This window comes from Bacillus rossius, chromosome 10, assembly GCF_032445375.1.
Source record: "Bacillus rossius redtenbacheri isolate Brsri chromosome 10, Brsri_v3, whole genome shotgun sequence".
Lineage (NCBI taxonomy): Eukaryota > Metazoa > Arthropoda > Insecta > Phasmatodea > Bacillidae > Bacillus > Bacillus rossius.
The window spans coordinates 26,493,703-26,555,771 of record NC_086337.1 but is presented as its reverse complement, the minus strand read 5'-3'; the positions used below and the strand labels follow the sequence as shown (position 1 = coordinate 26,555,771).

The 62,069-nt window shown below is 39.4% G+C and overlaps 1 protein-coding gene across 2 annotated transcripts; it reads right to left on the bottom strand.

Annotated features, from left to right (window-relative positions):
• Positions 1-5,340: 5,340 nt before the first annotated feature.
• On the bottom strand, positions 5,341-53,728 carry LOC134535871 (mucin-2). Of its 2 annotated transcripts, none has more exons than XM_063375212.1 (7): positions 53,533-53,728; positions 31,787-31,928; positions 20,708-25,712; positions 18,394-18,612; positions 14,958-15,256; positions 9,189-9,378; positions 5,341-7,962 (listed from the first exon to the last, which is right to left on the bottom strand). In XM_063375212.1, exons 2-7 carry the CDS (start codon positions 31,900-31,902, stop codon positions 7,696-7,698), a joined length of 6,096 nt encoding a protein of 2,031 aa, XP_063231282.1. In that variant the 5' UTR covers positions 31,903-31,928; positions 53,533-53,728; the 3' UTR covers positions 5,341-7,695. The 2 variants fall into 2 exon arrangements, with proteins under 2 accessions (XP_063231282.1, XP_063231283.1); XM_063375213.1 differs by having other exon boundaries at positions 9,189-9,366.
• Positions 53,729-62,069: the final 8,341 nt, after the last annotated feature.

Here is a 62,069-nt window from a genome sequence, read left to right as displayed (position 1 = left end):
GCAAGTTGAATCTTAAGGATTGTTTGGTTAGCATGTTCTATATGGTGTACTACCCTTAAATTTATTTTAAGGGCTGTACAACGTTTTATGTTAATAATAAGTCGATGGGATATTTAAAAAGTAAAATATCAAGGATGCTTGGTCGTCTTAATCAACCTTGTGGTAGGATATTAATTGAACTGGTTCGCGTGGTTAGCGTGAAGCAAATGACACTTGTTTATTGCGCCCTATAGAGTGTCTAGACGATTGTGTCAGTTAAATTAATTTGTTCTCGATTATTCCTTATGTTCATGTTAATTTACCGCACGCTACAACGTTAATAATCAAAACCTAAGGACACGCGCATCAGAAAGCAGTAGGCAGAACAAGCTATGTGCTGCTATCTGCCAGGCAGTTATATACTATATTGACCGTAGTACTAGAAAACACGCTAGAAAGCACTGCGCTTCAAGTTATTGTTTTAAAAATCATTATCTCGTGTACGTTCGATTACTACTGCAAGTCGATACAAACGGGCTTCTTAAATTATGGGGTAATAACATTACTATTATTCCTCGACAAGCTCAGACAAGTATTTTTTATTTAAAAGAAGATTAAACTAACCACTTTACCAATGAAGGCTAAATGTTGCAAATATAGTAAATACATTCGAGCTATCTAATTATGAAAAAATAGATTTCGGTATTAATTTCGCAAAAAAAAAAAAAAAAAAAGTAAATGACCAACATAAAAAAAAGGTTCGTGAGAAGTTATACTTCTTTGGCATCATTAAAAAATAGTTTTTAATTGCATGCAAATAATTAATTACAATAAATTAACAAAAGGGCTGGAAAAAGATAGTCAACACAGTCAATAAAGTTGATTTTAAATTTGAAAAATTTAATAAATAAAATTTAGAGAATAATAAATATATATGAAATAATTTGTTCTAAATATTATAAGATTCTTAATTTTAAATATTTATTATTGAATATTTAATATTTTAAAGGAAAATAAATAAATTTAATAGTAAATTCAAAAATTTAATTTAAGTTTATTCATTTTTTAATATTTATTATTTTCTTAATTTATTATTCACTTTTCATTTTCATCAAAAAAATTGCATTAAATTTGTTTATCTATTTTTATAAATATTTATTATTTATTCAATTTAATAATAAATATTAAAAATTAATATTTTAATTTGATGATAGATTTTAATTTTTATCACAAATGTTTTATTAAATGTTTTATTAAATTTATTTCTTTATTTTGTAAATATTAAATAATCATTAATAAATATTTAACATCAATAATTTAATAATATTTAGTATTAATTATATTAAATAATAATGTTTTAATTTATATCAATAAATAATACATAGGATAGTTAACCTCAGTTATATTGGAGCACTTAAAAAGTATATAAGCACAATTTTTTGTACTAATATTTACGAATAGTAAACAATATTTATCCAAATATTCCATTTAAATCACTACTGAATATAATTGATTAGCACATACAAAATTCGCACTTGTATGAAACTAAAACACGTGTTGTGAATATACAAACTAGAAACATATGGATAAATATAAATATGAAAACAGTGATCAGAGGCGACGAGTTTGCCAACATGCGCGACTAATAGAGGTTCTATTTCTATTTTGTTGGTAGCTTTTTTTCGAGACTTAATGAGCGGTTTAGCGGGCAGCTTCAACCTGTTAATTTTGTGTTACAGTGATGCGCGCGCATGTTAAAATTTCACTCTCATCATTTTTTCATAACGTGCCTAAAGAAGTATAACTTCAAAAACGTGCGTAGAAAACTTCCTTATAATTATTGAAGATTCGTTTTATTGGCTAAATAATTGCAAATTATTGTTTAAAAAATTGTGAGCTAGTTTCTAGTAACTCGCCAGTGATGTTTAAACATCTAACCTCGGTAAAGAGCAAATTAATGTGTTCCTAAGCTGTCATGTGGTACACAGTGGTTCAGTCGCACCTGTGTTTCCGTACCATGTGCGTCTCTGCCTGAGGACGGGAGCAGATAGCAGTTCCCGAAACGTCGCTTGTTTCTGTTTTGGTAAAACTATTGTGTTCGTTTGTCTTTTCGTTTTGTCGTGTTTTTGTCTCGTTTCAACTGTTGTGCTGAATTATTTTGGGTTTAATATTTTTTGTGTTGTCATCATTTGTGTTTTTTTTTTTTTCGTTCTCTTAGTACATTTTTCTTTGTTTTTCTTTGTTTGTTGACCATATTCCTGTTACGGAATATTTTGGGGTGTTCATATCCTTGTTGACAACAGCAATTGTTTGCTTAATTTTGTGTGTTTTTTTGTCTTTTTTGGGTATTTTTATTTATTTCTTTGTTTTATTTTTTAGTTTTTCTTCAACAGAAAAAAGTTCTTAGCAATGGCGTATGTCCAAAAACTTACATCAAGTCATGCACTCCCATTGCACAAATCTTTTAAAGATAACATGGGCTTCTTGTGTATCCAAATACCCCGAATTTTTTTCCCTGCTTCATTTACACTATAAACATGTATCAATTTTCTTTTGCAAATTCTAAAAATGAGGATATCCTTATATCACTAAAAAAAAAAAAAAAAAAGCTTTATTCGCGCCTTTACATTTAAAAACATATTGCTACCGAAGTTGCACAAGCAGCGGCGAACTTCTGTGAACTTGTATTAAATAATGTATATTTTTTTAAAGTATAATGAATAATAAATAAGTGTTAAATTAACTATTTTATTTGTGCCAGATCTTATTGTTAAATGTATGATAAATATTTTAAGCGTTAAATGCAGGTACAGCTGTAATGCTATTAACTGTGAAACTTAATACCTACATCTGTATGCATTGTGTTCTGAAAAATGATGTGTCATATTATGCCAAAATGACGTGTATAGTTCCAAAACAGAGCTATGCTCTCCGAAACATTGTAAAAATAAAATAATAAAATAAAAAAACTTCAGAACTGCTTGGGATGGTCTTATAACTACATGAGTTGTACTTCTTGCGCAGAGGTGCACGCCGTTAGCTGCAGCTAGGCCGTAACCGTAGCGGCGCATACCTCCACCTGCAAATACCTTGCAGGATGTCGCATACTTCAGACCAGCACAGTCATAACATAACCTACAATATCTTCAAAGCCTCAACAGAAAGCTACGCTATGTTCGTCATGTTCTATATGTTTGCGATGTTCTCTATGTTCGCTGCGCCACGTAGCCAGGCAGGATGGTCTAGTTCGCTATGTCGGAGAGACGCATGCCGTGGGATTCAAGTGATGATTCCGACGATGATAATATTCTTCTGGCTCTCGCAGTATGTAAAAAAAAAAGTTCATGAAGTCAAGTCAAAAATAAAATAATTTGGAGAATTTCATCATTTGATTAAGCAGGTGCGTGAGGAAAAAAATACAAATTAATGGATTATTTCAGAATAAAAACAACTCAGTCTGATATAATTTTATTTCTCATCAAGAATAAAATTGAGAAGAAAAATCTGAATTACAGGGAAAGCATTTTAGCAAAAGATCGATTGACTATTTGTTTTAGGTCAGTGAATAATGATTTCATGACGATATATTTGTGTAACGATTAATCTTCAACGAAATAAAAGGAACAATAAGAACAGTGGGAATTTCTTACCAATAATAATTAGTCCATGCATTATCTCACACATCTTGCTTTCTATATTCTTCTATCGATTTATTCCATAAACACGAATATTTTCGTACTACTTTAATGAACTTTTCATTCGGCATGATACTAATTTAAAGCAAACACAGATGTACAGCACAATTCAGCGCGAAAATAAATGTTTTTGTTTATCTGCGCATGCGCGAAGCCAGCGACGTTTTAGAAAAAAAAATAGCCGAGAACCAAACACCTGGCGACGTCGCTAAAATAGCGAACATAGCGAATATAGCGAGCATATCGCCCTAAGTGGCCGTAGTTTTAAACGACATTAATGATTATATAAACCATTTTACACATAAAATATATTCCAGGGTAGTTTAGTATCTTAAAGTTTCATTTGGCACCAATTAAGTTCGGTTTCTGGTTGCTACACGTGGGTCTGCCATCTTTGTGTCACATTTCCGTTCACCGACTTCCGTTCCATTTTCACGAAATTTACTCTTGCCAAATACCGCCTACCAAGAAATAAAAATATTGAAAACAAATGAATGCGTTCACACGTGTGAGTGCGTCGCTCTCTTCTCTGGCGTCAAGCTGTGATGTGGAAGACGTTGTCTCGATGCACGGGAGCTGTGTGGCCTCACAGTTTCAGTGCAGTCTTCTGATACACCTTGTGAATCCTCACAACATTAAGTCAAAATTTTATCTTTTACAACAGCAAAGGTAAGGTACAAATTTGCTGTGCAAATTTAAATAAGCGATGGGTCGAAATAAACGAGCACCAAAAAATCTTTGATATTCGAAAGATTTTATGTTCGAAAGGAGAATATTTCTACAAAAATATTTGAAGAAGTTAAGATATTCAAACAGTAGTGCCTGTCTAGTTAAGAAGGGCTAAATTATTTATCCCTAAATAAGCAATCAAAGAAATATATGTATTTGCCACCAGCTGCAATGTTCCGGAAAGATTTTTTATCACTCCAGGGAACATTTTTCACACAAAATGAATCTAAAAATGTTGGTAAATAATGCTTTTTTAATTTAAAAAAAATGATGGGTTCAATTTTTTTAAGAACTTAAATTTTTGTGTTCATGCCTTTTTTTATTTTTTCTGTCACTTGGGATCTATATTAAGATTTGAGGAGCTCTTTTAAAAATAAATTTCAAGATTCTGATCTGAGAAAAACGTGAATATGGATTTACTGTGCTAATGGTTTTGTGTTCGTCTCTGACATTTTTTTCAATAGCTATTTGACTGATAGAGTCAATTGAATTCTTAAGTTTGTTTCATGTTATTACTTTGGCATGTGGATTCATTCATTCTATTGTATTTTCTTGTCGTTCGTGATTTTTTTTGTTGACTCGTACCAGGAAATGGAAAACATTTATTTAAATTCATATACAGAAGTAGGCAAAAAAAATTCAGCAGTCTTTTCACGTGCTTTAAATAAACCAAATATTTAGCTTAAGCTATTATGTTATCTGCACAGATTTGGTGTATTTGGAGTTTATCCACACTAGTTAAAATAAGTATTCTCTTTGGTGTTTCAGCATTATGGATTGATCAAATTAAGTATTATCTGATCGCCGTATAAAACACAAGGTTCTGAATTTAATATAAAAATTGCAAAAAAAATATGTATAATAATAAGTAATAGATTTATCCACCTTGGTATTGAGGTCTGGGTCAAGTATGTATGAGAAAAAAAAACAACAGTAATTTTACGAAAAAATGAAATTTATTACTTTCATGAACAAATGATCAACTACAGAATGTGTTATGAGTTTGTGATTCCATATAAAATGACAGACAATATTTTTGTGCCTAACAGTACATAGTCATTACAATAAACTATAACTAGTGTATAAAGACAGTTCCACAATGGGCTTCCAATATGGGCTATGCATATACTTTATCGACTAACTATGTTATAGCAGCCTACTTAAAACCAAAGAAAAACTTGTATGGTACAGTATTCATAGGATATTCTCAAGGCACAGGATACTGTGCTAAAGAAATTAATTTTGCAATTTATTAAAATAAACCTCACTCAGAGAAAAACAGCAGTATGGAATCATTGCATTTTATTGTTCATTTTTAATAATTATTTTTTAAATAATTTATTTGTATACAATAAAGAAATTAAGATTACATGTAGTTGTAATAGCATAATAGGTATTTTAATTGAGATATGGCACTTTTAAAATCCGACACGGGAAAGGTTTTCTCATAATACATCCATGCTTTACACTTTCACCGTTATGTATTTCTCAGCAATCTGGTGCTATAGACAGTCTTGTGTTATAGACAGTCTTGTGATGCTGACCAAATGTGGACATTGCAAAAAAAAAAAAAAAGTGAATTCATACACTGCGAAGAACTTTGGCGGAATACAATTTAGTTTTAATAGTTACCTACGATGAAGCCCATCGTGAAACTGCATAAAATGCCGATGAAGAACCAAGGTTATTTTGTCTCGATCCATTTTCGACAAATTTTTCAAATCCCATCCCACTTCAGTACCATTTCTTTCACCAGAAGCATAGATAATAAATAAATAGCTATAAACATGTATTATTCGCTTATTAGAACTGAAGAGGGAATTAAGGGTTTGACAGAAAAACTTGCAATTGCTTTTTACAAGCACAGGCGTTCACCAAATACAGAGCTGTTTGCTTTCAACTTGGTATTTGAATCTGGTAATGTTGCCATAAATATCATACAATTAAAAAAAAAATGAAAACAAATTATACTTATTATGTTTGGAACAAAAAAAAATGGGTTGAACAGAAAACACAAAATTTCAATCGACTTCAAGACGGAACATGATATGATAGTTACGGCACACAAAATAGTAACACCCAGTAGAATAGCCACAGGTTGAGTATTTACACTTTATCAAGTATTCTACGTACAAGAATGGCATGTTACTGAAATTCATCCATGAACTTAGAAATTTTTAGACAACATGATGTACGATAATATGAGGCATGTATTAGTCCCATGAAATAGGAATAACATACGCTGAAGATGGTATCAAAACCAAAATTTTCTAAATGAATACAAAGGTACATCTGAAATTAAAATAGCCACAATTATTGCTTACCACAGGTACTTAAAGCGCTAGCGGCCGTACTGATTATTGCCACGCTATTAAATTGTTGATGAACGGCGAGACTTGATTGTTTTAACAGGCATGCAAGAGAGATGGACACCTTTAATGGAAACTCTCGATGGTTCTCTGAAGGAGAGAAAAGTCCAACCATCTTGCACACTGGAGATCGCGTCGTCGAGAGTCATTTTTCTTTTTATTATTCACTCACGTAAATCTTCACTCGACCACTTGTCTCTCATTGCACCAACACCTTCCAGGAAAATTTCGAGTCACCATTCTTGGTTTGACACCGTTATAACGTGCCTACGTTCACGTTACTTCCTCCCTTGAGTTCAAACTGTCGCTTATTACACTAGCCATCTAGACTTCCTGGAATCCCGGGAACGGCAGTGTATTATAAGGAATGCAAGGAGATTATGGAGTGGGATAAGTGTGCGGAATTCAAGTTTTCAAGGTTGTGGACCAACATAAAATTTCATGAACCACGGACATGGCTGAAACTTTTAAAAATTTTACGCTCGTGATGAAGAAGTATCATAGAGATTGTTCTGAGCTAAAAATTCACGCCCACAAAGAGAAGGCTTTATAAAGAACATGCTGAACAACGGGATGAAGGGCTTAAGCACCCATCAAAGAAACAATTTCCTGAGGAATGTGTAAACCAAACGAGTGCCAAAACTTCCGAGATCCACACCGATAGTGTCTTGAAGCTCAAAGAAGTGAAGTTTTGTAAGGAACTAAAAACTCAGCAGAAGCTTGTGGTATTGCACAATTCTGAACCAGGGGCATCCCGGAGGATGGAGAGCCTTCTAGAGAGTGCGCTGGGCCGCTCAGGAAGCCAAGGCCACGGCAGGAACCCAGGGGAGGAGGACTGGCGGACGGGAGGTCAGCGGGAGACTCCTGGAGACGATGTCGGCGACCGTCGGCGAGGGTCGTCGGGGAGGGATCTTCGGGTCCCGTCAGCGCACCAGCCGCGGGTTGAACCTGCCCATGTGCAGGATGAGCCCCGTGGGGTTGTGGCGCACGGCGTAGAGGAAGGGCCGGTCGAACCTGAGGCGCGGCGCGTCGGGCTCGCGCGCCTGGCGCGGACGCAGCTCCAGCGGGATGCTGTACAGGTCCAGCCGGCGGGCCTCCCGCCGTCCCGAGCGCTGCGAGGCGCCGGGGAACACCTCCACGTGGTGGCGCGCGTCCGCCGTCAGCTCGCCGCACGTGCCGAACGTGTTCACCTGAACACACACACCTCTCCACGTATCTGTGTCCATGCCCCATCTCCTCGACACACACATCTCCACGTATCTGTATCCATGTTCACCTGAGCACACCCCCATCACACCTCTCCACATATCTGTGTCCATGTTCATCTCCTCAACACACACGTCTCCACGTCTCCACGTATCTACATCAGCCATTCCTGGTCCTACCGGCAACATGTTACATATCGTGGGCTTAGTGGAAAAAAAGTCGGTGAGTCCAATTTCTGGAAAAAGACTGTTAGTTCACTTACCAAGTTTTGCTTGCCTAGAATAGCGTTATAATGGACTTGCAAAAATAAAGCTAGAAAAAACGTTCATAATCATTCATTATTTGGACTTCCAAACGTTTTCTTGGCGAAGATATTGCCCTTAAAATTCACCTGTGAAGTTAACTCATTTTCACAAAAAAGTGGACTTACCAACTTTTTCCACTAAGCCCACGATATTTTAAACTTTAGATTATCTCTAATGCACACAGAAAAAATATTTTCAGTGCTTTTACGAAAGATTCCTTTGGAAACCAGTTGTCAAGAAATAGGTTGTAACACTACAATTCAAGATATTGTAACTTTGTACAACACGTGGCTATGGTTATTTTTTTTTAAATATATTAAATACATTTGTCGAGATAATATTGAGATTACGAATAATTGACGCATAATTATGTATCTTTATTGATGTTTCATTAACGCATTGTTTTTAATCATGGAAAAGATAAATCGAATATTCAACATACGGACTTTATTTTGTTTTGTTATGCTTCTTAATACGCGCAGTTATTACTGGAAATGTATTCAGGGAACGGTTTGACAAACAACTTCAACCAATGTCGGTAATGGGACAACACCAGTGGCGTAGCCAGGATTTGTGTATGGGGGATGTTAAGAAGCATGCCCCCCCCCCCCCCCCCCCCCCGTATTAAAGCGGGTGGTCCGGGGGGTCCTCCCCCGGGAAAATTTGGATTTTAAGGTGTAAAATAGTGCTATTTTAGCAATTTTTCGGTTCTTAAATTTAAATATTGTAATGGTAAATTTTTTTTATTAATTTTTAATATGAAATTTGTTTGAGTGATGAATAAGAAATTAATTAAATATTTGGTGCTAAGGGGGGGGGGGTTGAACCCCTAACCCCCCCCCCCCCCCCCCCCGGCTACGCCCCTGGACAACACAAAGCACGAATAATGTCCGGGACGGCCGCACCTGGACGATGTCCGACAGGTGCAGGTCGTTGGCGAGCCCGTTGAGGCCCTTGAGGTCGGCGCGGCCCTCGGAGAACAGGTCCTTGAGGCCCATGCGCTGCAGCGTGTCCGTGAGGTTGAGCATGGAGCGGTGCGAGAACCTGGGCAGCTGCAGCTCCAGGCCTGGGTGCGGCAGCAGGCTGCGCAGCAACCTGCAACACCACCCCGTCGCGCGCCGTCACTAGCCTGCCGACACTCCCGCACATCTTAGATATTCGTCAACAATTCGATATTCGTCAACAATTCGATATTCGTCAAATATTCGATATTCGTCAAGAATTCGATATTCATGAACAATTCGACATTCGAGAATGCTTTCATTATCGACATTCACCGATTTTTTTTCTATATTCGAGTATAATTCTGTTTTCGATATTCGTGAATACTTTGATACACCTACGATTCGACATTTCAAACCAATTTGTTTTTTTTTTTTTTTTTTTTTCAAAAAAAAAAATATTTGTTTTCAATAGATAGGCCTACACCACATTAGCCACATTCACAAAAAAAATCATAAATTTTTTTTTTAAACATGTATGAGGCTAAGATGGGTTATTGAGAAATTTAAATTTGTACTGCAACATTATTCAAACATTATTTTATATTTAACAAATAATTTATGATTATGATTGTAAATTGTTGATAATATTATATTTAAATGTATGTAACCAGATCAACAAAAAAACCTTTCAAACTTAAAATTTACTGATTTAAAAAAATGCATTGCCAGTTTTTTTTAAAATTTCCTTTATTTTACACTTATTTGTAATTAATACATGTATGTTACTTTTTTTATTTTACTGTTTTTTGGATCCATTTTTCTTGTTCTCTTGTGAAGTGTGAAAAAAAAAAGAAAAATTTCACTTAATGTTAAAATTCGATTAGAAAAAATATGCAGTGTTCGTGAATATTATATCCGATTAGAATAAAAAAATAGTGTTTGCAGAAGACTAGTACACCATCACTGGGAGCTGATCGCTCATTGGACTGCAATAAGGTATGCCTGCGCTAGAGATTGTTCCTTTGTAATTGGCGTCCGTTTGAAAGAGAAGAAAACATTGCCCTATTCGGCCGGGCCATTCAGCAGGGATTTTTTGCTTCCACACTGAATGGCTATGATTGTGTGTTGACAGTAGACATGTACCTGAAATAAACCCTCTCAACCATGGAATACAGACAATTTTACAAAGTTTCAACGCATAGCTGGTCTGGAAATCTTTCGCGAAAAATACACACCCGCTGCTTGCTGATGTATTGTTCTCCTATAAACTGGTTACAAATTATACAGAAACCTGATTGAATTTAGGATATTTTCGCATATTTGCAGTTACTGAGTTAACTTACTTTGATCATAAACTACAAAACACGTGTTGGAGATTTACAACAACAACAACAAAAAAAACCTGTTCAAACCTGTTAAGATAACAGCTAAAATAATTTACATACCTCCGTGTGCAGTTTTACGCTGTTTTCAACAAACCCCAGCACCCAGAAGTCAACGTCCAGTGTAAATTTGAAGAATATCCAGTTAATCTGAACTGAACTATTCGTAGAAATGTCTGTACATTTAGTCAAGTAACTAACGATATAATTGCGGCGCGTCAACAACTGCTAATTGACAAATTAATCATAAAATGACACATACAGCAAACACAGTTCTGGGAAATTGAGGAAGAAATGTTGCGTAGGCTACTGTAAGAAAATATCCCATTATTTACCTGGTGTGTTTTAGAACCTAAGTCTGGACCTTGATATGCTTATAGCCAGGCGGGTTCAGTGATATATCTTTGAGCCAGTTTACTCGGTGCACTGGGGTCGTGTTATGACTCTTCGAACGCCGGCTTCGGTAGTCTCTGACTTCTAGCCATGCAATCGCAGATTTTATCCCCACTTCTAAATTTTTCTTTAAATCAGTTAATTTTTAAGCTGGCTTTCACTAAGCCTCCGTGTATAGGTAAGGGAGCATTAATATATCCTAAAATCTATAAATAGAACACATAAAAATGGAAATAACTAGCTCCGTGTTAATATATATTCGTATCAATTACATTAATTTATTACTAAACAAATTCAGAATGAGGGGATAAGACACTGGACTACCATCTAAGGCTCATCCAAATACTACTGCAGGACTGTTGATGATTTAGTTCATTTATTGCGTCTCACAATCACTCCAGACAATTGATTGTTTAGTACCAAACGCGATCGAATTTTTAAAGATAAATTCAATTTTTTTTTTTTTTTTTTTTTTTTTTTTAGAGTTTATGACCCCCAAAGTTGGCACGTTAACTTAACTTAATGGAACATTTCCGAGACTTGAATCAAGGAATGAAAGTAGTTGGATAATACATGGGCCATTATTTCATCAACATAAGAAACTACATGACTAATAGGACGTCACTATGCAGCAGGTTAATTTAAACCGTAGATGAGGTAAATGGAGGTAAATCTGTAAAACGAACTCATAACGAAATTAACACAGCCGGACCATTTATAAGGAAAGCGGTCTCAGAACACTGTAAAAAAAAAAAAAAAAAACATAGCCGTGGCTAGAAATAAAGATTCGTGTCACGTTTTTACGAAGAAAGTAAAAATAAAAAAGTCAAATAACTCAAACATGATAATTGATTAAGTAAAGGGTTCAAATTTTCTCTTAGTAGATTTGGAACATGACCAAAATTGGTTTTTTAAGTAGTCAGTCAGGCGACGTGTAGGACCGGACAGACAACAGCGATGCGTTCGTCTGTGCTGTCGTCGCTGGGTTGTCCGCGACACCTTGTTTGGGTTCATCGCAGGGGCGCAACAACAGGAGGGGGGGGGGGCAAGGTTATTTTGCCCCTTACTCCCTCTGAAACTTTGAAATGGGGGCAAACGGGGACAAAGAAAGTGCTGTGTAATCAATTTTTAGATAATAAAACTACTTAAGAGGCCGTGTCAGTAAATGTTTATTTCCAATATTCTGCTCTAGAAGTTCTCTCTTTTAACAGTGAGATTTAGTGGCTTATTCAACCGAAGTAACTGTAGCCGCAGCGCGTGATAAAGCTACGAATAATGTATCTGGTTCCTCGACAATCTGAGAGGATGACAATCTGACCGGCGGCTCACAAGGAAATTGCGGATGCAGGGATTCAGAATCAAGAAACCTCACATTTACAACTGTAGTATCAGTCGTATCTAAAAATTTTAATACTTTAAACGTATCGGAATACAATTAATCTTCAAACATGTGGTAATTATTCTTTATCTGGATGTAATATTCCGTGAACAATAATGTTAGTTGACATTAAAAAGTATCTATACGAAATTCATTATGTAACGTTTTAAAAGGATAATAACATAAATTCATATGCTTAGATATTGCATAAGCATTACGCACAATCTAAATACAATCTCACTTAAGTCAGACTACCTAATTTTTTACAATGCACCATCATACAGTTTAACAGAGGTAGGAGAACCTCTTATCGAGTTTGTTTCAAAGAATTTAAATTTACAAATATTACTATTTATCTTATTACGATATGTATTTTTATGAATACGAATTTACAAAAAAAATTATTGAATTAATTACATTACACTTTAACATTACACAAGACTAAAACACAAACAAAACTTAATTTTATATATTGCTGTAGCATATTAGAAGACGAAATAACTCACAAGACTAACATTAAGAAGGCTGCATTACAAAAAATATACTTTACAGAGGAGAAAATAGCCTTTAAAGATATTTCATTACCTCATTGATTACATAATACTGCCGTTGATGTGATCGTAGATATAAAGTATTGAAAATATATATTTTATTATGTTTATGTAAATATTTAGAAAACATTATTGCTTATGGATGCTCATTATTTAAATAATAAAGAATCTTTTACTTTTATGTACTGAACAAACAAAATACTTATAAGTTAGTAAGAATAAGCTTAGTTGAGTAACATCTTCAATTTGTATTGAATTCAATGTATATATCGAAAATCATGTACAATGAATGCAACTGATTGAATTCAATAAATATTTGATCTTGTGAAACGGCCATAATGATGATGTAGATAATTATAGATGCTCACATGGTTTTTGAGAGTCCGTATAAAGCTTATTACAATTCTATAAGTATACATTAAAATGCTTTTAAAATAGACATGTGTAATATAATTAAAACTTGTTTAAGTAAGATCATCACAAAAAAATAAATCCTTCAACAGTAAGTTATGTTTTATAAGATTTTAACAAAACACACATACAATAAGAGAATATTAATCATGCCACATAATTCAACACAAAATACTCATTCCAGTAGGCGCTACGTAAAAATAACTTCTATTTTTATGCTGATAACTTTGCATTGTTTTATATATATCATTATTTCTAACTTTTAATATTCTCTACACATTAACTGAAATTAATTATTTACAGAGTCTTAGCAAATGTTGGTCTGTACCACATACAGTTCGTACAATATCTCTACGTGAAACACATACAGTTCATTATTAGTAATTTCAATTATATTTCCATGAACTTAATGAAATTAGTATAGGGCCTAGGTTGTTCACTGTTAATTGAGTACTTCTGAATTATTTTAATTGTGAGTTAACATACATACCAAATGCCATTCTTCCAGTAAAGTTGCCAAGAAGACAACAAGATAATATAAGTATGTATGTAGTACCATATTTTAAACCCCTAACAACTAACAAATTAGTAAAATATATAATTACGTGCGATATAGTGTGACATTTTTACTTGGACGGCATACAAATATAATAAAATGTCTATGACAATGTTAACTTTACTCATTATTATGGAAAGAAACAAAATGGGCAGATAAGCATATTCTACACTGACATTTAAAAATGCTCAATTCAAAATGAACATTTCTTCCCGATGACAAACAAAAAAGTTGTATGGTCGCGAATAATACATCCGTATGGCGTCACATCAGCGGAATATTCCCTTGGCATAAATGTGTGAAGTCTGTGGCACTTGTGGAGAAGTAAACCTTCGCTCGAAAACAAAAACAAATGAACGAACCGCTTTTTTTTTATGGGATGTGCAATCGGAGACCCCTGGGGTGGTTGAAGAGTGTCAGGTCGGTCGCCAGACCAGATAGTAAAAGCTCAGGGGCTGAGGATAGAAAAGGCCTATCTCCAAATTATTTAGTATAAATGTTGTCATGTAATTGTTAAAGACTTGATTACACCCAGGTTTTAAAACCCATCATGATCATGAAGACACTGATCGGAAGGTAATGTGCAATACATTTCAATGGCCTTTTCAGTTTTTGCTAAATAATTATAAATATAAGCAAAATTTCACTTTATCTGGACAAATCAAAATATTGATAATATTATTTTCATCACAGAAATAATATATGATATGATAACTAAATTTGAAAAAAGCTGTTATGTTAAATGTATTGTATACTTTCAGTAGGCAAAATTTCCGGCCCCTAACTCTTATAGACTTTGAGAAAAACTGCCTTTTAAAATAACATTGATATAGATAGGAGCGCAAATTTGTGACACGGCCTCTTAAACAGCACCATTTTCCACCTATAAATACAAATTTTCCCGTGGGAGGACCCCCGGACCCCCCGCTTCAATAGGGGGGATCGATGATTCTTTATAATTACCAAATTACCCCTTCTTTGGAAATATAGTTGTTGCGCCCCTGGGTTCATGGTTGGGTCCGTGTGCTCGGCAGGAGCTGAGAGAGGACTGTGGTGTACCTGGACCAGGCGCCGCGGCTCCACGCAGAGTTCCAGAGGCGCTCCTCCAGCGCGGCCACGCTGTCTCCGGGCGCCACGTTGCCCTGCTGGCCGGGAAGCAGCAGCACCGTGCTGACGAGCGAGTCGGCGCCGCCCAGTGCCGCGGCGGTGGCGTCTAGCTGCGGGTCGTAGCCGGCCAGGAAGCCGGAGCGCCACACGGCGGCCGGCACGGGCACCAGGCGCCGCTGCCGGCTCGCCGGGATCACCGTGAAGTACATCTCGCCGTCGCGGCCCGCCGTCGAGGCGCCGCTGCAGTCGGTCTGCACACAGGGGTGTGTGTTCCCTCACCCAGGCTCACCCCCGCCCCTCGTCGAGCGGGTGTTCCCTCGCCCCGGCTCACCCCGGCTCACCCGGGGGGGGGGGGGGGGGGGAGCTGAATTGTTGCTCCTTGGATGGGCAGCCCTTCAGGATATTTCTGACATTGGTAGGTTAAGTTTTTGAATATATATATATATATATATATATATATATATATATATATATATATATATATATATATATACACAAAGGTTTAGTTTAGATTAGGTTAGGTCACTTTACAAACTAACCACTGTCAGAAAAATCCTGAAGGGCTGCTCATCCAAGGGGCAACAATTCAGACAACCTTTCAAAAACACTACTGTCAGAAAAATCCAAAAATCCGCCCCCACCCCGGCCTCTCGTCGAGTGGGTGTTCCCTCAGACGTGAGAGGGCTCACCCCAGCCTCTCGTCCTAGCCCTTCCCCGATGCCCTACTCAGCTCCCTGATTGATCTGCACCTTCACAAACCAAATACATTGAAGTACTACCAAAAAAATAAAGATATCGTAGCTTATTTCGTTTTATCTCGCTTGTTATGTGCGCAGTTAATACTGGAGAGATATTACTGGAGGTACTGGGACAACAACACAAAGCATAAGTGCCCCGGGTAAGAATCCCGAACCCAGCATTAACCGCGAACACTATTCTGTATTGACGCAGTTGTATTCACGTAAATATACAACATTTTATTACAAATATATGTAATGTCACGTGTGTGATGCATCTGGTTCACTTTATCAATCATAGTGGATAGCACTATAGATTGCTTGGCTCCACTCGAGAGATTACACAAAATAGATATTAAATGAAATCCGAATTAATGGCATTTCGACGCATTTCTTGAAAATTTGCCCTTGTTTAATCTATATTTGGGCCAAAAGTGTTACTTTTATGGCTACACACTTTTGTAATTTTTTTATTTAAATTTTCGTGTACACTTCGTTTTCCGTTTAAAAGCATCTTAACGAAAAGACAAACGCAACACAATGGTGTCCAAGACGAACATATATAAATATATCATTAAAAAATTTTTTTTTAGAAATAATTATTTTCACGCGATTTTACAGTATGTTTTAACCCGCCACGCTCCTCATTGGCGAGTATTGCTCATGACGTCAGATGCAGGTGGTTATGTCCCACCCGTCTGACCTCGGAAGTTCAAGTTCGCCAACTCCGGTGAGGCTGATACGATCCCCCCGACTGCGCCACCAGCATCTGACGTCACAGATCACGAGAACCAATCACATGCCACACCCGCCTCTGCGCCGTCAGCTCCGACGCATCGGACACGACTGTGCGAGTGTGGCTCTGTGGAAGGCCCTTGATGCGCCAGCGAGAAGGGTCACTGAGGACACTTCATGACTCGGGATGCGAGCGAAAGTGAACTTTACGTAAAAAATTCCAGCGAGCGAAATGGATTCGAGTGTCGACAGTGGACATCATTCTCCCGTCATTTACCTGATCTTCGTTAGGGCAGCACAGTTGACACTCAGTGACATTAGGAGAGGGTATGAATACGAGACAAAGACCAAATAGGAAACAAAGCATGGAAGGTGCAGGTAGGTATATCATGAAGTCTGAATTACAAATTTATTAAATTATTAGTAAATGCTTTTAAAATGTAACTATATGGCATTGCACAGCTTTCGAAAATGTTACGTTCAAATTTATTTTTCATTACCTATAGCTAAAAAGTTCCCAAACTAAAGTATGTAACTATAGGAAGTAATATTTCAAACAGAGTATTTTTTATATGTTTCCAACTGTAAACATATGGAAGTGTTTTGGTTGATTCTGGACCACATGAAAAAAATAAACAATTGTTTCAAGGTATCGCACTAGAATATAATTAAATACATTAGTAGAGTATTGATTATTTCGCGAAAACATTTCGCCCTGTTTGTTAAACTTAACTAACCTGTACATACTCAGTCCCATTTAATGTTGATAATAGTCGATACCAAGGTCGAAGTCTGTTAGGAAAAGTATTTTAATAACAAAGTTTTTTCTTCTGAAAGGAATAATTACATTTATTGTGTTTTGTTTTCAGTTGGGAATTGTGTTGATAGATGGTCGTAAGGTATGTGTAATCTTTTCTGTGAGTGGTTTCATATTTATTCTATAGTATTTTTAGACAATTGTGTGACCAAATTGAGGTTTTTTTTAAACCTTTGGACTGTGCTAAACATGATTGGGTCTCACTGCGTTTTAATGTTAATGTCTGTATCGGGGTAGAGCAGTCATATTGAAGCTAAACAGATATAACTTGTAAAAATTGCTGAAGCCCCGGCTTTGGACCTGAATTTCGACGAAGAAATTTTTATCAAACACTGCCCATCTTGTTGAAATTAATTTGACAGTTGATACTATAAGGTTTCCTTTTGTCTTTGTGGACTTTGGTTCGCGCCATCCGCACACAGATGGCAGCACCGTGGTTGCACATTTGGGGGCCCGCCTCGTCAGGGCTGTGTGTATGTTAGTGAGGCGCGACACTCTTGGTATTTCTAGCGCGGTATCGCCTCTAAGCGCAAGACTCTGAACTGGCGCGCAATCTTCTCGTCGTCACAGGATAACTGTGAAATTTGAGCGGTGACCGTAACATTATACGGCCGAGAAATGAAGATGAAGGTGTAATGCAAGTCCCTTAAAGTGCTTTCAAGAATCTGTACCCTTTGTTTTACGACTAAAAACATGCGATTTAGCCATTTTAACTCTTCCAAAAATGCAGTTTAAAAACTCAATCCGAAATCAAAAGTACTTTTAGGCTCTCAGCGAACTCTTGAGTTTTTTTTTACTTCTTTATTTCTTACAAATCATAAACAGGTCACCGTGGACTTTAAATAATTACTTATATCAATATAAACATTCCATAACTGTTACAAAAATCCATTTTCATCTAGTTTCAATAATCGTTACAAATATGATATCAGCTGTTATGTGTCGTGCTGCGCCGCCCCCAGCTACTTGGCGCCCCAGGCGGTTGCCTGGTTCGCCTATACTATGGACGCGCCGGCCCTGGTTTTCCCATGAGCTGTGCGCACCGCGTGTGTGTGCCCGGGGCACCAGCCAACAGGCAAGCAGACTCGGTGCCGGTTACCTGGAAGATGTTGGCGCTGAAGACGGACAGCGGCGGGCGCAGCATGATGTTGGTGCCGCGGATGTACTCGGACACCCGGCCCGAGGTCTGGCGCTTCACCAGCAGGTTGGTGCGCCGCCTCACCACGTCGCCCACCATGTTGAAGTTCACCTCCTCCACGTGGCCGTCGTAGAACTGCTGCGCGCGCTCCTTGTAGAAGTCCAGCAGCTTGCCCTTGGCCTGGGGACAGGGCCGCAACTAGAGTCTCTGGCACCCGGGGCATGGATGGATTCATGCGCCACCCCCCCCCCCCCCCAACCACCCAGTGGCGGATCCAGGATTTTGGTTTGGGAAGGGGTTGACCCAGCTGAGGCTAGACTTTATCAAGGCAAACACTAAAACAATAGTGGACCCAGATGCTTTTGGAAGGGGCTTGAGCCCCTTAGCCCCCCCCCCCCCTTATGGATCCGCTACTGGACCCCCCCCCCCTCTTTTTTTGGAAAAATGGTGCTATTTAAGCATTTTACATACCTTCATGTAACAGTTTCTGTTCTACTGTAACTCCCATGCACGAACCCACTATGTCCATAAAGTAGTCCGTATAATCACTAGACTTGTTCATTAAATATGTTGAGACACGTTATATTGTAAATCAGATTAGACATTCCTGGCATGCAAGTTAAAAAAAACGTTTTACCAGTTACCAGTTGTAGTAGGAATTACAATGCAAGCGATTTCGGCGCCCCCCCACAGCTTTGCGCCCGGGGCGTATGCCCCGCTTGCCCCCCCCCCCCCACCCTAGTTGCGGCCCTGCCTGGGGAGCGCGCGGCACACGCCGTGTCAGTCACCACACTTCACCGCGTCCAGTGACTGACGACAGTCCACCGACAAAACAATCTACCGAAGCGCGTGTTTATTTTTAAGTAAGCCCCGTTTTGTAATTTAAAACAACAAAACTTTTTTTTTTACGAAACACACTGAAAACTAAAATTTGAAATAAAAATATAAAACTCTAGAGGAAACGTCGAGTAGATGATTAAATGCATTTTCACGGCCATTGTCTGCATTTTCTTGGCTTCTGGGTGTAGGCCGTGTCAGGTAATTGTCTTGCGACGTTTCGGCAGTCATTGCAGCTGCCATTATCAGGTAGACTACATCTTACACTTATATACTTAGTCTACCTGATGATGGCAGCGGCAATGACTGTCGAAACATCGCAAGATAATTACCTGACATAGGCTTACACCCAGAAGCAAATAAAATGCAGACAATGGCCGTGAAAGCCTGCGATCTTTATTAGATCTTTAAATTTTTTGTAACTTCCTTTAATTTCTCGTAAAAAAAAATACCTTACACGTCCTAGTGAGAATTCATTTCGTTAAACTGTTTCGTCTGAATACACCGTGGTTTTCAAATGAGTGTCTAACGAACTAAGATTTTTTTTTCAAGTGATAGGCAGACTTTGTTGCTCGTTATTTATTTAGTGATATTGTCCAAATGATTGATGTTGTAGCAGTCAGTTCCAGAATGGGTTGTGTAGTTTCCCTGCGAGGATGAGCAATGTTATAAGCTAAGCTTGTGTTGCTGGTTACGAAGTCAGTTTACTTCTTGGGTATTTTTTCAATGTATGATTTTTGATGGTTTGCCTATCTCCAACTTTCTAAGTAATGTTTTGAGCCCACTAAAATCTCGGATGTTACCAAAAAAATTTTTTTTTTAAATGTATGTCCTGTTTTTTTGGAAGACACGTGTCAGGTTATATTTGTATCCAAGCTGGTGCTTTGTCAATATTTCAAGTATTCAGCTAGACGTTTAGGAAAAAATTCTTGGGTCCGAGAACAGCAAGAATATATCACACAAACGAAAGCGAAAAGAATAGTTAATACTGTTCAGGATTTTAGTCAAAATATCTAACTTTTGAAAGTGTACTTACTGAACAGGGAAGATATAGTTTATCTACCTCGGAAAACTGGAAAGAATTGTGGCAGAGGAAATGCCAATTCTACCACGAGAGTTCTTGCTTGTGCCCAGTGGCGTAGCCAGGATTTGTGTATGGGGGGTGTTAAGAAGCATGCCCCCCCCTCCCCCGTATTAAAGCGGAGGGGTCCGGGGGTCCTCCTCCGGGAAAATGTGGATTTTAAGGTGTAAAATAGTGCTATTTTAGCAGTTTTCGGTACATAATTTAAATATTGTAATGGTAAAAATTTTATTAATTTTTAATATGAAATTTGTTTGAGTGATGAATAAGAAATTTGGTGCTAGGGGGGGGGGGGGGTTGAACCCCTAAAATCCCCCCTGGCTACGCCCCTGCGTTGTGCCGATGGGGCCTCCTCACCTTGTCGCTGTACAGTTCCCGGACGAAGGCGGCGGTCGCCACCCCCGGGTTCTTGGTCGCCACCAGGGACTCGGTCACGTTCCGGAACACCTGGTGCGGGTTGAAGGTGACCACGTCGTCCAGCCGCAGGATGTCGTTCATCTGGCCCGAGGTGCCCCCTCGCGCGCCCAGGAACACCATGGCGAGCAGCGAGGTCACGGCGAAGGGCGACATCACCAGGCTGCGGGAGACGGTGGCGCGCCGGTTGGCCGCCGGCTTCCACAGCTTCAGCGCCAGCTCGTTGCACAGCTCGGCGAAGTCGCCGACGTCCTTGTCCAGGTCCGCCATCGACGACTCCAGCCCGAGGCTCTCCTCGGGCGCCGGTCGAAGGTCCACGGTGGACTGCGCGGGTCTCCTGACCGTCGTCGCTTTCACGTCCACGTGGGCGCGGGTGGTCTGGTCCGCCGTGCGGGACGTGGTGATCTTGGCCTGCGGAGGAGTCACCGTGGACACCGGTGCCCATGTCTTCTCCGTGCTCTGCACTTCGTTGTCCAGGTCCATCACGTTCTCGGGCTGTTCTGTCGTTGCGTCCTCGGTGGTCGCGGCTTCGGCGCTCGTGGCCTCGCCATCGACGACGAACTCCACGTACTTGGAGGGGAGTATCGTTTCGGCGACTGGATCGGCGCCATTAGTTGTGGTCATCGGCGGCTCCCCGGTTGTAGAGAAATGGTCATATTCCTCCGTGTGGAAAATTGCTTGAGTGATACCCGGAACAATTACGATTTTGGAAATATTTTTATTTGCAGTGGATATGCTTTGTTCGTTGGGCTTATCTTCGGCAATTAGGCTGTTTCCTCCTTCCAAAATATTGTTTTTAACCTCGCCCGGTTTCACACGATGTACACTGTTAGTTTTGGTTGCGTTGACATTATCATTGACAGTGTCACTGGCAATTATATCTATATAATTAGTTTCCTTGATAGACTCTGTAACTGCACCTGTGGTGAGTTTTGAAGTAGTTCTGTTTGCTTCTGCTTTGGATGAATCAAAAATTTTATGCCATGTTGTTGAAGGTTCTTCCAAAACTGTCTGGTTGACCATGCTTACATTACTGCTTTCTCTGTTTGGAACAGTAACAATGTCTACTTTCAACATTTGCTCGTCTTCATTGTCTATTAACTTAACTTGAGTTCCTTTGATCTGAGATGCAAGCGGCAGCTTATCTGTCACTATACTTTCTGTGGATGATGTCACTGGTATCAATGTTGTTGTTTGATCGTCGACTTCAGGGACAGAAACTATGTTGGGGGGCTTATTTTTGGTCATTAGTGTAGTGAATGCAGTTGAATCGGCAGGAGTCTCTGCAGACAAAATGGTAGATGTCTCCTCGAGTAGACTGGCTGGTTCTGGTGTGGAATTTTCTTGTGATGTCATGGTAGTACTATCTTTTGTTTCATCTAAGTTTTCATTGTGTTTTTCACTAATACCCGTATATTCGTTTACCAAAGAACTTGCTGAGGCATGTGTTTCATGCTGGAGATGTGTTGTGGACAATTCACTAACATTGCTTTTATTTTTTACGTCAATGTTGTTCTTGACAATCTCATCGATTTCTGTTCCATTCTTGTAACTCATGCGAGTAGCTAGCATAGATTCATTTTCTTCTTTTACTTTGTCATCCATTGTAAAACCGCCTGTCGTTTCATCAGAGTACAAACTCGTCGTAGTTTCTTGAGAGTGAGCGGTAACAGTATTAAATATATTATTGGTCTCTGCTGTGTTGAGAGACCCTTGAGATACTTTTGCAACATATGGTTCAGTATCTGGCAATGTTCCAGTATTGTTTTTCATAGCAACTTTTTCTTGTTCTACTTGATTAATCACTACAGAAGACATTACTGGTGTGCTAGGGGAGTCTTCGAAGTTAGTAGTGGTTATCTGTGTTGTCATATCAGGTATCATTTCTTTGTCTGTAGTAAAAATTGTTGTGGCGATTTTATTTGAAATTTGAGACATAACATTAGACATTGATTCTGCCATCTCAGGAGAGATTTTTATAGGTACTATACCACTTTGAGCAACAGGTATGTCTGTAGGCACATCTGGAGTAATTATATCTGATTTTTTGGTTGTAATGGTTGACACTGTGGAAGTAGTATTTACTTCCTCTTTGCCCTCATCAGTTTCTACCGATTCAGTACTAACCAGCGAGGGAGCAAACGTATAACTTTCAGTACGATTTATTTTAGTTACTGCGTATTTCTTGTCGCTGGATGCAGTTTTGAAATTATTTGATGTTTCTGGATTTTCTGATTCTGAAGCATTTGATGCCAACTGTCCCCCATTTGTGATGTACGTATTATTATATTTAGAAGTGTACACATTTTGTTGTTCTGGTGGTGCTAACAAATCACTTTCTTCAATTGGTCCGCCATTGCCAGAAATTATAAAATAGCTATCTGGTGAAATTGTTCCTCTTTCAATTACTTCATCAATATCACTAGAGGCTGGTATTTTGTTTCCAGCATAGGTGGTATTTGATTTCATTAGTTTGGTATTTGTACTGGTTACACTTAACGTGTCTGTAGTTTTCTCTAATTCAGAGTATTTTGAAGTGTCTGTAAAGTATTCAGTTGATGTATATGTATCCGAATCAGTATTAATAAATCCAGAAGTTGTGGAATCACGAGTTTCTAAAAGGGTTGTTGTCGTTTCCTGAATTAAATTCATCTCTGATGTTTTTTCGCTGGTATATTTAGGGGTGGTGGTTGCTAACGTTTTATTGTGAAGTTTTTCCTCTGAAGAAAGGGAAGATTTTGTAGGTGAATATTTAATTACAGATTTTATTTCAGATTTCTGAGGGATCAAATCATTAGAATATAAGACCACAGTACCACCTTCTAATGCATTTGGAGCCAAACTTTCATGGGATGTGTTAGAAGCTATTTCAGTTACACTAATATTTTTTATTGATTCTTTAGGAGGGATTACAGTTGTTGAAGATTCTTTTGTTTTTTCTTGCAATGAGAGTAAAGCATTTTCGTTATTTCCATTTTGTAAATTTTGGACTGGAATAGAAGATTGAGGAACATCAGATGGATTTTCATCCATCAGCATTTCAACTATTGTAGAAATCGAATGATTTCTTTCCATTAAAAACGAATCATTTGCCATGGGTTTGGATTGAAGATGTTCTGCCATTTCTGTACTCTTCGTTGGATTAATTTGTGATGGCGAAGCCATGTCTTCACTGTTAGCAGGGGTTTTGGTTCCCATGTCAGTCTTTATTTGGCTTATTTCTATATTAGAACTAGCTGCAGATTCATTAATTTTTGGGACTACAGTCATCTTGTTTTCAGATTCCGTCGATTCATACTCTTCCGATGGCTGAGTCGTTAGATCTGCTCCTAAAATTTGAAGTAAAGTGGTAAATACACTATCGGGCAATTCAGTGCTTACTGGTCGAAAACTGCTTGAATTTTCTGATGAGTCTTCTTCACTGGACGAGTCATTTGTGGTATACTCTTCTGATGAATCTTCAGCTGCTATTCTTTCAGTTACTGTCGATGAAGGACTTTCTTGAAGATTTGGCACTCCTGGTATATAAGATGCAGTAAAGCTAAGAAGTGGTTTAGCAGATATTGGATCCCTGATTGTTGTTGCTCCAGAAGCTGTGTTTACAGTAGAATTTATGATAATTGTCACCATTGGTTGCACATTTTGAATAGAAGTTGAAGAATTTTTACTTGGTTTGAAATCTCCTCCATTATTATTTGATTCGGCATTCATATTTTCACCTGCATTGTTGTTACTCAGTTGCTGGGAAATTGGTTTTCCGGTAGAAATAGTATTTATGGTTGAATTTGCTATGACCATTACACTTGGCTTAATGTTCTGAATTGAAGTCACGGAAGACTGCTGGCTATATTCATTGTCATTATTCGAGGAATGTTCAGAGTTTTGGTAACTTTCGGCAGGTTTTTCTGTTGTCTTACCAATTACTGTGGTCCAGCTAGAAGTCACAATAGTATCCACAAATTTTTCTTTATCAGAGGGTGGCTGAACAGACGAACCGTTTTGGCTCATTCCAAATACATTGCTCTTGGTATTATTGACAATTTCAGTATTGATATTACTAGCAGAAGCTTGGTTCTCGTCATTATCAAGAAAATTACCATCAATATCACTAGTCAGTGGCCTTTTTGATGTAGTTTCTTCCTTTTCTGAAACTTCTGCTGAAGTCATCAAGCTAGCACTACTAGCTTCAGTTGTCGAATACCTAACAGTGCTAGAATTTTTCGATTGCAGCGGGTTTTCTGTGTTGACTGCGGCGGGTTTCTTCGCAGGCAATAGCGACGAAGATGATACAGGTCTTCTGGAGGAAATCTCTTGCGACGGATTCGTTGTTGACGGCGACCTGGCGGTGCTCGACCCTGTGGTTCTGGTCGTGGTGGTGGGCACGGACGAAGACGGGACGTGTGGGGACGGCGTCTTGACTGGCTTCCTCGACGACGGCCGGTGTGTGGTCGGCACCGAGGCGGCGGGAGTGCCGGAGGGTTCCTCCGGTCTCCACGTGCTGGAGAGCGTGGTCGCCGGCCTGGGGGCGGTCGTCTTGTTCCTGGCCGCCTCCATCTCCTCCTTGAGCACGTTCTGCACGCTCTCGACGACCTCGTGGACCCCGTCGACGGGCGAGGACAGCTCGCCCACGTCTCCCTCGCCCAGCAGCGCCGGGGACTTGAGGCCTTGGGGCAGCTGCTGGTGGTAGTAGCTGGGGGGCAGCTCGCCGCCGTCGCCGTCGCCGCTGGCGATGATGCCCTGGATCTCCTCCAAGGTCATCAGGCGCTTCACCAGGTCCCCGGCCTCGTTGAAGGTGTAGAACTCGTAGCGGTCCGGGTGCAGCAGGCTGGAAGGGCTGCCCACCAGGGAGGCCGAAGTGGGTTTGGACACGGGCTTGCCCTCCGGGTCGGCGTAGTACTTCTTGGTGCCGTTACCCAGGTCCATGATCACGGACACCGAGGTCACCACGCTGTCGAGGAAAACAAGTTCGCGAGGCGTGCTTAACGTCTCGTCGACATCGAAGTCATCAGAGACGACAACTGTTGATGAGATGAGAATGAAACATTGACGCAATGAATGTGTGGGGGAAACACTCGCTCACGGAAACGTACACCAAATGTCCAATTTCCAAAAAATTCGGGGTTCAAGCCCGTCGAGAATCGAACTCGGATCATCTTAGTGAGAGACAAGTGATCTGGCCACTCAACCACCACGAGATTTAAGTGATAGTTAAAATAATGAAACTCTAAAAAGAAGACTGAAACAAAAGAAAATAGTAAATACAAAATGTATAAAACTGTTAAAATTACAAATATATATGTATATGTATATGTATATATATATATATATATATATATATATATTCTTATAGCCTAAAGTAAATTAATAAATTTCCTCTTTAAATCTGTTGTGGCATAATCACATCACATTAATTTTATTTTGTAGCTTGTTTTACCTATGGAAATTCTATACATGTTCTACCACTTAAAACTATGTGTAAAATATTTTAAATTAAATTGGAAAAATTATTATTTTATTCTCAAAACATTTTCGAATGAAAAGAAACGCCTAATTTTATATGGTTATTGATGTTTCATGGAAAAGAATAATCGTAAATTAAACAATTTTCCTTCATTTTGTTGTGGCATGCTTTCTAATACTGGAAAGCTATTCAGGAAGAGGTTTACAAATAACTGTAACCGTAACAACACAAAACCTATATGACCAGGTAAGAATCCGAACCCAGTATTACTGCTAACAATATATTTTTTTAGAGATACAGTTGTTTTAATGTAAATTTACTAATTTATAAACATTTGTAAATTTATATTGACCATTTACAATAATAATTTACAGTGTAGGCTATGAATGTCGACAAGGGCTCAGCACCACAGGATCGTAGCCTGTGATTTGTCGTCATTTGGAATTAAACAACACGCCGATACAAGCCCTGTCGCACAGTCGAACTTTCGCTTCCAACACCATCCAGTAAAGTTGGTCAAATAATGTCTGAAGTTATGACGACACTGAAAAAGGTTACCAGGGCAGCCGTGTTTGTTTGACAAGTTGGGTGATTTGGGTTGACATTTAGCATTTTATGTACAGGGCAGGTCCTAAAATACGTTGGATGTTTAATAAGAAAAGAAATCTGAATCTTTTCCAGTTAAATCCATGGGGGACGTTTTCATCATAACGAAATTAAAATGTCGAAGGATCGATGGGAGATTAAAGATGCTACCAAGGTAAAATAATGTTAGTATGAATGTGCTACGTAATGTGATTAATCTGAAAAAAGGGCTAAATATATAACTATAACTTATTTTTCAAAAAATGTGTAATATTAAATTTATCATTCAAAAATATCGTAAAGATTTCAATTTATGACGGTTTAAAAGTCATGGAATGAATAAAATTAACAATAAGTAAAATATTTAACTAAGTAAGCACTTCGTTTTGAAAGCAAAAGTATCGAAATGTTTTAGCTAGTTCAGTGCAATAAATACTTTGATAGTGAGACAAGTTTTAAAATATGTATCAGTTGTGAACATGACAGGCAAAAAATTGGTTCACAACTGAATCCTTATGCATTGTTATTATGAAATTGTGTGATTCATCATCCATTGGCAGTGTTAGTAAAGATATATTTTAACTATCTGGTACTAATTAATTATTCCACGACAGCCGACCAGCATTCAATGAACATCGTTTTTAAACGTATAAAAATAGTTAAGATTCTGGTAAGTTAAAAGTTTTTTTAGTAAAAATGTTAACCTTGAAACATTTTAAGTATATATCACTAGTCACCCAGATTATTGCATTGATTTAATTTCGAAGCAGAAATTACCTGACCAATGCCGTTACGTACCTACAGAAATGTCACACTTCTCTACTCTCATTGGCTGTTGCGCCCTGCGCCCGAAATAGAAATGAAACATTCACATGCGCCCGATCATACTGTCCGATGCTGTGAATCGGTGGGTTCGAACCCACGCCACTCAAGCATTGTGCACATGACACAAGTCTTATGTCACTGTCATTTATTTTTCAATCGTGACCCCACCCTTATGAAAGCAGTGGCCAGTGATTTTACAGGGAAAGGTCAGTAATCCGGCATTATATGGTTCGGCACATTCTGTAACCCGGCACCAAAGGAGCTGCTCGCATTCAGATATATATATTTTTTTAAATGTCTTGCTGCTGACCTTGGTTGCAAAGTGCTTGGTTGTATAACTGAACTGCTGGCAATTTTAATCGTTGCAGTCGGTTTTCATTTCAGTAATTTTTTTTTATTGTAGCGTGTTACATGTAACAATTTTCACGTTTGGTATTTCCATTAAGGGGCGCGCCTATTCAGGGGTGTAGACCTGTATCAGTGAGGCGGGATGATAAGCGCGACGCTCGCTGGTGCTTCTAGCGCGTCATAGGGCTCTGAACTGGCGCGCAGTCTTCTCGTCGTGCATAGGACAACTGTGAAATTTGAGCGGTGACCGTAACATTATATGGCATAGAAATGAAGCCTGAAGGCAAAGGTGTATTGTAAGTCACTTAAGTGCTTTCAAGAATCTGTATTGGTTGTTTTATGTCTAAATATGACTTACTCTGTAAACACCCCTTTTAGCCATTTTAACTCTTCCTAAGAATACAATTTAAAAACTTAATCCGGAAACAAAACTACTTATCGGCCCTCAGCGAATTCTTAAATGTTTTTCGTAAGCAGACCCCACTCGGACATCTTCAGTAGTTTTGAAATCGCGTTGTTTTTCCTGATGCTCTGAGCACCGTCTGTGTGACCAGGTGGACGGGTCTCTTAAAACTGTATTGCCGTTCGATAATCCGGCAATTTCGTTAATACGGAATGGACTTGATCTCTAAAGTGCCAGATGAAATACGTTTCAATGGAACACGTTGCATGATGGCGGGAAAGGGAAAAAAAGTGGGGGGGGGGGAGGGGGGGGGGGTTTGGTGGTTTAACCAGGGCGTGATCACTTCTGCACTATTACATGGTAACTGGGTGAAACCATGATTTTACTTCAGCTATTTTTTTTTGTAAATTCAACACTATACCTCTCTTATATTTTATCTGTCACAAATATTTTCAACAGATATTGACTAAATGCGCAAGTGTTAACAATCACAAACACCCATTGTATGTAACACTTAATACACAAACAGTATTGACAGAAAAACATTTGCAATGGATGTGCAGTGTTAAATTTACAGAAATGGCCTTAACTAATAGCAGTGACGATAAAAAATAATAAACATGACGTATGAGACCCCAACTTAATAACTTAATGCAAGCTGCGGCGAATGTTTTACTCATGATTTTTTTTTGGGGGGGGGGGGGGGGTAGAGAGAGGGTTGGTTCGCAACCGGGATGAAAGCCACAACCACAACCCGAACAGTTACGAAGTTTACCGAAGTAAATTGTTAGGTTAGGTTCGGTTAGTATAATAAATAACCGTTCTTAATTCTTTTCTTTTTTTCGGGACGGTAAGTTAAATAAGGTTCTCTTAAATAAAATGAAAGGCTTGTTAGATTAGGTTAGCATTATTTAAAATACTCTATGGCCGTAAAATATATAAGTCCTTGTAATATTCATGAGCGGTCGGTAAACTTCGGAGAACTTCGGCACTGTTCGGGTGTGACTCTCATCCCTGTGAACTGCAGGCTTCCTTGGGATTTTACCCACTACCCTAACTAAAACAAAGAGTATTTGTTAGTGAATACTCAAGTGCGTCTCAAGCCGTAACCTATACGCATTATCATGCTGGGTTTTAGCCATGCAGAAAGTAAAGCATGCATCATGTGATTTTTATTTTTTTTAAGAATTGGTAAGCCATGGCAGCATTTGATGACATGAATAAATCCTTTTATCTTAAATCTAGACTATACGTAGTTAAGTTGGGCCTAGGTAAAATCTGCATAGATACAGGGAAAACCCTGGGTTATTTTCATGCAGGGTTAAATTATTGCAATCATTAAGGGGCCTCCCTAGTAACATCAAAAGTTAGTGAACACTGTATTTTTTGGAACATGATAACACATTATTTATCAACACTACGAATCTAAAAAAAATATTTTCTCCCACGAGAAGAAACTACAACAATTGTGCATATAGTTTTAAATTTTTTATTTTATCTATAAAAATATAAAATTAAATAAAAAAATCTTCCAGTGAGCTCGTGTGCTTTAAGGGCCCGCCTACAATGGTCCAAACCTGCGGGCGGTCCGTGCCATTATGCTAATGTGAATGAAGTCTCGTCGTCGCACGGAAATCCGCCCTGTCTACAATGCGATGTCCGATGTCCGGATCTACTGATTTGTAAAGTAGTCACCAGAGCGCAGTAAATACACAGCGCACGAAATAACTCATTCTTTGTAAACGCGTACGCAGCTAAGCTTTTAATATTTAGTTAACTTGTGAAAATTTATTCTGTAGGTCAAAAGTAAACTCTAATAAATGTCCATCATTTTCTGTTTGCCTTTTGAAACGGGAAACAGCAAATATCACGAGTGTTCGTTCTTCCACGCTACCAAAAGGACACACAGATTGGGACGAAAAGTTCCAAGTTGACCAATGTTGTGTTTGGAACATCGCCCACACCTCTTAATAATCCACTCTCGACCCCAATTCAATCCCTATTACACCCCTCTCGCCCCCTACATTTTGTCTTATGCCCTCATCGTCCTTGGGAGAATTATTCATCCAGCTCTCTCCTAACCCTAATTTTTCTGGCTTAACAGGGAAACGTGTATATGCACGGGACTGTATCGTCCTGTAATTTTTCCTGTCCCTGTGCCACCGGCTCCAAATCAGCGATCTAGAGGCAGACATTTTTCGCGAAAAGATCTGAACACTTACTAGACTGCAACAAGGTACACCCGCATCCTTGTGATTGGCGGCCGGCTGCGAGAGAAGTCGTTGCCTTATTCGACCGAGTCGCTCAGGCCGCGTTTACTTCCGCACTGAATCACTGTGATTGGTGTTGTTACAATCGATATCACTGTGATTGGTGTTGTTACAATCGATATGTAGGGACCGGAAAAATTCGCGGATTCAATGACCTCTAGGATAGCCTCCATTATCCTCTGCACTTCTCAAGTAAACACGCGTGTTCATTGGGTATACTAAATCGTGAGGCGTCTCCACTGGATAGCTTGTGATTCGACGCTTTCTTTGGTCGATAGTCTCTCATTGGGCCGGAGAGCTACAGTTAAACTGCGAGCCAATAGCAGAACCAGCAAAATTGTACACATGTTTGAATTTCAGTCTATCACGAAATGAATCCGCGAATTGTTTCCGGTCTCTATCGATATGTACCTGGGAGAAACCCACCCAATCACGAAAACACAGACGGTGCCAGTAACGGATCCAGGATTTTGGTTTGGGAGGGGGTTTGACCCAGCTGAGGCTAGGCTTTATCAAGGCAAACACTAAAACAATAGTGGACCCAGATGCTTTTGGAGGGGGCTTGAGCCCCTTAGCCCCCCCCCCCCTGTGGATCCGCTACTGGACGGTGCTACAGTGTTTTAACTTTCATCTAGTCTCGGAATCTTTTCGCGAAACCTGCATGTCCCTGGCGATCAGTGTCCGTCGGACCTTTGAATATATATACTGTATAGAAGTCGCCAGCCCAGGTTAAAATTTCTAATACGGTTTTGAGGTAGTTGGTTAATTCACCGCCGCAATCGCCACCATCTCTAGGGCATCGACTTGTGGTGGTCCCTAGCGGACAAGTGTCGAACTCTTCAAACATACCCTTCCCCCTCCTGTTGAACGACATTGAGCTGCAGTGAATGATGGATGTGGGATGCGGGGAATGACAGCGGGCGACAATGCTGCTCTCTAACGTGTAAATAACAACTAAGACGATACAGGGCGTTACGGCAGCGCACTGCAGCGGTGAAGTTCCCAAGCTGCTCATCATAAGCTTCTGAAAAACGTAGAGTAAATCCTATCCACTCGCGACTTCTATACAGTATATATATTCAAAGGTCGGACGTGGTTCCGTGGGAGGGAAGACGGCGTGGGGCGGGTACCTGGAGCCGAGGACCTTCCTGGAGGCCTCGCCGTCCGCCTCCTCATTGGCGGAGGGGAACGGCAGGCAGAGCGCCGCGGCGCAGCACGCCGCCAGGCACAGCCATCGCGGCAGCATCGGAGCTCCTGGCGAACACAGCGACCCTGCGACACAAACACACACACACGCTCAGTTCTCAGCACGGGATGTGCACTCATTAGAGAGACGCTTGAACAACGTTTTGTTTGTGTGCACGGCCGTAAGAGCGCTAGTGTGCTCACTGCTCAATGTTTGTTTACGATTCGTTGCCAAGGCTCATTTGTAATGGCGGCAATTTTTCTTTCGTATTTTTGTTTAGGACTTTAGGTTATTTGCGTGCTACTTGCTTATTGTTTCGTAGGTGGAAACTGGAAAATACTTGGCGTTTATTTATTCAATTATTTAGTGGCGATATTTTCATTGAGTTACATTGTTAAATTGAGTATAAAATTACGTATTAAGTAAAATACAATGCCGCCACGTGTACGAAAATGCTAGCTTGTGACATAGGTGGTTTTAGCATAAATAGCTACTTAGGTCATTCTTCCACCAATGTTTATACAGTTAGTAGGTACTGTGCACGGCCACAACAGCGCTGCAAATAGCGTTCTAGCTGTTATTCAGAGAGTGGCCTTTCTATCCCTCCCTCTCTTTTCTATGGTTCTCAGTGACTGCTTGGACCTTCAACAGCCACCACCAGCACGGACCTGCATCCAAGCACGTCATACCTCCGTCCACTTGGTCCGGCTGGCGGCCAGATGAGCCCAGGTTCGACTCCCGCGGAAGGCAATGGCGTAGAGACATGCAAAATTCGCGGATTCATTTCGCGATAGGCTAGCATCAAAACGACTATACCTTCTTACCGCTTCTGCGATTGGCCCACGTTTTATCCGGGGAACTGTGAGCCAATGGGAAACACTAAACCCAAGAAAATGCCGAATTACGGACAGCCTAGTTGAGACGTCTCACGCGTCAGTAGCCAATGAACAGGTGTCATTTCCGCGAATATATAAAGGACTGTGGAGTCTATCCTAGAGGTCAATGAATCCGCGAGTTTTGCAGGTCTCTAGCGATGGTAAACCATGTTGCAATCATCCCGCCTCGGCAAAGCATCGTGACCGTCGAGGCTGTCGCCTGTTCTCGCGACACCCACTTTGTATCACAAAGAAACACCGCACTGGAGCAGTTGCCGAACTCTTTAACTGTTACAAAGCTACATAGGATAAGTCTCTAATTTTTAAATAGATACATTTTTTTAGGTAGGTACAGCAACATTATTTTAATTAATCCCGCAAAAAAAAAACCGGACAGTTGTATTGTTTTCTTGGAGTACGTTGAACAAACCGTTACAGATATAACTATGTTAATTTTCTTCATAATTAGGCCACAACAACGATACCCGACTGCCTATTTTTAAAGTTTCATGGAAAATTTCGTTTGCATTATAATTTAGTTTAAATTGTATAATAAATCAAACATTTTATTTTCTTCCACTGCTTAGTGGTGATACTACGTATGTATGTGTGTATGTGTGTGTATATATGTGTGTGCATATATATATATATATATATATATATATATATAGAGAGAGAGAGAGAGAGAGAGAGAGAGAGAGAAAAGAAAGAGACGAGTTAATCAACATGTTTTGCGTCTAAACGAAAATCGAACCCACCAACGATATGCACCACAGCTAGAATTATTTTCCATTAACACAATATTAAAAAGCATTATGGTTGATTTCTAAGATTATCGCTTTGTGGTTATTGACTTTTCTTTTGTTTCCACGTTTGATTTTTGTGCTGTGGGCTATTTTTTCTATTTACAAATAGGGATGCAAGCCTATATTGCGAAGAAATTTCTCTGCTTCTCTTATTGTTTTTTGGATTTTACTCTCTGCATCATGCTGTCTCAATAAGCGAGTCTTTTCTCGAGATAAATCGTGTTATATTATTTCATGGGAGTTTCCACTGCGAGTGTTTTTTTTTTGTTTTTTTTTTTTTTTTAGCTGGGGTTTATGTTTATCTGTGATTGGCGACGTAACTGTTTCGGCAAAGAATTGCAGCGGCGGGTGCGGAGACTGCGTGTGGTTCGCGTGAAGAGATGTAGTTGGAAACACAATATTCGTATATTTATCACGCTAGGCATTAAAATAAAGTCGGGGTACGGACGATAGTTTAACAAGACAACGTCATAACAAAACATTGATGAAATTATTGCATACTTTTATGAGTAAAATTGAATCATTTTTATTTTAATAATAAAAGAATAAATACTTGAAATTATACTAGTAATCAGATTTTTAAAATGCAAGAATAATTAATCTTTATTGCCGAAATTGTTGTTGTAATAAGCAATGAAAACCACATTAACTTTTCACTTCACTTTATAAACAGTCGACGAAACAGTTCACGTGTAGATGTAAGTTGTGTGCTGCCGCTGTCTTTTATCTCCTCAGACGCATAGGCCAATCGAGTGGAAGAGAGATAGATGCGGCGCAAGCGTACAATGAGCGTAACGGGACACAGCGTAACGGAACAATGAGCGTAACGAGACACAACGTAATGGAACAATGTGCGTAACGGAACACTTTTTCATGCGTGCAGCCGGCGTTCATCGATTTATTAGACGTTATCACGTCAAAAAAATTCTACGTTAAATTACGTGTCCGAGTTTAGTATCGTAAGTGTATTTGCAACACGAGTACATATGAATTCGCTTGTTAACCAAGATTTAGATGTCGCACGTCTCTGGCGACGACTTTGAATTTTCAACATGGCCTATAGAGTGAATGTGGATGTTTCATGTTCTCTACCCGAGGGTTCACGACCCCGATGATGCTGATGATGTCGTCGGCGCCTGTGACTTCCGAACCTTTTTGACGTGACAACGTCTAATAAATCGATGAACGCCGGCTGCACGCACGAAAAAGGATGACTCATTGTCCCGTTACGCCCATTGTCCCGTTACGCGTTGTCCCATTACGCTCATTTTACGCTTGCGCCGCATCTATCTCTCTTCCAATCGATTGGAACAACCATCGATTTGACTTTTTAGAGGCACATTAAACATGAAACACTCCCATTCGTTTCCTACTTTTCCTATCATCGTCCTATCATCCTTAACAGAATAACACAGATTGGAAGAAGTTAAATAGCAAACATGTTTAAAAGTTATAGTTAAAATAATCTCTTCGTTAAAGTAATAAACATACTTGAATTAATGAGTGCAAATATAAGTAAATTTATTAATTAAATTGTAGATTTCATTTCACTCCTCCTTTGTATCCATACAAAATAGTGATAATTCAATAAAAATGATTCAATTTTATTCATAAAAGCATGCAATCATTATTCATCAATGTTTTGTTATGACGTTGTCACGTTAAACTATCGTCCGTAAACCGACTTTACAGACAGCCAATTTTTTTCCCTTTCTTCCATGTCAGCGGTGCTGGTCGCGCCTTTTCGCCCCCGCCTCGCTCGATCAACCGTCTCCCTCGCTTCCGGTTCAACACTTCACCGCCAGAGCGCTCTCACGACAAGCACGTCGGGTCAGGCAGGGGGCGGGGGGGGGGGGGGGGGGGGAGACGCCCTTCCCTTCAGGATTCGAAAGAAAAAAAACTCGTGAAGACAGAACAAAAAAAAATCATAGCAACCTTAGGTACTCGAGGTTACGTGGAGATTATTTCGGAAGTATGATCGCAACCCTTATAATGAATGGACTACAATAATGCATTTCCTCCCACACACCCCAGCTAGCCCTTCGTGTCTCATACACAGAAGCGTTTACTTTGTAAGCATGTGTATTTCATGAAAACTTAACATTTGTGTTTCATGTGTGAAATTACATTAATACATTTGAAATTATCACTTGTTTTAACGACATAACCATCGAACAATTGACTCAAGGAAAATAAAGTATTTAAAACAACTAAATAAAAAAAACCTAAAATTATAACTGTTCAGTTTTTTTTTCTTTTCTCAAGCAAAATCATTACTTGAATTTCTATGTGTAAACGTTGTAATTCTTAAAGTCTACTGTTCCCTCATATTTTAATGCGACAATTTTGACGTGACAACGTCTAATAAATAGATGAGCGCTGGCTGCACACGCGAAAAAGTGTCCCGTTACGCACATTGTTCCGTTAGGCTGTGTCCCGTTACGCACATTGTTCCGTTACGCTGTGTCCCGTAATGCTCATTGTACGCTTGCGCCGCATCTATCTCTCTTCCACTCGATTGGCCTATGCGTCCGAGGAGAAGAAAGACAGCGGCAGCACACAACTTACATCTACACGTGAACTGTTTCGTCGACTGTTTATAAAGTGAAGTGAAAAGTTAATGTGGTTTTCATTGCTTATTACAACAAGAATTTCGGCAATAAAGGTTAATTATTCTTGCATTTTAAAAATCTGATTACTAGTATCTATAATTTCAAGTATTTACATGTATTCTTTTATTATTAAAATAAAAAAGATTCAATTTTATTCATAAAAGTATGCAATCATTTCATCAATGTTTTGTTATGACGTTGTCACGTTAAACTATCGTCCGTAAACCGACTTTACAGACAACCAGTTTTATTTAAACTCAATTTAAAAAAAAACTTTTCGTAAAAAAAAGTGTGTGCGTGGAGTCCACGCATACAAGCATAGTTTCTCTCGACCGTCTGCGGGTTGGCTGCAAGACCGCGAGCGGGTTCGTCGGGCGCCAAAGTAGACTTCAAGCACATATACCTACATCAGCTTCGCACTGGTGGTTGGTCCACCGTGCTCTCGACAAGACCTTGACGACAGTCAGCCATTCATAAACAAGGAGGAGAAGTCGTTACCCAACCACGCGTAACCCACCAAACGACGACCACGTCATTGACCATTGACGATTCCAAACAAAAAAGGCTTGGTTATACATAGGCAAGTAAAATCTATCACGGAGTGAAATTAATCCGATTAATGATAGTTAGTCCCGGAAATTTCGCGGATTCCTCTGGCCTCAGGATAGAATTCAAAGTTATAGGTGTGCTCGACCCATGTTTACTTTCCCATTGGTTGATTTCTTAGCGAGAACATTTATCCTTGTTATTTGGCACTACCTGATTCGCTTACTTCTCTCCTGGCTGGACATCATTGGCTCACGGTCGTAGAGGGGCGTGTCCAGATAACTGCGGTCCAATCATGAACTCAGTGCGACAGTGTGGAGGTTTGCATTCTAGCTTGCGACTAAATGAATCCGCGAAAATTCCGTGGCTTTAATGATAGTGAATCTAGGCAAAACCGATGGTTTTGGTCATGTATTCTGTCTCAGATGCGACAGTTTTTTTTTAAGTAGTTCCAATGGTATGTATCCTTCTGCAACTGTTATTCTGGCACATGTGTATATGTGTTTATATGTGAATATGCATATATGTATATAGGTGTTTATGCATGTGTATTAGCATATGTGTGTATATAATCGTAAAAATAAATGCTCTTACGCAAGGCGTGAAAACCAACAGATGTCTGTGGGGCAACGTAGTGGTGAAACGTACCGCAGAACGGTAGGGTCCCTGCGAATGCGTCATCGTTAACAGGTTTTCTGTTTTTTTTTTTTTTTTATTTCTTCCCCCCTCACGACTGTCCTTGGGGAGTTGTACTGCATGCTTGTCGGGTCAGCCTAACCTCCCAGGCGGGTAACCCGACCAGAAGAAACACGAGCGAACGGGTGTTGGTTTTTTTCTGGTCAGTAGTGACGCAGCGACAAGTAACACTCCTCTCTCTCTCTCTCTATCTCTCGTTCTCTTCCCTTTCCTCCTCGCACTATTCAACCTCCTTTACGCGCAGGCTCGGTCAAGGCCACCTGCGGCTGACACGGAAGAGACGTCGACCCATGGTGGTAAGAAAGTAAGGGAGTCGGTGTGTACTATCTTTGCCATGTCAACACTCGAAGTCACCATGAGAACATCCCCCCTCCAACCCCCTTTCCTATAAGTAGAGACCTGCAAAATTCGCGGTTTCGATGGCCTTCAGGATAGACTGCACATTCTCCTGTACACTCAGGCAAATAACGCAAGTTCATTGGCTGCCGACTTGTAAGTCGTCTCAGCTGGTTTGTCTGTGATTCGATCCTTCTCTGCTTGAGGGTTTTATAATTGGTTGAGATTCGCCAAGATGAACAGTAAGCCAATAGCAAAATTATATAAGAGGTATATGTGTTTGAATTCTAGCGCTTATCACCGAATGAATCCGCGAATTTTGCAGGTCTCTACCTATAAGTATAGAAAAACTATTTTCGGTTACAATGAGGTTTAACGCCAATTTCTTGCAGCTGTGTTGGTATTGTGTTTATTTAACAACATTCACTACGTGAGGTAGCATGTTTACGATTTTTTTTCCCCCTAGCGTGTTATTTTCAAGTTATTAAACAAATTTATAGAATATCAGCCTTTGTTACGGCTACGATTTGTTTTGCTATCCAATTTCTAGCCAGTTTAGTTCAACTTCAGAACAGACAGCCACTCTATACCTCCAAGCGTCGGCGAAGAAGGGGGGAGATTAAAATAGCATTAAAAAAAATACAATCTAAAAAAATAATAATTAAGCAACCAAATTATAGAACAAGGAAAGTTTATTTTAACGTTTTATTTTAGATGATGGTACCGGCAACATAGACGGTCATCTAGGTTTTTGTACTCCAATTTTTCTTTATGATTCCAAATTGTAGATATGAAAGGTGTTTTTATACGCTCATAACGTCTAGTGCTAACGAAGCGCTCGGGAGAAATATCTGTTTCACACGTTCGGCCGCAGTTGACATAATATTGTACTAGGCCATGAATATCAAATCAATGTCCATAAATTGTTAATTTGAAATAACTAAATTGGTCAAATAAATAATTTTTTTTAAATTGCTGCTTTTTAAAAAGCCCGCCTTAACCTGTTCGATATTATAGACGATTTTCTCGCACGGTGGTTGGCCGGTTATTGCACGCTCGGCTCAGGCAGAACGTGACAATGAGTCATACTTTTTCGTGCGTGCAGCAGGCGTTCATCGATTCATAAGACGTTATCACGTAAAAAAAATATGTTCGTATTAAATTTGAGAAGAACGCCGGTTAAAATCACCCAGGTACTAGCAGTGTGCCCGATGAGAAAGTATTTGATCGTCATTTTCGATGAGTTACCATAAAAAAAACGCTGATACAACTGACTTTTGTTTATAAACAGAAGCCACGTTTTCATATTTCTAACTTCAAAAATGACTAACTTCCGATACAAAAATTTCATACCCCTATTTAACCCCCTTAGAGGATGACCTTTCAAAAAAATCCTTTCTACGTTATATATCGAACTTCTCTGCGAAATTTCATGCTTCTAAACCCACCGGTTTAAGCTTGTGTTAGAGTTTTATTAAGTAGATCTTCCGATCTTCGTATTATTTATCGTTATTTTCGTAGATTTACGGGTACTAAGTTCACTTACTTGGAAAATGAGCCCTCAAGAATAATCTTTGTAACCTGTTGAAGACTACTGCAGAAAAAAAAACACACACATATGTGTGTTGAACATACGAAATACAGCAATTGTTTTTCTTCTACGGAGACCGAGTAGTTAGACACGATGTTGTAAGTACTCTTGGGTTTATTTCAGATGGAGTTCTTCGTCGCAAGTTGTGGCAACCACTAGTGGAGAGACTACGAATTTACGAGAGAGATTAAGTAATGAAAATGCAATAAAAGCCCAATTGTCCGGAAACACTGGTGGTTTTTTTTTCTTGTTAACACCACGCTTATCGAACCATGATGTAAATTTTCTTCGATTGATGTACTCTTCATATTTAAATTATCGTTACTGGTGTTTGTAATGGCATAGAGGTTTCCGTTTCGTGAAGTTCCGGACCGAAGATGTCGTAGACAAAGTACGCGAGATTCACGTCCACGAAATCAACGACAAAATGGCGGAGTGCAAGAAGGCGCAGCCCAACGAAGTGATGCCACCTGCGGACCTGGCCAAGCGACGTGTGATTTCCGACAGCGAGAACCACAGGCGAGGGCATGGCCCCCGCACATTCGATTACGGGCCCTGGACACAGGATCGGAGATAACCCCCCCCCCTCCCCCAATACAATTTTACAGTCACGTGCTACATTATAATTGCATGGTTATTTATTACGTATACACTCTTCTTAGAATGTTATTTCACCTGACAATACAGGGTATAATTGGACAGTCTCCGGGTAAAAGGTAACAAGTCAAGAATTCACTTATTTGCAGGAGAAACAAAAAAACTCTTATATAAAAATTGAATTTAAATACTTAAATTTTTCTTGCATTATTCTTTTATTTACCAACATGTTTACCAACATAGTTGCCAATGATTAAAAATGCATTACATATTCTAAGTATGCTTAAGAGTTTAAGTGACTTGTTGACTAAAAAAATCACCAAAATGTGACTTGTTACCTTTTACCCGGAGACCGTCAAATTATTTTGTTAAGAGGCCGTGTCAGTAAATGTTTATTTCCAATATTCTGCTCTAGAAGTTCTCTCTTTTAACAGTGAGATTTAGTGGCTTTTTCAACCGAAGGAACTGTAGCCGCAGCGCGTGATAAAGCTACTATATATACCCTTATCACAGGATTAGTGGGAAGGTTGACAGCTCGAGTTTACTCGACGAAAAATGTATCTGGTTCCTCGACAATCTGAGAGGATGACAATCTGACCGGCGGCTCACTAGGAAATTGCGGATGCAGGGATTCAGAATCAAGAAACCTCACTTATACAACTATGGTATGAGTCGAATCTAAAAATTTTAATACTTTAAACGTATCGGAATACAATTAATCTTCAAACATGTGGTAATTATTCTTTATCTGGATGTAATAGTCCGTGATAAATAATGTTAGTTGACATTAAAAAGTATACGAAATTCATCATGTAACGTTTTAAAAGGATAATAACATAAATGCATATGCTTAGATATTGCATATGCATCACACACAATCTAAATACAATCTCACTTAAGTCAGACTACCTAATTTTTTACAATGCACCATCATACAGTTTAACAGAGGTAGGTGAACCTCTTATCGACGTTGTTTCAAAGAATTTAAATTTACAAATATTATACTATTTATCTTAATACGATATGTAGCCTACCTTTATGAATACGAACTTACAAAAAAATTATTGAATTTATCACATTACACTTTAACATTACACAAGACTAAAACACTAACAAAACTTAATTTTATACATTGCTGTAGCATATTAGAAGACGAAATAACTCACAAGACTAACATTAAGAGGGCTGCATTACAAATTTACTTTACAGAGAAGAAAATATCCTTTCAAGATATTTCATTACCTCATTCATTACATAATACTGCCGTTGATGTGATCGTAGATATAAAGTATTTAAAAAATATATTCCATTATGTTTATGTAAATATTTTGAAAACGTTATTGCTTAAAGATGCTCATTATTTAAATAATAACGAATCTTTTACTTTTATGTACTGAACAAACAAAATACTTATAAGTTAATAAGATAAAGCTTAGTTGAGTAACATCTTCAATTTGTATTGAATTCAATGTACATATCGAAAATCATGTACAATGAATGCAACAGATTGAATTCAATAAATATTTGATCTTGTGAAACGGCCATAATATTGATGTAGATTAGGGACCGGAAAAATTCGCGGTTTCGACGGCCTTCAGGATAGACTGCACATTCCCCTGTACACTCGGGCAAATAATGGCAGTTCATTTGCTGCTGACTTGTTAGTCGTCTCAGCTTGTTTGTCTGTGATTCGATCCTTCTTTGGTTGGTGTTTTATAATTGGTTGAGATTCGTCCAGATGAACAGTAAGCCAATAGCAAAATCATCTAAAAGGTATATGTATTTGACTTCTAGCCTATCGCCGAATGAATCCGCGAATTTTTCCGGTCTCTATTAATTATAGATGCTCACATGCATCGTGAGAGTCCGTATAAAGCCTATTACAATTCTATAAGTATACATTAAAATGCTTTTAAAATATACATGTGTAATATAATTAAAACTTGTTTAAGTAAGATCATCACAAAAAAAATGAAAATACTTCAACAGTAAGTGATGTTTTATAAGATTTTAACAAAACACACTTACAATAAGAGAATACTAATCATACCACATAATTCAACACAAAATATACATTCCAGTAGGCGCTACGTAAAAACAACTTCTATTTTTATGCTGATAACTCTGCATTGTTTTATATATATATTTATTTCTAACTTTTAATATTCTCTACACATTAACTGAAATTACTTATTTACAGAGTCTTAGCTAATGTTGGTCTGTACCACATACAGTTCGTACGATATCTCTACGCAAAACACATACAGTTCATTATTAGTAATATCAATTATATTTCATGAACATAATGAAATTAGTATAGGCCCTAGGTTGTTCACTGTTAATTGAGTACTTCTGAAGTATTTTCATTGTGAGTTAACATACATACCAAATGCCATTCTTCCATTAAAGTTACAAAGAAGACAACAAGATAATATAAATATGTATGTAGTACCATATTTTAAACCCCTATTAAATGAATAATAACTCAATCTCTATTCTGGACTATTAAGTAATAATTTTTATTAATGTTATTTATAACTGAAATAAAATGACAACTAACAAATTAGTAAAAAAATATAATTACGTGCGATATAGTGTGACATTTGTACTTGGACGGCAAACGAATATAATAAAATGTCTATGACAATGTTAACTTTACTCATTATTATGGAAAGAAACAAAATGGGCAGATAAGCATATTCTACGCTGACATTTAAAAATGCTCAATTTAAAATGAACATTCCAAGAAAATTTATTTTATATCACCACAAAAAATCAAACTGCGGCGTCATTTTCCCGATGACAAACAAAAAAGTTGTATGGTCGCGAATAATACATTCGTATGGCGTCACATCAGCGGAATATTCCCTTGGCATAAATGTGTGAATTCTGTGGCACTAATGGAGAAGTAAACCTTCGCTCGAACACAAAAACAAATGAACGAACAGCTTTTTTTTTTTTGATAAGATGTGTAATCGGAGACCCCTGGGGTGGTTGAAGAGTGTCAGGTCGGTCGCCAGACCAGATAGTAAAAGCTCAGGGGCTGAGGATAGAAAAGGCATATCTCCAAATTATTAAGTATAAATGTTGTCATGTAATAGTTAAAGACTTGATTACACCCAGGTTTATAAACCCATCATGATCATGAAGACACTGATCGGAAGGTAATGTGCAATACATTTCAATGGCGTTTTCAGTTTTTGCTAAATAATTATAAATATAAGCAAAATTTCAATGTATCTGGACAAATCAAAATATTGATAATATTATTTTCATCACAGAAATAATATATGATATGATAAATAAATTTGAAAAAAGCGGTTATGTTAAATGTATTGTATACTTTCAGTAGGCAAAATTTCCGGCCCCTACCTATTATAGACTTTGAGAAAAACTGCCTTTTAAAATAACATTAATATAGATAGGAGCGCAAATTTGTGACACGGCCTCTTAAGTCCAAACTAAGCTTTATTTATACAATTGTTTTACTTTTAAAATGACCACAGCGAGTATCTATGTACTTTTGTTTCGCACACAGGTAGAGTTACCAGACACTGATAATAAAAAAGGACATTCATCTCGCAAAAGGAGGAAAATATATAATTTTTTTAAAAAGCCATGAATTAATTACAATGGAGTACGATATTTTACAATATTTCGGCATTTAATACAGTTTCAGTATAAAGAATCAAACAAACTACGCATATACAGCATATTAAAAACAAAAGTGCTTCTGCATGTGCTGCTACCCGTCAAGCTGTCATAGAACTACTTACTAGTGGGATGACCCTGCGGACAGCGCGCTCTTTACTCAGAGTGTAACTGCAGGAATTATCTCACTTAAAAAAAAAAAAACCGGACATTTTGGAGCATTAAGGAAAATCCGGCCGGACGCAAAAAAATACATAAAAAGGAGGACATGTCCTCCTTTTGCCGGACGTCTGGTGACCCTACACACAGGGCTGTGCCGGGGCACGGAGGGTACCCAGGGGTCCACCCAGCCCCGCCCTTGAGGGGGGGGGGGGGGGGGCACGGGCGAGGGGCGAAGCCCGGGGCGAGGCTGGCCGACTTGTGCAAGCCGGCGTCCCGCCGGGCAGTTGCGCCACTCTGCACTCGGCGACGTGTGTGGACGCACGCCGAGCCTGGCGCGGGGAGGGGACTTCGAAGAAAAAACCCCTGAGTGTCGGGACGATGACGAAATGTTATCTGCGGGCGGCCGGAAACACTCCCGAGCCACGGACCGCCAGCAATTCCGCAGAACATGCCATTGGAAACCAGCTGCCAATAAATAACTTGTTCTACTACAAGAAATATACAATACATGGCTATCGTTATTTTTGGACATACGAAATACGTTTCCCCCCCCCCCTTCTTCTTCGATATAACACTGAGTATTCCTTACGAAAAATTGACGCATCATTACATATATTTCAACTGATGTTTCATTCAAGCGATAGGTATACATTTTTTTTTAAACCCACGGAAAATCAATTAAATATTCAATATTCTAATTTCATTATGTTTGTTAATATCCGCAGTTAACACTGGAAAGCTATATTAAGGGAACGGTTGACGAATAATTTTATTTATTTCAGTGGTGAGTGCCACGATAAGAACCCGAACCTAATATTACCGCGAACTCACATGGATATTTGAGTTCCACGTACTGAAAGTGAAGTACAGCGAAGGCGATTGCTAGCTTCGCGCGTCATTACCCACGAAACCAAATGCTAGACTGTAGCTCATATCTGCATGTGCTCCACTGCGTGATGTCGGCATTGATTCTTACCCGGGCTTTGCGCTTTGTGTTGCCCCAGTACCTCTAATAGTGGTAAAGTTGTTTGTAGACCGTTCCCTGAATAGCTTCCCAGTATTAACTGCGCAACGGTAAAACCAAATTAAGTCAAATAGTTCAATATTCAATTATCCTTTCCATATATTTCATATTCAATTATCATTTCCATATAATGTATTGTTTCAATGAAACATTAATTTAAATATTAAATTATGCGCCCATTTTCAAAAAAAAATCTTTTTCATACATCCAATAATAACCATCGTCATGTGTTCCACAAGTTTATAATATCTTTCTTGTAGCATTACAAAAAAAAAAAATCTCTTGGCAAATAGTTTTCAAAGGAATCTTTTGTAAAAGTACGGACGATTTTTTTTTGGTGTGTTAGGCTACTTTTTGATAGGCTACACATGATGTTAAAGAACGTTGCCTTCACTGATAGTAGTTTAAGAGTGCCGGTCCCATATTGTGTAAGTGAAACATGGTGGAATATTTTTTTTCCCGCAATCCCTAGAACATGATTGCTTTAGTAGAAGTTAAAATTAGCAATCTTTGGATTATCTTTTTTTTTTTTAATTACAGCCATGCAAACTATTGAGTAAAAACGAAATCACCGTACTTTGCGCGTGATTTTAAATCGCGACTGGAAAATAGGGGTCGTTACCACAAGGCCGAAATGCCAAAACGCCGAATGTACATTAACGCCGAATACCATAACGCCGAATGCCAAATTGACCGCAACGCCGACAGCTAGAAAACTGCTGTGTACCACAACGCCGAAAAATGTTGCTGCGGGGAGGCGGGGGGGGGGGGGGGGGGGGCACAGGAGCAAAATGAAAAACAACTGAATGAATTTGTGTACCTAACCTAACCTAGGCTAGCCTAACCTAAACTAACCTAACCTAATCTAACCTAACCTTTGTGGCAGTCCTGCAATGACATTTTTCGGCGTTAATGTATTTCGGCGTTGTGGTAATTCGGCGTTGTGGTACACAGCAGTTTTCTAGCTGTCGGCGTTGTAGTCAATTTGGCATTCCGCGTTATGGTTTTCGGCGTTGTGGTATTTCGGCGTTGTGGTGCGTCCCCGAAAATAGCGGATTGAAAGTGTGGGGGGAGGAAAATAAGGGAGGGTGAAGACTGCGCGGCCTCCAGACTTGGCTCGCCCCGGGCACAGAGGCCTGGCTGCAGCCCAATGGCCCAGCTACCTTGGCCTTGGGTGGTCCGCCGACGTCACCACTTCCGCGTCGTCTGTTCTCTCCGAGCGCGCGCCAGGACGTCCATGGTTTCGTTTCTCTCTCTTTTTTTTGACGTGACAACGTCTAATAAATCGATTAACGCCGGCTGCACGCACGAAAAAGTGTCCCGTTATGCACATTGTTCCGTTACGCTGTGTTCCGTTACGCTGTCGGCGAGTGCAGTAATAATAGGTTATGTTACAATTGACTAAAAAAAATATGGTGATTCATATAATTGATGATAGATATTTGATTACATTTTAGTTTTATGAAAACTTGTTCAAAATTATATTTAAAATTTATAGCTAAACGCCAGTTTTTAAAATTAATTACAAGTCATCTACACGTGAACTGTTTCGTCGACTGTTTATAAAAGTGAAGTGAAAAGTTAATGTGGTTTTCATTGCTTATTACAACAACAATTTCTGCAATAAAGGTTAATTATTCTTGCATTTTAAAAATCTGATTACTAGTATAATTTCAAGTATTTATTCTTTTATTATTAAAATAAAAATAATTTTATTTTATTCATAACAGTATTCAATAATTACATCAATGTTTTGTTATGACGTTGTCACGTTAAACTATCGTCCGTAAACCAATTTTGTTGTTGTAAATTCTTGTGAAATTACAGATTTTTAATTAGTCTTCGCAGTAATACTGGGTTCGGATTCTTACCTGGGGCATTTATGCAGCTACCCCGAGGGCCGGCCTTAACAAAAACAATTGTTTTTCAATCGTTCAATTTTAATGTTATAAATATGAATTTTGAAGCACATTTACATTTACTAGAATTGCATAGTATTTCATTTACATTGCACTTCAGAAAATCATTATTCCCTAAAATAAATTTTCTACTGGACTCAGGTTTTTTTTTTTGAAGTTGTTCCACGGTTTGCTCGCTGAATACATAAGGGATTTTTTCTTTTTAAGTGAAACTTCTTTGCTGAGTGGGCTACCATTTTCTAGCGTTACGAAAATTCCGATCGTACGAGGGGAATAGTTAGGTACGTGGTGGGGGAGTCGGAAGAGGAGGAGACGGCAGGGGAGAGGCAGAAATGACGCAGCATACTTGCACACTCGCACACTTGCATACTTGCATACTTGCATACTCGCACACTTGCATACTTTGACACTTGTATAATAGCAAACTTGCATACTTGCACACTTGAATAATAGCACATTTGCACACTTGCATACTTGCACACTTGCATACTTGCATAATAGCACACTTGCATACTTGCACACTTGCATAATAGCACATTTGCACACTTGCATACTTCCATACTTGCACACTTGCATAATAGCACATTTGCACACTTGCATACTAGCACACTTGCATAATAGCACATTTGCACACTTGAATACTTGCACACTTACATATTTGCGCAATAGCATAATTTATCGCTCGCATACGTGAAAACATTTTTTTTTATTTGCGAACACCTCAGCCAAAGAGAATTAACAAGCGAGATGTTTCACTTCTGTCTCACGTGGACTCCACGCACACGCCTTATTTTTTTTTGGTGAACTTAGCAATTAATTGTGCTTAAGTGCGCTGTAACTGTTCAAATTGTTTGCGTCCCGGCCTCAGGAGGCGCGGGACCGGCCGTGGGAAATCCGAGCGCGGATTGGCCCGCCGGACTGAAGAGCGAGTATCTGTCGTGAAACCTCCCACGCCGCGGTCTCTCTCCCCGCGGGGCGAACGTTACGCGAGTATCACACGAGGTGTGTGTGCTCTGCAATCGACTCGGCAAGAAACTGCGGGGTGCAACGAGAAGCAAGAACACAAAACAGTTCTGCAACGGCACCGACGAGGAATGAGCTAGTTACCAGCTCCAGGCTCCAGCGCCTGCCGACGGAAATGACGCGCGTGCAGACAGAACTTACCGCGGATTCTCCTTGGTTACAGCTAGAGACCGTACAGATTCGCGGATTAATTCCGTGATATGCTAACACTTCTGTGCTGCTTCTGCCATTTGGTGCCACTTTTAATTTGGAGGACTGCGAGCCTCGTCAGCGGTGTTTGTGTGTAGTTAGTGAGGCGGGATGATAAGCGCGACGCTCGCTGGTGCTTCTAGCGCGGTGTCGCCTCTGGACGGGCGCGCAGTCTTCTCGTCGTCACAGGATAACTGTGAAACCTGAGCGGTGACCGTAACACTATACGGCCGAGAAATGAAGATGAAGGTGTAATGCAAGTCCCTTAAAGTGCTTTCAAGAACCTGTACTGGTTGTTTTACGCCTAAAATTTACTCTGAAAACATGCGTTTTAGCCATTTTAACTCTTCTAAAAATACAGTTAAAAACTTAATCCGAAATCAAAAGTACTTTTCGGCCCTCAGCGAACTCCTAAATGCTTTTCGTAAGCAGACCCCACTCGGATATCTTGAGTAGTTTTGAAATCGCGTTCTTTTTCCTGAAGCTCTGCGCACCGTGTAGGCGGGGGCTTTAAGAAACCCACAATCATAGAAATATCGAATCACAGGCTATCCCGTCGACTCGACTCACAAGTCAGAGTTAGCAGAGGATTGTGGAGGTCTGTCCTAGGGTTCATTGAACGCGCGAATTTTTCCGATCTCTACTTATAGCAAATAAGACTTGAAGCAACAAAATACACACATGCTTCACGTTGATGACTGGACTGCGATGCTCTTAATGTTGTAATAGACCAATTAGCATTCTAAAAAAAAAGCTGGATTATGTACAGGCAAGTTCAGTCTAGTCTGGAGTGAAATGAATTAGCGAAATAATCGTGGTACCCACCGCAGGACAGTTTAATAAATATTATAAAAATATACCAGAACAACTTTGTATCCTGTATATTTTTTTAGTATCAACAAAAAATAATTTAACCGTCACAAAATAATTTTGTCAGTACAGATCCTACCAAATAAATTTTGTGGCAAAGAAAAAATATATATCTTTTAGTATTCTAACAAAATCATTTATTAGTGACAGTGAAAACAAATTTTAGCTGTCAGTAATAAGCCACTTCGCGGAAAATGCAAAATTGTGGTTTTATTAACATAAATTTTTTGGCAGGGACTGCAAACTCAAGTTTAGGGAATTAAAACTGATTATAGAGATCAGTGTGCAATGAAGATGAAGTGGCAATTTTTTGAGACTCTATATGTGTTTCCTTTCAGTCAATAACACCGATATACATTTTTTTTTGCACTTTTGAAAAAAAGATTCCTTTGGAACTAGTTGCCAAGATATAGTTTGTAAAAGTACAAGAAAAATATTGTATATTAGTTATTTTTGCACATATGAAATAAGTTTTTGGAATCAATAATGAATAATTCTTTTTTCGTTTGCAAAAATTAGGGCTTTTTGGAAATGTCTGATTAATGATTTTATAAGCATAATTTTTTTAAACCACGGAAAAGATAATCACTTCATTCAACAATTGTAATTAATTTTGTCTATGCTTATTAAAGTGCGCAGTTAATACTTCCCAAATGTCTTCAACTAAATGTCGGTACTGGGACGACACAAACCTTTATGCCCTGGATAGAATCCGAACCCAGTATTACTGCGCACTTTATTTTGTATCAATAGGTGTAAATGAAAAATTTACAAATATCTGTAGTATTACATTATTATTTCAGTACCATTCACAACTAAAAAATAAATAAATAAAGTGAAGAAGTTTAAAGAAGAAATTTCTTGCCCGAGTGTATGTTTCCAGTTCAAACATGGCTAAAAAAAACAAGTTCTGTCGTGTTCGCGTGTGGACAGCGAAGATAGTCAGAAGTGGACCCCAGGTGCTCAGGTTAGATGGAAGTCAGATTTTTGCTCAAAGAGAGAGAGAGAAAAAAACCGCGCTTGTCTCAGCTCGTGACGTCATGCCGCAGTCATACCAACCCACGAAGAATCCAGAACCAGGCGATGTCGTGTGGACGCGTGGTAGACCAGTGGCTGTCCGCCTCCGCAGCGCAGGTTGCGGTGCGTGGGTTCGAGTCCCGGTTAAACACATGCGTGCAATTTATGTCGTCCTAACCGTCTGCTTGGCGATAACCCAAACACCACCAACAACCACTACTACAACAACCGCAATTTACATAACGTCTCGTGGACACACACAAAAAAAATTACTACATTAAAAAAAAGGCGGGGATGGGAATGGCTGGCACACTGGTAACTGTCAAACATGCAAATGTGCCACTCACATTTAAAAAGAAAAAAAAATGCTAGAATACTCACCGTCCACCAATCCGGCCTCGATTTTCTCAAATAACTCTTAACCAATCCCAAGTTTGGTCCAAATCATCAATCCTATGTCACTTGCAGTATTTGCGTTTAAAAGATTATTAATGTTTTATCTACACATTAAAATAAACAATATGTATTTCTTAATTTTATATTTTAGTTTCACACCGTATGTATATTACCTATTTGGATTTGTAGCCATAAAAAAAGTTTTTTTTTTCAAGGGTGTTTAAAATACATACAAAATATATAATTTCTATGTCTTTGTTTTTGAAAACATTTGCATTAAAAAACTAGTTTTTATTGGCAATTTTTTTTTCATTTGGTTGTTTCTATTTTTTTTTTTTTTTTTGTAAAAAGTTAACGTAGCCTTCCCTGGACCCCCTCGGCTGTGAAGCTGGCCTGCCTCGTTGCCTCGCCTATAGTATCCTCGCAACAATTTAAAATCTCCTCGAAGCCTTGCGCAGAAGACAGAATAGTCTGTCTACCCGACCATGGCTCTATGGTAGGTGACCTCGCCAGACGCGGTGCAGAAATAAACCCGGCGCGCACTCGCGAACCTGTTCCGAAACAGTGTCTGCGGGGACGGAAGGACCGGGTCGGCGGGCTGCGATGTGGGTTAAGCGGCGAGCCGGACTGCTATTGGACCGGGCGCTCTCTCTCTGCGGCTAATGAACTGCCGCCGGGGACGAGAACCGCGTGGCTACTCAGCTGCTCTTCACGGGTTTCCACACCGAGGACAACACCTGAATCTTTTATCAATTGCTAGGGACCGGAAAAATTCGCGTATTCAATGACCTCTAGGATAGCCTCCATTATCCTCTGCATTTCTCAAGTAAACACGCGTGTTCATTGGGTACTAAATTGTGAGGCGTCTCCACTGGGTAGCTTGTGATTCGACGCTTCTCTGGTCGATAGTCTCTCATTGGCCCAGAGAGCTGCAGTTAAACTGCGAGCCAATAGCAGAACCAGCAGAATTGCAAACATGTTTGAATTTCAGCCTATCACGAAATGAATCCGCGAATTTTTCCGGTCTCTATCAATAGCGTATTATTCTGCAAGCTTTATTTTGGATTTACCCTTACGTCTCACTGACGGCCAGGTATAAAATTACAGACGAGAAGAAACATGTTTAAATTATGGATATTTAAAATAAAGCCATTCTGGGGGTTGTGGATGGGTAGAAGTTCTCTGCATACGTATCAACCTCTTTCAATAAGTATGAGAAACTAAACCATAAACTAATACGTAAGAAAAGAAGCAGCATTAATATGAGAAGTGCCTATATCCTGCATATTAATGCCAATAACTAATATATTCTTGTTAAATGTTTCATGTCTTTCTTTGTTGTATATTTTATATCTACATGCAAAAAAAAAAGATTTTTTTTCCAGCCATACAGGGTGGAATTTTCGTTTCTTTTTATTACATAAGCTAGGTTTATTTATTCTCTCAATAGTCTTCCGTTTAACAATGTTTCACGAAAAAGTTACATTAAAATTCGGCCTTGAAAGAAATTTCACTTCAAAATTGTTATTATCGCTCGAATACAAAGCATAGCTTTAAATCATACTGGTTGGTGCTTTATTTCGAGGTTGGTAATAGCAAGTAAGATCTTCGTAGTCCCTAGCTAGTGTCAGTCCCCTGGTGTACCTCAGGGAACTATCCAGGCATATGCCGGGAGTTTTTTTGTTCCTGGAGAAACCACAGAATACCGACCCGAGAGTGGCTTGGATCAGGATGCGAACCCACAGCCTCCGGGGAACGCGCCGATACCTACTGCAAGGTTGGGTTTGATGAACAGGACCGGAGATCGCGACGTATCCGCGACGCCTGGATGACCTCGACCACGAGAGCTGGCCGTGAAAACGTCTCGCATTGACTCAGTTTATAACCTCGGCGACCAGCTGACCTCGCCGCAGCTCTGAGCGACTGCGCCACGCCCCGACTGGAGCCCGTTGCAACCAGGCAGTGCTCTCTGTGGAGCAGCAAGCAGAGCGGACCAAGCCAGCTGCTGGTCCCGGTGGGGTCGTTACCGCAACGCCGAACGTACAATAACGCCGAATACCATAACGCCGAATGCCAAATTGACCGCAACGCCGACAGCTAAAAAAAAAATGCTGTGTACCACAACGACGAAATACAGTAACGCCGAAAAATGTTGCTGCGGGGAGGGAGGGCCACAGGAGCGAAATGAAAAACAACTGAATGAATTTGTGTACCTAACCTAACCTAGGCTAGCCTAACCTAGCCTAACCTAGCCTAACCTAACCTAACCTTACCTAACCTAACATAACCTTTGTGGCAGTCCTGCAATGACATTTTTCGGCGTTGTGGTGCGTCCCCGCCCCGGTGTCGTCCAAGGAAGCACGTTCTGCGATGACGTAGCAACGGAGACGGATCTCACGGAACACAGAATGTCTACAACGGCACGCAGACGGAGACGGGACCCGCACGGATTATCCCGGCCAATGCTGAGCTCTTCCGTATACGTCTCTCCGTGCGGCCAAGAGAAGCCGAGCACTTGTCTGCGGTGGTAGCCATGTTTGTTTATGTTCTAAACACGCTAAAAATTGTTTCCAGTAACATCTAGTGTTCTATTATTATATTATATTGTATATATATTACATTGTTTTATCATATATTTATATTTATTATAATTTCATGTAAATTCTGCTCGTGCTATGATCTTGAAGCATCTTTATTCATTTCTGACGTGACAACGTCTAATAAATCGATGAACGCCGGCTGCACGCACGAAAAAGTGTCCCGTTACGCACATTGTTCCGTTACGCTGTGTCCCGTTACGCTCATTGTACGCTTGCGCCGCATCTATCTCGATTGGCCTATGCGTCCTAGGAGCAGAAAGACAGCGGCAGCACACAACTTACATCTACACGTGAACTGTTTCGTCGACTGGTTATAAAGTGAAGTGAAAAGTTAATGTGGTTTTCATTGCTTATTACAACAATTTCGGCAATAAAGGTTCATTATTCTTGCATTTTAAAAATCTGATTACTAGTATAATTTCAAGTATTTATTCTTTTATTATTAAAATAATAATGATTCAATTTTATTCATAAATATTCATAAAAGTATGCAATCTTTTCATCAAAGTTTTGTTATGACGTTGTCACCTTAAACTATCGTCCGTAAACCAACTTTACAGACAATTTTTTTTAAAATTAAATTAATATTTCGTAGCCTTGAAATGCAATCTCATCGGTTGTCATTTGTTACGTTCACGTGCGTTGTGGAAGCGGCAGACGCGATGGAGAAATGTTCCATGAGATCCGTCTCCGTGCCGTTGTATAACGGGCCTAACGTGTTTGTAACTAACTGGTGCTACAGTGTCGGAGGAAAGCGGCGGCGAAGACAGTACACAGTACCTGCAGCGAAGGCGGGAAGTGTTGAAGTGTCACGCTCGCCGGCTGACGGGGGTAACGGTGTATGTGTTTGCGAAGGCTTGAAGTCCGTGTGACCCAGCAGCCAGCCTCCGCGGCCTTGACCGCCAAGCGAGCAGCCTATCCCCGCGAGGTGGGGCGACAGGTGGCGCGGGTCGCACGCTGCGTGCTGCTCCACGGGGCGGCGGGTCGCACACTGTGTCACACCTCCAGTCGCTACTCGCCGGCCGCGCGAGGGGGGGGGGGGGAGGGGTGGCGACGGTGGTGGGGGCAGGAGGAGGAGAAGTAGTGCAACTGGACCTCATCACTCAACGTCGTGATAGAAGCCCCATTGTATAGTTATCGATAGGGCCTGCAAAATCTTTATAAAATAAAAGTTATCTTTGTAAATTTACGGGTACAAAGCTCACTTACAATGAATAGGAACGCACAAAATAAATCTTGTAATATTAGAAAAAAATTTAAAAAAAAACTGTTTAAGACTTATTTCTTCTACGTGTGAGTTCATACAAAAAAAAAAAACAGAATTCGGAAGTTGAAATAAGGCGTAGTATCTGAATGTACGAGGAACTAACTATTCGTTTATTTGAGTTGAATTCTTCATGGAAAAGTCCGCGAATTTACTGTAATTTTTTTTTAAAAGTGCACGTGATTGGTTAAAAATACTTCTCATTGTTTACTCCGAAGTTAAGGACGTGCCAAGAGAACTGTAGATGTATAGGTGCTTCAAGTATACTTTGCTACCCAATGCATCCGCGAATTAATCATGAATCTAGTATTGCATTTTAGAATGCCAGATTTACTAAAATTGCCTTCAAATAATTCTTTTAAACTGAAATAAAATATATATATATATATATTTACTATGCTGAAATGAGTTGCTTGGATATATTCGAGCACAAACAAAATAACTGTGAGTGGTTTTGTTATGTTTGAAACACTTGCAAGTGATTGATGTTGTGTGTGGTGTCTTCAAACGTGACTTGGGACAGGAAAAATTCGCGGATTCATTTCGCGACAGGTTTTAAATTAAAATACTTATACCTTTGAGCTTCTTTCGCTATTGGCCCGGTGTTTACCTGGAGGGCTCTGGAACCAATTTGGAAACCCTCAACCAAAGAAGTATCCAATTACAGACAACCCAGCCGAGACTTAGCACACGTCAGCAGCCGACGAACTTGGAGTTATTTGCCCGAGTATACAGAGGACTGTGCAGTCTACCCTGGGGGTCATTGAATTCGTGAGATTTCCGGTCCCTACTCGTGACTTTCAAGTTCAGCATATTAATTTAATCGCCGCCTTTGTGCGGAACCGCGCGACGTAAGACTTGGCCTCTTCTCGGGGGAAAGTGGCAGTTGATTGCGGTCGCAACCGCCAGCCCGGTACCGCGACCTTCCAGAACGTAACAGTGTTACGCGCCGACGGATGAGTAGAAACCAGAAAAAATTCGTGGTTTTGTTTCGTGATATGCTAACATTTAAATAATTTATACCTTTGTCCTCTTTTGATATTGGTTCGCTGTTAATTTGGAGGATTCTTGGCCAATTGAAGACCCTCAATCAAAGAACGATCGAATCACATGTAACCAATTTGAGACTTCCCACATGTCAGTAGCCAATGAACAGGCGATGTTTGCTCAAGTATGCAGAGGATCGTGCAGTCTATCCTAGATGTCATTGAATTCGCGAATTTTTCCGGTCTCTACGGATGAGCTACTGCGGTACACAGTAAAAAATACAACTAATGTTCTATAAAGTATATCTTAGAAAAATAGTTACCAAAGAATTCTGTTGTGAATCTGCAAATTCAATAGTGATAATTGCACAATACATTCCTGAGGGTTATATAAAATTAAACGGTTTATCTCAAGAAGGAAGTATTGCAGTCTCCCAAATATGGAGTTAACATGTTTTTTTTCCCCCGTAAGTTTTACAGAAAATGTACAACTTTCCATTTGTTTCACTATAGTTACATACTTTGGTAACAAATTTTCCAAAGAAATTGCTTGTAAAACATCACATTTAATTTTTATTGTGCGGAGAACATAGACTAAATGGTGAACGAGATAGATTCAAGTTTTCTGCGAATAATTCCGACATTTTCTTACCCTTTGCCAATATAATTTTCAATATCAGCTAATATAAAAAAATCAATGATGTCAACCTGGGGGTTTTCCCTTCAAATGTTGGGGGGGGGGGGGGGGGGGGAAATTAAAAAGGGGATTTTATGGGGGGAAAATTTTTTAGAGTATTTTTAGGGAATATTTTAACTCAGAATTTATTTCGTCTAACTCGTGTAACATCGAGACTTCTATGGAGGTCTCTGTTTCCCATGGTCTCCAAAGTAACGAGCTAGACAGTAGCGTCACAAGAGAAAAAATATGAGAAAAAGTAGCATCTGGCCCTGTATAATTCGATTGCTGAACTTTATAGTGTCATTATAATAATGTCAAAATAAAAATAAACAAATTTTTTTATAGCAATTTCATGAAACATTGATGCTTCAAAACCTTTTTTCTGAAATAAAATTTATTATCCATGATTAATAGAACGGCTCAGAATGGAATAAGTTGCACAACAAGTCATGGTCTAATCTTAGTAATTCAGTTGATTTATATGCTGAAGTATATGATTATTGTGATGTTGCAGTACATAAACGGTTTAAAAATATTTCAAAGTTTGCTATGGCTCTATTAACGGTTACGATTTCCAATTCGAGCGTAGAACGCGCATTTTCAATTTGTAGTGTTTTCAAAAACAAACTATGGAATAAGTAGTCACTTGAATTGTTCCAAAGTTCAATGATTGCTAGATTTAGAATACAGAGAAATTGTAGTTCTCGTGTGAATTTTACTCCATCTTCTAGTATACCAAAAAAATTTAAAGTGAAAATGTACCTACGACTTTAAAAATACTGACACAAATGAAGAACAATACGTTAACAAGTTCTTTGAAATTATTAACGAGTTGGGAATCAACATAGTCTAATTATGTACAGTTATAATTGTATTTATTTTATTTTTATTTATCGATTTCACGTACTGTCACCTAAACAACAAATAAGTTAACTTTTTTATAAATCTTATGTACTATTTTTATAAAACCTTTTTATTCAAAACTTTCTTATTAAAAAGTTATGCAGGTAATTAATTTAATTGTTTTTTAAAATTGGAAATATGTAATTATATTTTTTCATTTAATTAATCAATTGAGTAAGCAATAAATATTACAAAATGAAACTATATAAATTGATAAAAAAAAATTATCAAGTTCGGTGTTAAGGTATTTTAGTCTGAATTTAGGGTATTTTAAAATAGGCTTGGGGGGAAACATTTCGGCCAGTTGGTATCACTGTAAACAATAACAGTGTCCATCAGACTCGTGATCTTTTACAAACTACGCAAGCAACGCAAAACGCAACCAAGGCAAGAAAATCAGTCAGTTATAAGTACGTAAGTCGCAAGACGTCACCAATAGTGTAAATTAAAATTGTAAAACAGTACAATAGAAATTCCTACCTTGGGCTTCTATTGAAGATTCGTATTATCACGAAAACAAAATATATTGTAATGAATTTGATTTAAAAGTGCAATTTTCTTTCACCGTGTGAAAGTTTTATGAGTTGAAAAATTATTTTTATGATAAAAAAACATCGTGCTGATAGCGTCTGAGTCTTTAAAAAGTTTCCGGAACACTCTCTTCAAATATGGCCGTCGGAAGCCCAAGACAAAGAGCAAGAAGTTGGAAGTTGGACAATGCCTCTACGCTAGTGTTGCATTTTGGCGTATTTGTAAACAGGTCTCCGAGAACTTCTGCGTCTCGCGTTTCTCGGGGAAGTTTACAATCCCGGCGGTCGTAGCCTGCTGAATGTAAAGAGAGTGTATTTTGACTCGGCGCTGGTAATAGTGAGATTGGCAAGCCTGCTCTGTCGGCTTCTAGCTGGTCGCTGCTCTACGACCGAGTCTCGGATCAAGCAAGCGGAACGCGAAGGTGCAGCGACACGAACGCCGGAGGAGTGCACCCAGGTCGGTCGGGAAGGAGGGGGAGAGGGGAAGGCAGGCGTGCCAACAGATTATCTTGTAGCTTTATAGAAAATAATCATATTATAGATTATGTATGTTTACTTAAAGACTACTCTGGATATAATCCTTTTTATAAGGTTTGCAAGAGTAGTTTATTTATATTTATTGCACACATGATTATATTTTTAACACACATATATATATATATTATATAATATAATACAGTTTATATTATATAATAATTCATATCCTTTTAGCTTGCTTATACAGGTTTCCAGGGCGTTATTCTGTCATAATTCTTATTCTTATTTTCAAAGAGAGATCTGGTGTATATTTTTAATTCTCTTATTCTTAATTAATTCTTTTCAGTTCATTTATCTAATTTGATATAATATTCCGGCTGTTCGATTACACTATACACAAGAAGAACAGCCAAAGAAACTTGTGTAGGAGATTCAAAGAGTTATTTTATTTTTCTGTAGTAAGTTATTCCGTATCGGAAAGCAGATCTTCCATCAGAGATTGTTCGTGCATCCAACTATCGAAACGCTCCAGTCTCTTGGATACTTCAAAGGTGTAATTTCTCCATATGTCATAAGTCTTCTTATCTCTCACAATTTGATTAATATCCTTAATATCAACATCCTCCATAGCCATCTTCCTTGTGTACTTGTTTCGTATGTCTTCTATTTTAACGCAATCATTTAGAACATGCTCTACTGTGTCTTCTTCCATGCACACAGGGCACATAGGGCTTTCCACTAAGTTAAAAGAGTTTAATTTGTGTTTAAAATTCCCGTGACCTGTTAGGAATTGTGAAGTGTAGTGGTCAGTACTTATCCATGAAAATTTCATCCGTTCTTCTATTGAAGGGAATATATTGTGTGTATGCCTTCCCTTGTCAGAGTTTCGCCACCTTTCTTGCCAGATTTCAATATTTTCTATGTGAATTCTGCGATATTTTGAAGCAGTGTATTCCTTGTTCATCTTTAATATCACAACTTTTGCTCTTTCTTGTATTAGTAGGTCTATAGGTAAGGCTCCAGCGATAACCTGCAGTGCTTCTAAAGACGTAGTTCTGTAGCTTTTTGTTACAGCAATTAGAGCTGTTCGTTGGGATGAGTTTAACCTTCTTCTTACATGTGAATTGCGTAGTAGTTCATACCAGACTGAGCAAGCATAGGTAAGTATGCCCAGGTATACTCCATTGTACAGTGTTGTCATAGTATTAGTGCTCAATCCTACATGCAGAAAAACCAATATACATATGTGTTCTGCTTAGCAAGATATTCCTTATTTTAGGCGTGCCAACAGCAGCGGGACTGAACTCCCGTGTTCCCACAATTGTTTTCCCGCCTTCTCGGCCCGAGACACTGCGACCGTTACCCGGAGCCCCCGCGGCCCGAATACACAAACGAGGCAGCCGGCATCTCGGCGCTGAGTAGTGCCCTCCATCCAAGGCGCCTCTTGGAAGTGTCTGGTAAGCTGAGTGAGGCAGGGGGCCGAGGTGGTGACTATGCTGCAGGGGCGTAGCCAGGGGGGGGGGGGGTTAGGGGTTTAGGGGCTTAGCACCAAATCTTTAATTAATTTCTTATTCATCACTCAAACAAATTTCATATTAAAATTAATAAAAATTTTACCATTACAATATTTAAATTTAAGTATCGAAAACTGCTAAAATAGCACTATTTTACACCTTAAAATCCTAATTTTCCCGGGGTCTTTAATACGGGAAGGGGGGGGGGGGCATGCTTCTTAACACCCCCATACACAAATCCTGGCTACGCCACTATGCTGGGATGGGTAGCCCTGGCCACTGGCTCTAACACCTTCCCGATTGAAAGGGGGAAGTAATCCCTGACGGTTCCGTCTAAATTACTTGCTCTGGAAAGTCGAAATCGATCTGTAAACCGTCTCCCAATCTGCCCTTAAAGGGCGCTTATTTGGGAGGCCAGGCGAGGGTGCCGAACTATTGGTTGTAATTCGATGTCTGCAGGGTACACACCGGAAAAGTTCGAATATACTTATTCTTAGTGCTGCTTCTGATACTGGCCCCACAACTCATCTGGAGGACCCATGGGCCAATGAGAAACCCTAAACCATAACAGTTTCGAACCACAGACGTCCAACGAGTCAGCAGCCAATGAAGAGGTCATTGAACCGGTGATTTTTTTTTTTCAGTCCATACTACAGGGTGAGTCTGAATTAAACAGCCGGAACTTTAATTGCATGTTCAGCACAAAAATATATACGTGGATAATTAACTAATAAATGTGAGCGAGTATTTCAGTACTCGCCACAGATGTATAACATCTAATCTCCTTAACAAGCTGATTCATGTGTTCTCATGTCGCAAATACACCTATAATACTAGTCTCGGGACACGAAATAAAACATACAATTCTTAAAAATAATGCCGAGCGTGATATAGACAAATTGTGTTTTCAAGTACATTTATTGACGCAAATAAAACGTAGTTTCCGCACCCGCCGCTAGAATTCGATGCCGGAGCAGCTACGTCGAATATAGAATAATTTGATTAGCAGCCCGAAATTTTAAACTATATAATGAATCGCCTCCGATAAAAGCGAAAAAGATTGAAACATTTTTAAACCCCGTCTTTGAACCCGATTTTCGACAAAATATTTTATTAAAATATTGCCCATCTTGTTAAAATACTATAAAGTTTGCCTTTGGCTCTGTAAACTTTGGTTCGCGCCATCCCTCACAGATAGCAGCACCGTGGTTATTCATTACCGTTCCATGCAATTTCCGTTCCATTCACGAAATTACGCCTACCAAAATGCCGTATACCGAGAGCTAAGATGTTATACGCCAAAAACCAGCCAATAGGGAAGTATATAAGGGTAGAATATAAATGGAACTGTCAATTTTATCCTGACACAAAAATTATTCCGTGAAACGTCCGGGCTTCTAATAATAACATTAGAATGTAACAATGTAAAAAGAAGGTAAGGAAATATCGTCGGATAATTGGAAGAATGTTGGTTAACAAAAACAAATATAGTCAAGTATTGTGCAGTAAAAAATTAGAAATACTGTACTTTTTTTTATTAATGAGTGTTTAAAATACCCATGCGTAGGGGCACGCATATTTCGCGAAAAGATTCCAAGACTAGCTGAAAATCAAAACACTGTAGCATCGTCTGTGTTTCGTGATTGGATGAGTTTCTTTCAGGTTACGACACCAATCACAGTGACTCAGTGCGGAAGCAAACGCGAGCTGAGTGGCTCGTTCAAATAAGGCAACGACTTCTCTCGCAGACGGCCACCAATCACAAGGAAGAAACCACGGGTACGGGTATGCCTTGTTGCAACCGTCTGCTGGAGAAACCACTGCCAAATAAGGCAGTGGTTTCTCCAGCAGACGGCTGCCAATTACAAGGAAGAAACCATTGGTGCGGGAATACCTTCCGTTTGGAATTTGTTGTTCACGAACTGTACCTGCTCCTTTGCCATGCAAGGTAGGCTGCAAACATGTTCTCTCGAGGTCAAATAGGGCAATGTCTCCTCTTGTAATCGGCCGCCAGTTAAAGAGAAGAGACCGCTGGCGTGGACATAGCATTCCCGTTTACCTCTGGGCCAATAGAAAAATCCTCAACCAAAGAAGTATCTAATTACAGACAACCCATTGAGACTGTTCACAAGTCAGCAACCAACGAATGGGAGTTATTTGACCGAGTATGCAGAGGACTGTATAGTCTACCCTGAATTTTTACAGTCCCTAATAATGATTCCAAGATTTATTTTCTTAGGTTGTCGTACGAACAAATTCCAAGGTAGTTAAAAATTGAGACCGGAAAAATTCGGGGATTCATTTCGCGATATGCTGGAATCCAAACGCGTTTAACTTTTGGCCGCTTCTGTGATTGGAGCACAGTTGATTAGAAGGACTCCGAGCCAATGAATAACCTCCATCGTAAGAAGTATCGGAACAAAAGCATCCCAGTTAACAGGTGTCACGAGTCAGCAGCCGATGAGCAGGTGTGATTTTCCCGATGCCATCGAGGGATCGTGGAGTCTATCCCAGAGTTCACTGGAACCGCGAATATTTTTTTCCAGTCCCGTAGTTAAAAATTGAAACCGCGGCAGGAAATGGGAGGGAGTCCAAAATGGGGCGGGGGGACCAGCCCTCGCGGCCGTCGAGAATGTCAAGGTCTCGCCGCACCGGTGCAGTGAGAAAGTATGTCACATGACCACACTCACTCCGTGGGCGGCTGACGGGCGTGCAAAGGTCGTAGCACGCCGATAGAAGCGCAGCGGCGCAACTGCCGCCATTTGAACTATTTGCTGGAACCAGCGAGAAGGCGGCCGCAGTTAGCTCTCGCGATCCGCGGACAATTACCTCGCGCGTCGGGCGAAATTTCGAAACTTCCAATTAACCCAAGGTTGTCCTACGGTTCACAGAGCTCCAGTTCGGTTCCCGAAAATGTCCGAAGTCCGCCGCTCGCTCGTGCATCTCCGCGGTCGGAGTAAAAAT

What these genes read in the sequence shown, in the direction of transcription:
- LOC134535871 (XM_063375212.1), bottom strand. Translation starts at nt 31,902, where the DNA reads ATGCTGCCGCGATGGCTGTGCCTGGCGGCGTGCTGCGCCGCGGCGCTC. An exon ending in GGGAACTGTACAGCGACAAG is followed by an intron (nt 18,613 to 20,707) that starts GTGAGGAGGCCC and finishes CCCTGTCCCCAG; the next exon opens with GCCAAGGGCAAGCTGCTGGA. An exon ending in ACCTGTCGGACATCGTCCAG is followed by an intron (nt 7,963 to 9,188) that starts GTGCGGCCGTCC and finishes GTGTGTGTTCAG; the next exon opens with GTGAACACGTTCGGCACGTG.